The 66930-nt window shown below is 29.2% G+C and overlaps 2 protein-coding genes across 9 annotated transcripts; one reads left to right on the top strand and one right to left on the bottom strand.

The window, feature by feature from the left end:
* Nucleotides 1-10457: 10457 nt before the first annotated feature.
* On the top strand, nt 10458-17506 carry LOC111630136 (acrosin-like). The gene is made up of 4 exons (XM_023374169.1): nt 10458-10601; nt 11212-11562; nt 14242-14431; nt 16826-17506. Exons 2-3 carry the CDS (start codon nt 11263-11265, stop codon nt 14422-14424), a joined length of 483 nt encoding a protein of 160 aa, XP_023229937.1. The 5' UTR covers nt 10458-10601; nt 11212-11262; the 3' UTR covers nt 14425-14431; nt 16826-17506.
* LOC111630135 lies at nt 11880-36670 on the bottom strand. Of its 8 annotated transcripts, none has more exons than XM_023374164.1 (9): nt 36504-36670; nt 36088-36234; nt 35279-35428; nt 35118-35213; nt 33101-33226; nt 32530-32706; nt 32162-32185; nt 29406-29481; nt 11880-12400 (listed from the first exon to the last, which is right to left on the bottom strand). In XM_023374164.1, the coding sequence occupies exons 1-9, from the start codon at nt 36586-36588 to the stop codon at nt 12370-12372; spliced, it is 912 nt and encodes a 303-aa protein (XP_023229932.1). In that variant the 5' UTR covers nt 36589-36670; the 3' UTR covers nt 11880-12369. The 8 variants fall into 8 exon arrangements, 4 of the variants coding, with proteins under 4 accessions (XP_023229932.1, XP_023229934.1, XP_023229936.1 ...); XM_023374165.1 differs by lacking the exon at nt 11880-12400 and adding an exon at nt 29166-29192; XR_002757459.1 differs by having other exon boundaries at nt 29406-32185.
* Nucleotides 36671-66930: the final 30260 nt, after the last annotated feature.

The following is a 66930-nucleotide window of genomic DNA, read 5'->3' as shown; positions in this document are numbered from 1 at the left end:
TGGGGTGCTACCTCATCTAACAAGTAATTTGTAAGGAAAATTTCTATGTTTAATAAACGGTTACATGGTAAACCTGTCTCAGGCAGTCAGTCTGCGCCCACACGACAGAAAGAACCGCTCGGCTGTCAAACACCTCACCCCTAATCGGCTAACCTCACAATTATATTGTTTAACAACTTAACAATAAATTAATTTACATGATATAATAAGTTTGCACTTCACGCTGACGTATACTATTATTAGAACACTTACGTCCTGTAACGCCACTGCACGTAAGCGTTCTAATAATAATTTACATGAAAATCACATTTCTCGCTGTCCCAAAAATATAAAGGAAAATTCAATTTTCTAACAGTAGAGATCATACAGTACTACAGTATAACTGTTAAGTATTTCAAATGTTTATTTTTGTTGTGTATTGATGTAAATAAATTGTTTTTCATCAAGGGATATGCAAAACCCTTAACAGATGTTGAAAGGCAAAATTTTAGCTTTGAGATGAAAATTATTCAGGAAGCGCGATTGCAAAGAAAGTTAATCATCCTCCAATTGTAATTGACAATTTCATAAAGCTTGGAGACAAATATGGACAAAAATAAATTAACAGGTCAACCTTCAAAGCTTACGAATAGAGGAAAATGCAGTATTTTCAGGGAAATCAAGAGCAACCAAACATCTTTACAAAAACTAGCATCAAAACCAGAGCTTAATGTATCAAAATCTACAATTGGAAGAATTGTTAGTACATCTCATCTATAAGAAGAAAAAGCCTGCACCATCACTAGCCATGAGCAAAAGCACTTGCAGTAAGCACAGGAAAAAATGGGATGGACAAACACATGGAAGCACATCATCTGGAGTGATGAGAAGTTTAATCTCAATGGACCAGATGGTTGGACTTGTTATTGGCATGATTTGAGGGATGAAGAAGAAATATTTTCAAAATAGCAGCAAGTGGGAGGCTCAGTGATGGTATGGGGTGGGTTTAGTTGGTTTGTCAAGACAAATATTGCATTTTTCAGTGGCTGAATAAATTTGTAATTAAGGGTAATACAGTTAGGTATCACCTTATGTCTTCTGCACTTCAACAGAAAAAGCAGCTGGGCATGTAATTTATGCCATAGTTTTTCCAGCTTCAACGTGGAATGCCATTTTTTGGAATTCATGCTAACACACTTACTTGAGAGAAAAAGAATAAGTCAACAAAAAAACAGCATTAAAGGGCTTTTTTAAATTCCTTTGCTAGTGCTTTTGATATTAATATAAATATTGTCATCAGGCAACTGAAATGCAAGCTTTTTCTGAACAAAACTTTTGAAGTACAGAATTGGAACAACGTTTTGTTGTTCCAATTTTGTTGTTCCAAATACAGAATAGCATATGATGTCTGTATACTACATGCTCAACTGTATCACTACATTTTTCCAGAAAGAGACAATCCTATAAGGTTGCTTTAAATTGTATCATTGTTGCACAGAAAGTTGTTTTTTCACTATGATATAGTAATTACTTACTACAATCATCATATATTCGCTAATAAAGTTTTATTCACTTTCAACACTTTTCGTAGTGAATAGCTTTTTTTGTCAGAGTGTATTTTTGAAATAGAAATTGATATAACAGTTATGAGATTGAAATATTGATTGATACAGTCTCCAAAAAGAATTTGAGAATTTATCAATCTACTCCATATGGCTTTACTTTGTTAATTATTTGTGTAAGTTACACATTGTACTTACACATGCCTTGTTAAAACTATTTATTATGTAACTCTTTTTTCAAAATGAAATATCTGTTATTTATTTATTTTTTAAATTTTCCTTTGAAAATTACTTGTCACCAAAAATTTTCACATGGAATAATGCATCAATTTTTAAGAAATTTCTTGATAATATCAAATATCTCAATAATGATTTTATAAGAAGAATATGAAATTTTACAATACTGATTTGCTAAATTTCAAAACCATAATGATGTAACTTGAATACATTCTATGTAAAACTAACATCTTCAACTGAAGACAAGTTGATATTAATATGTTTGAAAAACACATGGAACTCCAGCTATTTTTCATTATTATTTTATTAATGAAGATCATTGTTATATTCGATTTCTTGCAATAAATTGATTTTTTTTAATTTTTATTCTTTATTGTTTACTTACTTTTTATTTTTGCTTCAAAATGAATTATATGCATAGACAAGTAATTGTTAAAAAAGTAAGTTACACTTGTATCAAAAATAAAAGTATGAAACATATGGGTCAAAAATTTTTGTGTGAAAATATAATCCAAGCATAACTTTTCAACATAATCACCAAATTTATTTAAACATTTATCATAGTGTGGTACAGGTTTTTCTATTCCTTCTTGGAAGTATTCCTGTCCAATATGTGATAACCATTCTCCTGTCACATTTGTAATGTCTTCATCACACTCATATCAGCAATTCGAAAGATCCTTTTTCATGGGCCAAACACATGGAAATCAAAAGGTAAAAGATCTGGACTGCAGGGAGGATGTTTCCATACAGTGCATTTAAATTTTTCTAGTAGGGCCTTCATGATGCTTGCTGAATGAGGTGTGGCATTGTCATTGCAAAAGCTTTCTCACCATACACTTCCCTTAACTGGCATTGAATTTCAGTAGCAGGGGTCATGCTGCATAGTGCCAAAGTTGCCACTTGGTGATATTTTTATTAAAGTGGCAATAAAAATATAATACTGGTGATAGCACATGGCAATAAAAACCCTAATCTGCTTATTTCGACATTCAGCATGAAATTGAATCACAAAACACTCTTTAGGAAAAACAATAGAATGTCTAGCTCCTGTGCACACACCTAGTATTTTCTTGATGTCACGCAGCAAATTCAAGCAGAAAAGTAGGAAGTGACATTGAGAACAAAAGACAGTTTTGTGAAATGCTGCCCAGCATTTCTAGATTGGAGAATTTATTGACTGACAGAAAATTTGAGGAATTTTTTTGGTTAATTTTTTTTTCTTTGATCTTATTTCAGTAGACTAAAACAAAAATTTTGACATGACAGAACCTGTGAAATACTGTTTAAACATTGTGATAAAATGTGTTACTCAGAATTATTCAATAAAAAATTATTCCTATCTGTAACAAGTAGAGAGCCAGGCAGAATTTTAGTTTAGCTTTGGTTTTTTTTTAATGTGTAACATTATTGATCTGGAATTTGAAAAAATTGTAGACTTATAAATTCCCACTGTCATCTGTCCACTGTCTTTCCTTAATCTCAAGAACAGAGTTAGATAGATGTAAGATGGGACCAGACATGGAAATCTTGGTCAGGAGGCCACGATTAACTATATACGAACTTCTGATGCAATCCAGAAGTCATGTTGTTTCAATTCAAAAATTTTTCCCTGAAAAGTTTTAGATAGATGATTGGCACAACTCTATTGTTAAAGTAAAAGTATAATGTAGAGGGGCAAATCATTACTAATTTGAGATGGACAGCAAATATTTTAAATTAAATAAATTAAAAATATGATTAAAAATTGCAGCCCAACATTGTGATGATAACACAATAAATAATTGCTTGTTATTTGATTATTTTACTGCATCATTAGCATTATTATTCTTCACATTTAAAGCTTATATAATAAGATTAAAATTTATGACATCATTTACACATACTTCTTCACATTTATTTTCACATATTTTTGATCATGATATACTCTGTCCTCACAAGCAAACAAGGTTCAGACATTATTACACATGAATGAAAAAGACAAGTGATATGAAAATTTAGCATTTTATTATTTTTTGTGTTAATATTATGGCCAATTTCTTTATGTGCTCATCTTGGTTAAACTTCAAATATCACCATATCTGAAAATAAATATGAAGAAATAAAAATTTATTTAATAACATGCAAGTTAAATCTACAGAGGAATGACAACGTGATTTTTAATCTCTTGTTTTATAAGCTTTAAACATGAGGAATAATAAAGCTAATGGATGTGGTAAAAAACCAAAATAATAATACCACACATTAAAAAATAAATCAAACTAAGCTAAAATTCCAAAGGTTCGAACCTATATTGTTCATCATCAGTACATAGTGTCTTATCTATTGCTATTGCCACTAAGGGACATGAAACTTTCAAAGACTTATAAGCTAAACACTGAATTTTCAGAGGTCCAGTTTTTGGAAATGTTTGAAAATCATTTGGACAAGAAGATGTGTGTTTAGGGCTATGTGCAATTCAAGTTTCATTTGAATCAGAGACCCACATGTGTAGCCCCTTCCTTGTAAGTGACAGCTTAATGTATTACTTTTGCTTTCCAGAGGCCAATCTGATAAGGCTACCGGCACCTGCATAATTAATAAGTAAAACTGATGGAAATAGTTTTAAGTAACGAAAAAATTTAAAACTGATGAAATTATTGTGATATTTTTAAATTTTCCAGAGAAACCCCTGCAGTTGTGTTACATCTTTCTGCCCATAAGAAACAAGTTTCTGCATATGAACTTCCAATTTGGAACATTACATCCAAATGACATGACATCTTTCATAACTGAAAACTGATTAACCTCTGCAGCTAAGTCAACAAATCTGCTATGCCTTGTATCCAGAAGTATTATCAATGTTGCTACCAGATTTCATCTAAATATCATTTATTAACAAAAAGTTCTTGCCAATTGCAACTTACTTTTTGACTCACCCTTGTATATATACAGTATGTGGAAAAGACTGGGAGCATGGGGATTTCCCCATACAGGAATACTGTTGAGATAGTCTTAGAATTATGGTTGAAATTGTAAACAAAAATTATTTAATATAATTAAAAATGCCATCTTATACAAATTGGCCTGNACAATTTTTTTTCGCTCAAATGGTGCATCGGAAGGCTCTAGTTTAGTAGTGTTACAGAGAATAATACGTATATTTTAATATTTTTAAAAGAATCAAAACCATTGAGAAATGTTACATGTGTTTAACAAGGTTCGGAAAACTTTGAAAATATTAACAACGGGTTCGGCCGAACCTGTGCGAACCCGCTGAATATCACCACTGCATATAAGTATGTATTGATTAATTCTTCCTTATATTTTGTATTACTCTTCAGTAACTGAAAGAAATATAAATTTGAATACAATAATCTTTTTATTCTATATATTTGCTGTTTGAACACATTATCAATAACATTTATTTTCAAAATAAGATAGTAATTAAATATTTATTTTCTTTTGTTTCTTACACCTACTTGGCTTTTTTTTAAGGTCAGCTTAAGAATGCATACTTATTGTTTGAATGAAGGAAAACACTAGGCTGATTCCTTTATCCTTTATTTTATTTTCCAAATGCTTTTCAAACCACTTTGTTCCTCATCAGTGGGTATAAAAGGAAAGATTTCTAGTACAAAATTTACAGATGCAATATTGTATAAAACATAATTTACGTTTATAATGTTTGAGTCACAATTTCACAAAGTTTCAGTCATTTGCTTTTGAAAAATGATAATTCTGCTTTTATTTTTAATTAATATTTATTTTTCTTAACACCATGTGATAAAGTTTCATCAAAAAAAAATTTTTTTTAGACATTCAAATATGTGTAACAGTCCATTTACTGCACTTGTTTCAAACTGTTTGGTAAAGATAAATCTGTACTTCAAAAATCTCAAAAAAATTTTTGTTAAAACATCTCTTAGATGACAGCCATTAACAGTTATTCTTGTAAATTCTCTTTTACTCCATATACAGTGGTACCTCAGGTTACGAACGCCCCAGCATACGAAATTTTCAGGATACGACATGAAATTCGAACATATTTTTGCTCCACGATACGAACAAAAACTCACCATACGACGTTACATTAGTTCGCNGTTAATCATCCTCCAATTGTAATTGACAATTTCATAAAGCTTGGAGACAAATATGGACAAAAATAAATTAACAGGTCAACCTTCAAAGCTTACGAATAGAGGAAAATGCAGTATTTTCAGGGAAATCAAGAGCAACCAAACATCTTTACAAAAACTAGCATCAAAACCAGAGCTTAATGTATCAAAATCTACAATTGGAAGAATTGTTAGTACATCTCATCTATAAGAAGAAAAAGCCTGCACCATCACTAGCCATGAGCAAAAGCACTTGCAGTAAGCACAGGAAAAAATGGGATGGACAAACACATGGAAGCACATCATCTGGAGTGATGAGAAGTTTAATCTCAATGGACCAGATGGTTGGACTTGTTATTGGCATGATTTGAGGGATGAAGAAGAAATATTTTCAAAATAGCAGCAAGTGGGAGGCTCAGTGATGGTATGGGGTGGGTTTAGTTGGTTTGTCAAGACAAATATTGCATTTTTCAGTGGCTGAATAAATTTGTAATTAAGGGTAATACAGTTAGGTATCACCTTATGTCTTCTGCACTTCAACAGAAAAAGCAGCTGGGCATGTAATTTATGCCATAGTTTTTCCAGCTTCAACGTGGAATGCCATTTTTTGGAATTCATGCTAACACACTTACTTGAGAGAAAAAGAATAAGTCAACAAAAAAACAGCATTAAAGGGCTTTTTTAAATTCCTTTGCTAGTGCTTTTGATATTAATATAAATATTGTCATCAGGCAACTGAAATGCAAGCTTTTTCTGAACAAAACTTTTGAAGTACAGAATTGGAACAACGTTTTGTTGTTCCAATTTTGTTGTTCCAAATACAGAATAGCATATGATGTCTGTATACTACATGCTCAACTGTATCACTACATTTTTCCAGAAAGAGACAATCCTATAAGGTTGCTTTAAATTGTATCATTGTTGCACAGAAAGTTGTTTTTTCACTATGATATAGTAATTACTTACTACAATCATCATATATTCGCTAATAAAGTTTTATTCACTTTCAACACTTTTCGTAGTGAATAGCTTTTTTTGTCAGAGTGTATTTTTGAAATAGAAATTGATATAACAGTTATGAGATTGAAATATTGATTGATACAGTCTCCAAAAAGAATTTGAGAATTTATCAATCTACTCCATATGGCTTTACTTTGTTAATTATTTGTGTAAGTTACACATTGTACTTACACATGCCTTGTTAAAACTATTTATTATGTAACTCTTTTTTCAAAATGAAATATCTGTTATTTATTTATTTTTTAAATTTTCCTTTGAAAATTACTTGTCACCAAAAATTTTCACATGGAATAATGCATCAATTTTTAAGAAATTTCTTGATAATATCAAATATCTCAATAATGATTTTATAAGAAGAATATGAAATTTTACAATACTGATTTGCTAAATTTCAAAACCATAATGATGTAACTTGAATACATTCTATGTAAAACTAACATCTTCAACTGAAGACAAGTTGATATTAATATGTTTGAAAAACACATGGAACTCCAGCTATTTTTCATTATTATTTTATTAATGAAGATCATTGTTATATTCGATTTCTTGCAATAAATTGATTTTTTTTAATTTTTATTCTTTATTGTTTACTTACTTTTTATTTTTGCTTCAAAATGAATTATATGCATAGACAAGTAATTGTTAAAAAAGTAAGTTACACTTGTATCAAAAATAAAAGTATGAAACATATGGGTCAAAAATTTTTGTGTGAAAATATAATCCAAGCATAACTTTTCAACATAATCACCAAATTTATTTAAACATTTATCATAGTGTGGTACAGGTTTTTCTATTCCTTCTTGGAAGTATTCCTGTCCAATATGTGATAACCATTCTCCTGTCACATTTGTAATGTCTTCATCACACTCATATCAGCAATTCGAAAGATCCTTTTTCATGGGCCAAACACATGGAAATCAAAAGGTAAAAGATCTGGACTGCAGGGAGGATGTTTCCATACAGTGCATTTAAATTTTTCTAGTAGGGCCTTCATGATGCTTGCTGAATGAGGTGTGGCATTGTCATTGCAAAAGCTTTCTCACCATACACTTCCCTTAACTGGCATTGAATTTCAGTAGCAGGGGTCATGCTGCATAGTGCCAAAGTTGCCACTTGGTGATATTTTTATTAAAGTGGCAATAAAAATATAATACTGGTGATAGCACATGGCAATAAAAACCCTAATCTGCTTATTTCGACATTCAGCATGAAATTGAATCACAAAACACTCTTTAGGAAAAACAATAGAATGTCTAGCTCCTGTGCACACACCTAGTATTTTCTTGATGTCACGCAGCAAATTCAAGCAGAAAAGTAGGAAGTGACATTGAGAACAAAAGACAGTTTTGTGAAATGCTGCCCAGCATTTCTAGATTGGAGAATTTATTGACTGACAGAAAATTTGAGGAATTTTTTTGGTTAATTTTTTTTTCTTTGATCTTATTTCAGTAGACTAAAACAAAAATTTTGACATGACAGAACCTGTGAAATACTGTTTAAACATTGTGATAAAATGTGTTACTCAGAATTATTCAATAAAAAATTATTCCTATCTGTAACAAGTAGAGAGCCAGGCAGAATTTTAGTTTAGCTTTGGTTTTTTTTTAATGTGTAACATTATTGATCTGGAATTTGAAAAAATTGTAGACTTATAAATTCCCACTGTCATCTGTCCACTGTCTTTCCTTAATCTCAAGAACAGAGTTAGATAGATGTAAGATGGGACCAGACATGGAAATCTTGGTCAGGAGGCCACGATTAACTATATACGAACTTCTGATGCAATCCAGAAGTCATGTTGTTTCAATTCAAAAATTTTTCCCTGAAAAGTTTTAGATAGATGATTGGCACAACTCTATTGTTAAAGTAAAAGTATAATGTAGAGGGGCAAATCATTACTAATTTGAGATGGACAGCAAATATTTTAAATTAAATAAATTAAAAATATGATTAAAAATTGCAGCCCAACATTGTGATGATAACACAATAAATAATTGCTTGTTATTTGATTATTTTACTGCATCATTAGCATTATTATTCTTCACATTTAAAGCTTATATAATAAGATTAAAATTTATGACATCATTTACACATACTTCTTCACATTTATTTTCACATATTTTTGATCATGATATACTCTGTCCTCACAAGCAAACAAGGTTCAGACATTATTACACATGAATGAAAAAGACAAGTGATATGAAAATTTAGCATTTTATTATTTTTTGTGTTAATATTATGGCCAATTTCTTTATGTGCTCATCTTGGTTAAACTTCAAATATCACCATATCTGAAAATAAATATGAAGAAATAAAAATTTATTTAATAACATGCAAGTTAAATCTACAGAGGAATGACAACGTGATTTTTAATCTCTTGTTTTATAAGCTTTAAACATGAGGAATAATAAAGCTAATGGATGTGGTAAAAAACCAAAATAATAATACCACACATTAAAAAATAAATCAAACTAAGCTAAAATTCCAAAGGTTCGAACCTATATTGTTCATCATCAGTACATAGTGTCTTATCTATTGCTATTGCCACTAAGGGACATGAAACTTTCAAAGACTTATAAACTAAACACTGAATTTTCAGAGGTCCAGTTTTTGGAAATGTTTGAAAATCATTTGGACAAGAAGATGTGTGTTTAGGGCTATGTGCAATTCAAGTTTCATTTGAATCAGAGACCCACATGTGTAGCCCCTTCCTTGTAAGTGACAGCTTAATGTATTACTTTTGCTTTCCAGAGGCCAATCTGATAAGGCTACCGGCACCTGCATAATTAATAAGTAAAACTGATGGAAATAGTTTTAAGTAACGAAAAAATTTAAAACTGATGAAATTATTGTGATATTTTTAAATTTTCCAGAGAAACCCCTGCAGTTGTGTTACATCTTTCTGCCCATAAGAAACAAGTTTCTGCATATGAACTTCCAATTTGGAACATTACATCCAAATGACATGACATCTTTCATAACTGAAAACTGATTAACCTCTGCAGCTAAGTCAACAAATCTGCTATGCCTTGTATCCAGAAGTATTATCAATGTTGCTACCAGATTTCATCTAAATATCATTTATTAACAAAAAGTTCTTGCCAATTGCAACTTACTTTTTGACTCACCCTTGTATATATACAGTATGTGGAAAAGACTGGGAGCATGGGGATTTCCCCATACAGGAATACTGTTGAGATAGTCTTAGAATTATGGTTGAAATTGTAAACAAAAATTATTTAATATAATCAAAAATGCCATCTTATACAAATTGGCCTGATTAGGATATTAATCCAAGTTTTGTTAGATTGCAAACAAAAAACAAATAAAATAATAGAAATATGTGCATATGTATATAAGTGCATGCACACAAACAAATATAGTGAATATTACTATTTACTATATTTATCAAACTATTAAGAATTTTAGTAAAATTAATTAAATATCTAATTTAATAAAACTTGTTCAATTTGTAATTAACAGATCTTCAAACAAATTAAAAAATATATAATTATAAATTGATAACTTATTTTCTGAATGAATTCATTATGTTAAATGTCATTACTATTTTTATATCTAATAGACTGACAATGCAAATAAAATCAGTCAAGATGGATCAAACAAATTTACAGGAAAGAAGCTGCCAGCAATTCCTCCAGACAGATCTATTAATGAACATAAATCTTCAGTTAGTCTCAAAGAACAGGTATATTATATAATATGTTATATTTATTTGTTATACAGAAGATAAAATATATGTTTTAAAATCTTTTTAATGTTTATAAATTTTAGGAAATAATTAAAAAGATGTCTTGTGATATTTAAGCAAATGATGATGAAAAATAATTTTGTTCATTCCTTTTGAGTTTAATAATTGTTGTTATTGACAGAAAATATAAAGAAAAAGGTTTTTGTTTATTTGATATAATCTAAAAAATGTGGTGTATCAAAAAATGACTATTTTAAGCAAAAATTCAATTATGTGGATGGCCCAAGCAAGGTTCATATATATACACAATAAATAAATAAATAAAAACTATATGATAAAACTCCAATTATCCAAATTAATTTGAACCTTGCTTGGGCCATCCACATAATTGAATTTTTGCTTAAAATAGTCATTTTTTCGATACACCACATTTTTTAGATTATATCAAATAAACAAAAACCTTTATATATATAGAAAAATTTTTAAATTTCAGTATTTTATATCATTTAATCATAAAAATTATTCAAACCTTAAATGATAACATAAATAAAATATACCAATAGTATTTAATTTGTTTTGTATAGTTGATATATTTTTATATTTTCAGCACCCATTAAAAACAGAAGCCACGAAATATGAACAAAATAATATTGATGAAATGCAAGACAATGTATTTGAAGATTCAATACCAACTTCTGAAACAAGAAAAGCTGCCTTTTCATCTGATCAGATTTCACCTGTAGCTTCTTCACCACCACCACCACCTCCACCACCACCACCACCACCGCCTCCACCTCCTCCTATTCCGCCACCACCTCCATTATCATCATCTGCTTCATCTTTACCCGATTCAGATCAAATACCATTACCATTACCACCAGAACATGATACGTTAGTAGGAGAAGTTGTTAGTTCATCAACAGTATCAAGTAAAACTAGAACTGTGGAAACCATTACAGTTAGTGATATTTTTAATTTTTATAATTCTCTAATTTGTAGGAATAATAATTTGCCATTTTTATTAATTATGGAACTTGTAAATTAATTATAATTTTTATGTTATTATTTTAATTTTTAATATTATCTTTACTTAAATATTTTAATTTGAAAAAAATAAAAATATTTTATTGTCCATTTTTTTAATATTGTAAAATTATTTTATATGTTAAATCCTTGATAAAATATTCATGATGAAATGCAGATATTTAGAATTTTATATCATTAGGTGTAATTTATAATTTACAGAATTATAAAAGAATTAGAACTGCTTTTAGATGTTCTGTGTTTATTTGCAAATTATCTTAGCACAGATGAACAAAAATAAAAAAATATTTATACAGAATAAATATTCTTGGAATTTAAGATTCCAGAATCAGATTCAATTTAAAATACAAACAAAAATAGAACATAAACTGATTTGTGTGAATTGAACAGCACATGGCATCATAATCATTTTAAGAATTTTACATTAATGAATCTTTACAATTAATGTAACTAAAATATTATAATACAAATAAATATAAATAAAATGATACAAAAACTTAATAAATTAAACATAAAGAGTAAAAGACAACTATATTTTAGTACAAAATAAATTAAACATAAAGAGTAAAAGACAACTATAGTTTAGTACAAAATTTTACAAAATATCAAATAAATGACCGTCCCATGTCTAGATTTTAATTTCACAACTTTTCAGTGTTCATATCCCACAATCAGCAAAATTCCCTTGTTTATGTCTGCTCACATAGCAATAAATAATTCTTCAATGATCTTTAGTAATGTTAATCTTGAATCTGGTTATATTATATTGTCTGATTAATTACAATATATTTAAACACAAGCAAAACAATTATTAAAATGAAAAGATTATAAATAAATTCTAAAAGGTTTTGTAATTATATATGATTTATAAATAGAAGACAATAAAAAGTACAGTATCTTTAATGACTTTTTGGGTTCTCATTTTTGTGATTTCTATCAGATTTGCATTAATGCATTTTTATTGCATTGAGAAAAGTGTATTAATGTTAGTGGAGACAATTTTGATTTAATATGAAAGTTTTAAAGTAATAAACATTCAAAGTCAGAAGAAAAAATCAGTTATTTCATTTGCAACAACTTAATAATATAAATCTTAATGTTTATTCTTAGTTCCTGAAATTAAGAATTATGTGATTGTGCATTATTTACATGGTTGTATCAAAAAATAAAATTATTTTATAAAAAGAAAAACTTCTTATAGAAATATTTTTAATAATTTTTTGGGAACTTATTAATATTTCTTATTGAATTACTAAATTAAATTCAAATAATCTGACAAATTATCAGGCTATTTTTAGGCTAAGTTAATAATTAGCCTAAAAATAGCCCAATAATTCAGTAGATCATTTAGATTTAATTATTTAAATCAGGTTGTGACTTGTTGTTACAGGAAATCCTTGTTAATTTGAAATTTAAGTGACAAAATAATTGCAACTTTAAATTATCAAGTTTCAAATTATCCAAGATTTACATATTTCTGTATAATGTACCAAATGCCATGTAACTGATATAATTTATTAAGCAACTGGAATATGACTATGTATACAGAACATTACTTTCATTAATTAATAATTATTAACAATAATATAAATAAAGTGGAGGTAAATGGCATATGTCCAGTCAGAACCTTACAGGTTGTCACATAGGCTTTATAAAAAGTAAAGCAGAATTTTCAAAATGTAGCCCAATTAATTTTTAAAGTAGCCCGTAAAAATAGTAAATAACCCAAATCTAGTAGAGACCTACAAATATCAATCTGCTATATGTAGCCCAATCCTTCACTCCTGAAATCCAGTGATATTTTATGAAATAAAAGAAAAGTGTAGTCAATGTGTAAGGTGACACCTGAAAATGTGTTACTGTAAAAGCAAAACCATGTTGACTTGATTAGAGTTGTTCATGGTCTGTTATTCTCTTATGGTATGGAGATGTTAACTTCAGTCTAAACATATAAGTTAATAAACATTAACTTAAGTTAATGTTTATTATTTTCTGCTGAGCACGCTTTGGGTTGTTTACATATAAGTTAATATAAACATATCATAGTTTGCACAGAATTTTCTCTTTGAATTTCAAAGTAGCCATATTTGAACTAACCAAATTCCGTAACACATAAATTTCTATATCCTTAGCTGGGAAAAATAATATAGTTACAAACAATGAGATTACAAACTATCTGAGTTTGAATTCTCAAGGATTTCCTGTATTATAATGAATTACTAAAATTTAAACATTAGTTTTGAATATATTATAATAAGTTCTATTTTTTCCTATTATTACTTCTTGATGATTTGTTGATTGGAAAATTATTTTTGATTAGTTAGTAATCTATTACATAATATATCATCACACTTAAAAATTTTCAAACTTAGAAATAGTTTTCCCATAATATCTTATTCATAAGACTAGTGCTTGCTTTCTGAATGAGATTTTATTATTTGTATATGATAAGAATAATGCTTAGTTGTCTTATTTACCTTATTATAAATAGAATAGATTAGTTTATATTCTACATTAATCATACCTACTCTGATAAAAGTATTATTTCGTTAGAGATTAATATGATTGATATGATTATTATGGAATATTTCAGTATAAAATGGAACATGATGGAATTGTTGAAACAAGAGTGGAACAAAAAATAACAATTCAAAGTGATGGTGATCCAATTGATCATGATCGAGCATTAGCTGAAGCAATTCAAGAAGCGACTATGATGAATCCAGATATGACAGTTGAAAAAATTGAAATACAGCAACAAACATCAAGTCAATAACATAAAGGTAAAAAGGTTTGATAAAGTATGTAGTTTATATTCGTTTTGTTTGTAGCTATTAAAAATCCAGATCTGTATAGTATACTTTTGGTTACCTGAATACTGATAATCCAAACTTTCTGAAATCTAGAAAGCTCTTATTTTGACTGAGAAGAAAATTGCAAAAATAGCACTCGTCAACAGAAAAAAACAAGAATTAATAATTTTTTTCATTAAAAATAATGTTATTCTGTAGATAATTTAGTTTCAATTTTAAGTTTTATTTAAATTTTCAATAATCTGAACTTTTTACTAATTTGAGTACCCTTAATATTTAGCTAATAAATTAAATTAAATTAGGCTAATATAAACATCTACAAACCTAATTTTAGATTAAAGCCAAACAATTATTAGATTATATTGGGCTGTATTAATGCAACTAATTACTAATTAAATGTCAGGTAATTTGGCCTAGAGGCAGACATTAGGAACCATTGCTTGATAAATTTAATTATAATTATTGAATTTATTAAGAGATCTCTAGGCTAAATTATTTGACATTTAATTAGTAATTAGTTGCATTAATATAGCCCAATGTAATTTGAAAATTGTTTAGCTCTAATATTAATTAGGAAATATTAAATTAGAACTATCTTACAAAAATGAGTAATGTTGTGTATCAGTTAAATAAAACACAACTGTTTGTTCAATCATTTTCAGTCTATTTTTGATTGAAGGTCTCCAGTGATTTCCACTCTTTTCTTACATTTTCATTCATTTTGAACTAATCAGTTTGTTCTAGTTAATATAGACAGATGAAATCCCAGCCTGTCTGGACAGCATGAGATGGTTAATGATCAAAACCCTTCAAAAATTGAAAAAATTGAGAACAAAACATTACTACTAAAATTAATTTATAAACTTTTTGAAATTTTTAAACTTTAACAGTTAATTTCTATTATTTCAGTTTTCATATAAATACACCAATTTAAATAGTACAATGTATAAAATTTTTTAATTTTGTTACTTATTGAATTTTTAAATTTACTATAGGCCAGACATGAGCAAATGTGGCTCTTTTTGGGTTACGTGCAGCTCTTGCTGAAAGTGTTAATTTCTGCTTTTTATTATTATTTTTACAATTTTATTTCCACAATTTTGTGAAATATGTTTATTAAAAAAATTCAATATTTGTTTTTTATTATATTTATATTACAGTATATAATAAAATTGCGGTACAGAACTGTGGCTCCCATGCATTTTGCAAAACTTACATTTCGGCTCCCACTGAACTTTTGCTTTCCCTGCTATAGGCTATATCATTCTACAATGACTCATTTAAAAAAACTGCTTTGTTCTTTGCTTGTTGTTCTATTCTTTTTAGTATGGCAAAAAAGTAATGAGACACTATGCATTGCACATGTAATGACGACATTGTAGTCATGCAGCAATGCCATTCAAAAAAGAAAAAAAGCATGTGACTTTCTATCACTAACAAGTTTTAATGTGCAGTGAATGTTTTGTTCTAGAGCAGTTTACTCTAGTGTGTGTACAAGTGTTCTATTACAGAAACAGAACAATGGCATTTATAGCAATATTATGCAATCAAATTCTGTATGAGACTTGTTAAAAATAAAAACAATACAAACACATGAAAAAGTGAAACTGGCCTATGGACAGCACTCAATATTCAGGGCATGAAGTGTTCAGATGACATAAAGCATTTGCAGAAAGTCATGAAAGTGTTGAAGACTAACACTGCTCAGAAAGACCATATTTGGTGAAAACAGATGACAACGTGAAAAAATTTTTTTCACCAGGTGAAAAACCAAGTGAAAAAATAAATAAATATTTTCTTTTTATGAATAAGGTCTCTGTTTGCAAAAATTGAAACAACACCAGTATAAGTCCAACGAAGACAATGATATAATAAAAAAACTTAATACAGTAAGGACACAGAAGCAAAAGAATTAAAGTTATTTTTTAGTTTTAGTTGTTCTAAAGATAAAAATAACAATTCCTGAAAGTGCTTACTCTTAAAATATGTACTTGATTTCTTGAATGAATGTGAGCATGTCACACAATTAAAATAAAGTATCTCAAGAATAAATTCTTAAGAATTCACTAAAAGAGGGCTAAGCTACCCTAAAAGTTTATCCTGATAATTTCAAATAGTTAAATTATTCAATATTTTAACAAAAGATATGAATTTGATTCTCGGTCAGTTCTTTTTTGATGGATCTTGATTTTATTCTTCAGTTCAATTTAAATCTAACAGCCATCTCTGGAATATAATTAATTAACTATCACATGTACTAGATTAAAATTTTATTGCCAATTACCATTTTTAATATTTATTTAATATAATATCAAATTTATGTAAATAAAATATATTTATACGTAAAGATGTAATTTTTTTCAGCCATCTTAAATGCTGTGATGCTGCTTCAATTTGAATACAAAATAAACAATTTCAAGCAAGAATATTATTTTTATTTTCATGTGAAAAGTGAATAAATGTAGAGAAGCTAAATCACCATCACATAAAAGACTGCTGAATTTAAGGTATTTCCACTGAATAAAGCATTTATGAATCCAAAGGATTAAATTTAAAAAAATGATGCTTGTTGTAATTTTATAATGTAATCAAACTAATATTCCTAAGATATTTTCAGCAGAGCTTCCTTAAAGATTGTTTTCTTCTTTTAACAATGGTGAAATCAGAAAAATAGCACCAAAAAAAAAATTATATATATATACATCAAAACTATTTCCCCATTCTTTTTACTCAGCATTGAAGTAAATTGACTTGTATGGTGCTTAATATAACTTAGAAAAGTTTATTAACACATACATCTTTTCAAATTTTTATAAACAAATAATAAGAAAAATCTTTTATGCATTCTTCAAGTTGATTTTTATAAAAGAATTACTGTATAACAATAAAAATCAGCAATTAGCTTCTGTGAAATTGTTTCAAACCTATTTTGTCATTCAGTAAATAGTTTGATAGTGATTTGAGTAATTGTTAAAATTATTTATTCTTATTTTAAATTATTTTGTTAATATCATTTTTCACATTAAATTTGTTAAAATTTTATCAGTCATTTTAAGTTTATTTTTATTCCTAAGAATTAAACCTCAGAAAAATTTTCAATTTCACAAATTCTTTTTGAATTTTTTATTAAAATAAAAAAACTAAATATTAATTATTTTTGTTACTATTGTTTGAAGTGGATTATTCTAAGATAGTTTAGTTTAATTTTTTAATAATATACTAATTGTCAATTATAAATGTAAACTGTTAAATGAAGATGGTTAAATAAGAAATCCCCATGAAATTTCCATATATAATTGTTAAATTGGTGTTAAATTTGATGACTGTTAGAAAAAACTTTAAATCATGATTACATGATTTAAGACTGAGTTGAATTACATACTTCAAAAATGTTCTTGTAATGGATGAATTTATATTGGTTCCAACCTTTGTTTCTCAATTTTAATATGTATAAATAAACAAATCCACAAACTCAATTATTAATTAAAGCTAAACCAAACAAACCATCATATTATTGGTANATTTAAATTTTTCATTTAATCCATTTTTTCAGATTTATATTTATGGTAATTTAATTTTTAATTAATTTAAAATATTTTTTCTCATTTATTATATACTCATCATTTATTTCCTAATCATAATTAATAAATTATATGTACAGATTGATAAATACACTCATTAATATAAATTAGCCTAATATATTTAGGTATTAAATATTAAAAAAAATATATAACATTAAAAAAAAGCACAAAAATACTAATAATTTTTGTGTTTGCTCAATTTAATTTTGATTATCAATTGAATTGCTAAAGTGGCTCATTACTTTTCATATCATTAAATAAGAATGAAAGTTTAAAAACTGGAAAACAATTACTTTATATATTGCAATTGTATCTTTTAAAAACATTGTACTTGTAAACTCATAACTATGCTGAAATACATGACTGAAATTAATTTTATGATACAGGAACTATCTGAAATCTAACTAATAAGAAATTGATTTATTTTGATTAATTTGATTTATTGATTTATTTTGATTAAAGTCCATCAAAAGAATATTTAATCATTGTAACTACTAAAAATTTCATTAATATGTTCAATCTGTAATTTATTAGATTATATTGATTTTGTACGATGATCTCTGTAAATGTTGCTATAACATATGATTTACATTTAATCAGAAGAGAAAGATGATTAGATTCAAAGAAAATTTTTATATTTATTAAAATTTTTGAATAATAATAATAATTTTTTAACAAGTATATATGAATAATATTGGTTCATCTTTCTTAGGTAAACTTGAAAATTCAGAATCTAAAATGGAGTGCTCAATTCATAAATATTACCCAATATTATTATATATATTTTAGTGTTTAATAATTTTTTTTTTAATGTGGCTAACATAACATTCCAATTTTTCTGACAAATTTTCCAGGAATAACTATCCTAAAGTTTGTCATTAAGATATTATAAATCAAATTCTATTTCCACTTATGCTTAATGCCATAAACTGAAAATTTATTTCTGGAAATACTGTAAACATTAATATATGTAATATCATATCAAGATGGCTAACGAAAAAATTACAATTTCTTAAATCTGATATTTCATATAATCATAAAAATTTTATCAGTAAATAAAAGTAAAAATCAAAAAGTGGAATTTATTGCATTAATAAATTCAAAACTATAACTATCAAAACCCTTTGTTTCTCTAGCAGATTAATTTCTTTGATTAATAAACTATGAATGTCTTTGGCTGCCTTCATCAGCCATATTCATGTTTATTGAACATCATCCAAATAGTATTCTTTCCAGTTGAATTTCACATGAAGGGGATCATTCTAATAGTTGAACATATAGTTCAATTTAGCAATTTGAACACAAATGATAATGTGTATGCATAATCAGAAACTGTTCAGCTAACATGCTTAAGAATTGTGTAGAACTGACAACCACAGATGCTTACAAAGAAATAAATGTGCATCCAGTTCTCCATAGGGAAACCAACATTCTAGTGATTAGCATCTTTCATACATTTGTGAATCCATCAGCATCTCTCTGGTTTATGCAATTGGTACTTAGTCCATGTCTATACTTTTCAATTATTTCAGGATACTTGTTAATGGTAGAGTCTCTGATGGGTCTAATAACTTGCACTTTGTCCCAATGCAATACATTGTCCTTCTTCACTATGAATGCAGCAGGTGTTTTAGAGTGCCTTCCTTTCAAATACTAGCATGAGTTGTTTTATGTGATTTCTATTAGAAAGAATTCATTCAGTTGATATTCAATAAACATGAAGATGAAGGCAGCCAAAAATGTCCATTGTTAATTAATCAAAGAAATTAATCTACTGGAGAAACAAACATCTTGATAATCATACTGATACTTTAGTTGTGTGCTTAGTAGACTTAAATTCAAAAATAATAAATAAATATAGTATTAAAAGTATTATACACAAAAAAGGTACTGATAAAATTGATAATATTTTAAAAAGTTTTTTGAGATCATTCTTATTTATAATAATCTAAATTCTAAAATATCAGATAAGATTGATTATTAGTAATTCATCTTTTATTATATTTGATAAAACTTATTAACTTTAGTTAAAACAAGATGTACTCTTTTATATAGGGATATGCATTTCAGGCAGGTTTTTGCCCCTCTAATGTTTGTCCAATTTTTTAAAGTTCTTTTAACATTAATAAATTGGATTGAAGAGGGGCAAAAAATGCATGAAATCCATATCCCAATATGGAAGAGTTATTTTTGTTGAGTGTCACCTCTGAAATTAATTATTTTATAAGTTTTATTAAATATACAAGGAAAAGAAAGTGAGTGGAGGAAAATTCATAGTTTATTCAATAAAATATTTGACTTAACCTTTTTTATGGATTATTATTATTATTATTTTTTTTTTTATTTAGCATTCTGGTACAAAGACCCTGATGCGGGGATATAGAATAAAACAAAGTATACAAAACATTACAAAATAATATACACATTTCACATATTATATCCATCCATTGCAGTAACATAATTTGATATTAATAGAAAATTACACAATTCAAAATTATTTTAAACCAAATTCAGCAAAAAGAAAAAACAAAAACTTAAACTACATGGGAGAACTATCCGAAAAAAAAAAAATAAATAAATTCGAAAAAAAATAAACAACCAACTAGGTTAAAAACTTACCTAAAAAAAGAAAAACAACAGTTTATATTATGGATTATTATTATGGATAAAATATAATAAAATGCTATTTTAACAAATGCCAGAATGTTGAGATGTGAATGATTTATTTTTATTAGATTTTTGAAATACTTTGAAAGTATTTCACTATTGAATGTCATTATATTGAAATTGTCAGTTTAAAATAATAAAAATTTACTCCCTGTAATAAAATACATCCAGTAAAATGATATTTCTGTCAAAGTGATTAAATTGATAGCATTTTTTGATCATTTTTATTTTACTTCATGAGATTATTTTTTTGGTGACCACATTGTTCTTTCATTATAATCTATTCTGTTTTGGAAAAATTTGTCATATTTTTTAATTATGGAAATTGTTACGATTTTTTACAATTTGAAATTTTTTATTGAAATACAATGATTCAAAGTAACAATAATTACATTTTAATTAATTTTGATACATTATTAAGTTATTTATATTATAAAACATGTTAGATAAATATTATTTTAATATTTGCAGATTTGTTTTATATTGTAATTTAATAAAAATCCAGAACATTAAATCATACATAAACACTTATAAAATATACAAAGTTAAATCTCTATAAATAAAAGTTATATTGAATTCCTTTATGAAATGAATTGTAGCCAAGAATATAAAATCTGTTTCTATACTATGAAATGCTTAAATATTTTCCTAACAAATTTTAGGTTGATTTATTATTTAAACAATATGTTGCTATAAGTTAATCTGTTTGTTGGTATTGTGCATTACACAATAAATAATTTAAAATGAGAATGAATTATTTACATACCTTTTCAGTTCTAATTTACATAAATTGATTTTATATAATAAAATTTTCATGCAATGAAATTTTGATGGACTTTATCATTTTGCTCTGTAGAAATTTTAACTGGCTGCCTAATCTAACTTCAATTCTATTAGTCTAGAATTTAGATAGTTCACTGAATATTGCAATTTTTTCTGATTGATATGGCATTTATAAATTAAGCATGCAAATTTGTTTGGCTTTATAATTAATTTGTGTTTTATGCATAAATTAATTCTGTAAGAAAAGTCAAATTTATTTTTTAAAATTAAACTACTAAAGTTTAAATTGTCATAAAGAATATTTAAAATTTTTCTAACATATTTTAAATACTTTCTTATAAATGTAAATAATAATTTAAGAAATATAGAACTATTATTTTTTAATTTTATAAAACTAAATTATGTAAATTTTGTATGCTATCTTTAACAGTTATTAAACAAAAATAAAGAAGTGTTAAAAAATTCTTCTATATATTTTAAATCATTAGTTGTAATTAAAAAGTAAAAGAAAAAAGGAAACATGGGAGTAGAAAATGTGAAAGATTCTAATAGAGCATAATATAAATCATGATTATATATGCAATAATAAACAAAACTACAACCATAAATGATGCTTAAACAATATTTTTATCAAATTTACAAAAAGAAAATAAATTTCTTTAAAAACTGTTTTTCTGGAGAAACAAACAAAATCAACTAGATTGATATTTTACCCAAGAACTTTCAAGTTTCTTACAATCATTATCATAGAACATTTAAACACAAATTCTGAACTGTACCAATTCAAAAACATTCCAAACATCTAGTATGAAAATCTTTATAGCCTAAGAACTCTGATCTTCAATAGAGTGTTGTCTTTCAGACTGTTCTTTATTTAAAAATTATAGTTCTACTGTAAATCTATTAAATTTTTTATCACTGGACAATACTCCTTTCCTATTACATGCAATCCTCATAGTTCTCAGAATGCTTTTAAACCTCTTACTATTTTTACCTTCTAATTATTCCTACTTCTCCTCTTATGCCATATTATCCATTTCCAAGCTTGTGATAGCATTTTCCCATTCTTTAGATTTGTTACTTATGAAGCTCAAAAATCTAACCTCTGATGCTCATCACCAAAGTACTTTGGTAAAATATCAGACTGATTTAGTTTGTAGGTTTCTCTGATAAAGCAGTTTTTGGAATAAGGAACTTAATGGAGAGTGATAGCATTGGAATAAAATAAATATTGAGATATTAATTAATGGAGATCTAAAAAGAATATAATTTATATATTTTTCTTATCTTAAATTTTGAAATTCAACATTAAGCAATAATATTATCAGTTATAATTTTAAAATATTATTTCAGTCTTATAATAATGATCACAAATTAGCTCAAGAAGAAAAATTTATAATTATTAAAGTTGATTTTCTTCCTAATAAATTTAATTCAAAAGAAAAATATTTCTTTAAACTCAATATAATAGAACCAAAGTAATGATTATTTGAAACAAAAATAAAAATAATTAATGTGTATTTTATAATATAAAATTTTAATTTGGATATTATTTCGCATTAATAATAGTGATTAAGTCATTCAAGAAATATTTTTGTTCTAGACAATTGAAATTTTAATTATTACAAAGTAGAAGCCAACCTTGACTACATTGAAATGCAATATTTAAAAAATAGACAAATATAAATTAGAAATTGAGAAAACTGTTTTAAAAAATTTTAAGACGGTTAAGAAATGAATGTGTTTTAATGAAGAAGAAATTTAAAAAATTAATGGCAAAGATACTTCAAAAATGTAACAAAAGTACCTTCATTAACAAGCTTCAACAAATTTCTTAACAATCAATCAGAATTAAGAATGTTTTGAAATTACAGAAATAGCTATTGCATACTTGCTTGGTCTTTATATAAAAAATAATGCTTAATAAATGTTAACACAGATTTAAGCTTTTGATTTTTTTTTAAGAATTCTGTTGTGATTTGAATATATATAATTAATTTAAAATACATTAAAAAATTTAAGCTTTTTTATGATATTTGTCTTTGTTTTTAAATATTGCAATTATAGTACTTTAAATGCAAAAGGGTTCATCAAATTGCCTTCATAAATCAGAAAAATCATTTATGAAATATATAAAAAGAAATGATTCATTAAATTTTGATCCCATTAAAAACTTATGTGCAGAAATTTTCCTATAATAAATTAAAGAGAAGAAGAAAATTCAAATTTTATCAATTATTTTTCATATCAATAGTCTGTTGAACAGCTCACATATCTGTATTATAACTTAATAACTGCTGAAGTTAGCACAAGAAAAAAATTAAATGACAAAATTTTAAGAAAAAGTTTTGTGTTCTATATTTCTGCATCTTTAATTGGTTGAACAACTTAAATAACTTAACTCTTATGCAAAATTTTAAATTCCCTTTTATGGAATGAAAATTTTTGTGTCAAAGTTTTGGATTTTTTAAGGCAAAATATTAAATAATGATTACTATCAAAGTATTAATTTTTACTATTTTATACCAGTTTATATTTATATATGTAAAAAATACAGTTTAGAATATGAACTTTAACAAAGAAATTTTATACGATAGAATTTAAAATACTTATAATAATTTCTTATATTAATGTTTTACATAATTTCCTTTGTAATTGGTAACCAGCATCATCTAATTGACCATAGTCTATTGTTTATTACTGTTTTACTTTATAAACATTAGTACAGTCAACTAATAAAAGTCAGTGTATATTTTAGCATTAGAATGGTTTTCTGATAGTTAACATTCAATTTATTGAAGAGATTAAAAGAGATGTGAGATATTTGTGTGCATGAAAATGTTTTCTTATAGTATCTGAACTTTTAAGAGTTGACTGTATAATATTAAAGTAGTGAATTATGTGAAATAGTTATTTTAATTTACTGTAATCAAAATAATCTTACACATTTTGAAATTTGTTACGAAATATAATATGAATTTTCTTCTGAAATTTAAAAGCTTAAAAATTTTTAAATGCTATAAAGTTTCAGAAATTGTTTTATTTAGCATTTATTTAGCAAAGTTCTTAATGCTTTTTCTTTTAATTTTCAGTATTTATATAAAGATAAATAATCTTAATTTTTCTCTTTTCAATGCACCTTTAACTAAATAAAATGCGTTTAAGTGTTCAGATTTGATGTATTTTGTGAATTGTACAATTGCTTCTTTGCTAACTAAATATACACAATATAATAGATTGTTGCATCTAGAAAAATACAAATATTTTTAGGCAAAAAAATATATAAAATGCATATATATATGAAAAAAAAGATATATATATATAAAAAACATAATAAAATACTGCCATAATAATAATTAATACTATGGCAATATTGGAAATGTATTACTATAATGGGAACAATACTATATACAACTTATGTAATAAGTAATTATTCAGTTTTATTAAAAGTGTGATTATCAATTTCTGTCAAATTATGATTCAATTTTCATATGAAATTTTGTTTTATCTATCTAATGTATAAGGTTTATTTAGTATTATATTTATAATTGTAATGATTGATATGCATTTTATGTTTATCAAAAATTAAGTTAATAGTATTTCCTGAATAATTGTATATTTAAAATCAATTTAATTAAAAAAATGTAAATGAAATGTGTTTTTTTTTTATTCAAAATATTCTATGTTTTCTTCATATCTTAATTTAAATATTTAATATAGTTGAAACTTTTTTAAATCTGCTGCCATTAGTTTGTGAATCAGTCACCATTTATTAATATTAAGATGCTAGATTTATGTATATATGCAAACATTGGATTATTGTATGGAAAAATTGTCTTCCTTTCTTTAGAGGCTTTAAAGCTGTAACTACCTAAGAAATATTTGCCACATTTTAAAAATATAAACTTGATTCACTGTAGCTAAATATATGGTGTCAGATGGAAAACATTTTTCAAGCCTACCCAGTCTGAGGACTCCTGATCAAATCTGGGCAGACAACCCTAGAATTTTTTATGGGTATATGGACACGACCAAACCAATGATGGGTATGTGGAAAAGGCCCTCTTAACATCCACAGGCTAATGGTCAGATGGTGAAGATTTAAGATGTGTTTCCAGCATTTTTCTGAGAAGGGCTCTGTGAGCTATAAAAGACAAGTCTGAGAACCAGATATGAAAGATATAGTCAAAGATTAAAATTAAGAATTTAAAAATTTTTGAATAACAATGGATATAAATCAATGTGAAATTTGCAACTGCTTTTTCAAAAAAGAATGTCATGAAAATTAGTGATAAATTTTGTGCACTCAATATTAAAATCACCTTTACATATTCGTCAGACTGTGATGTTCAAGATTCTGATTTTATATATTCTATTTTCAAAAAGGCTTGTTCACAAAGATATGTAGAAGCAAAAATAGAAAATATACCCCATTCAAATTTCTTGACTTTCAAAATTCTCTTCCAGAAGAGATTTGTAAAAATTTAACTAATGGCTCTTTAAACAGGTTTTTATAAAAATTATTTGCAACATGATCTATTTATTCTAGTTGATTTTTCAAAAGTTTGTAAACTTTGAATTAGTTCAAATGAAAGGCTGAGAGCAACAGTTCTATGTATAATTGAGTTAACAGTGCCATGCTGTTGTGTATTAATTATGCTATTTCTAAATATAATGAAAGATTACTAGAGTTCCATTTAAGTATTGATGGAAACAAAAAAAATTGTAACAATGAAATATGAAAAACTAGTGTGCTGCATTTTTTACATTACATATCTCAATTTGTAAAAAAAAAACAGTGTTAGACTGTCATGCTCAATCTTTCACATGTTGATGATAAAACATGTCTGCTGTTCATGGCTTTTTGCCCTTTAGTTACATTAACTTTTTGTTATAGCCTAACTAGTTACTTAAATTTTAGGGCTTATCACAAAAAGTTAGCAAAGCATGTGAGTGAGAACAAAGTACAGAACCAAATAAATGTGCTTCAAAGCCTTATTTGTCCTATGGAGATCCTGGGGTTAAGACATCAGCCTACAGAGCTCTGAGGACCAGGAAACAGATTGGATTGATGGTATACAGCAATGCAACCCATGAATGATCTGTCAAGAGGGAGGTGCCTCCTGGTACGAATTTCTGTAGGAAACTGGCTCCTATTTAAATGTTATATGGTGAAGGAAACTCAGAAAACTTCATATAGCCAGCTGTTTGCAAGGTAAGAACACACAACCAGCTATTAGTATTTGCTGATGTTACCCACTCACCCACTGGTGGAAAATCTGGGAATGAATTCAGATGGGTTAAAAAGCTCTGGAAATTTTTTGAGATGTTCATTCTGAATAAGTCAAGCCCCATTTCTCACCATCTAGATACCCTGTTGTAACCTGGCTAAATCCATAATGTACTTGACATAAAGGCCCTCTTAACGTCCACAGGACTGAAAAAGCAGTCTTAAGCTACTTACACGATAATTAAGTTATACATTTTTCTTCAAATTCATTTCATATAATAATCAGATCCTTCCTGATGACTAACTCTCAGAAACAGAATCAAACCAGAATATCCAGAGTAGATGATTCAAAAAAGAGTAGAGATCAAACCCAGATCTCTTGTGATGGATTATTTGCAAGATCCTCCAACTAACTACTCATGAACCATAACTTATAATGGCTGCTTTAGTTTTGTTTATGGGAAAGCCAAGTCCTCAATAAGAGAAGATTTGACAGTTATCTAATGGAGGACAGTTTAGCCATAGAATTATCTGCTAAATTTAGTCAAGAGATTTTCCAAATAATTTTCAAAAACAGCTATATACAGTATATGCAAATCAAGATAGCTTTTCCAACATACAAAAATGATAAATTTATCTCCAAATATCTCTAACCCTTGATTTACACAGTACTTGAATTGAACAATTTCTGTTCAATAGGGTGGGAAAATTCTAAGTAACAAAATATACATGGTGAATCCTGAAAAGGATTCAGGCTAATAGCTCAAAAAAGAACTGTCAGCTTCATTTAAGCAATGTTTGCTTTCATATATCATTGAACATGGGTTACTCATTGGTGCATCAATAAATTTCTACCTCTATCCCAAAAAAGCAGGCCTAAAATTATTTCAGCTCCTATTCAGATAGAATTACCAAGTTGTAGAGAGGTTGAAATTAATACATTCTACATTTCCTTCAATTAAAAAGGTTAAAGAGAGCATACCATGTAATCCCAAAAATTTGAAGAGTTGTGTGAGTTTGCTTCCCTGTATTGCTGCACTGTCTGCAAGTGTTTTCTTCTCAAGTTTTAAATAGTTTGTGATAAAGCTGTCAGTGAAGAATACATTTTTTGGTTTCTGGTTTCATTAAAGATCTCACAAGACAAAAAGAAGGCTATAATTTGGAACTTAGCTTTAGTGTTGTGCCAATAATCGGTATTGTAAACAGATAAACAAACTGCCAGTAAGAGGCATCGCATTACAATCAACAGCAGAAAGATTAGCTCAGCAGTTGGGCATTGATGGATTCATAGCTAATATAGTTGGTTGCATCATTAGAATACTAGAATGTAATACTAGTCTACATAGATTGCCTTTATTCATGGAAAACAGCCTAAACAAAAGTACTTTCAATAATTGCCAATATGCTGCGGCAGACTGGAACATGATTTTGAGTCTGACCACATAAAGCTACTCGCTCACTGTACTAAATAATGTCAGATGTTAATATTCCAAAAAGAAACTGAAAAAAAAAAAATGGGTGAAAGAGAGCAGGAAAATAAAATGAAATGTATTTGCATAATCAATTATATTTGACTCTTTTTTTCCTTAACTCTTTCCTCCCTTTGGATATTATGAGGGCCTTTTTTGCAAGCCCATTATGGGTTCGGCCACGCCCACAATGGGGCGGCCGGGTGGCGAGGGACGGGGCCGACATATCCAAACAGACAATTATATTTGACTATAACTAATAAATAATACTTGTAAATTTCAACAAACGGCATTTTTAGTATACAATTTCTAACAATACATGCCCATTTTGGCGCCAGAACTGCCCTATGCCCAATCCGTCCCTGTCAATAGGTATTTCATATAAATGGAAAATAGTTCTTTATTTTCAACTAGCAGACCCCGCCACGCGTTGTTGTGGCTCAAAATGTATCTATTATAAATGTATAACACTTCCCCTGTGGGGGAAATTTTACGAAAAATTTCTTCTTAGTGTACAGTACATTCTCTTGACGTACCCTATTAAAACGCAATCAAAAACGCAAAAACCCGCATCTAAAATAGTATAAATAGAAGCAGAGTTCTTTACGGTAAGACTTAATCCCGTCCATCTCCCGGGGGGGGATTTCGACACGTATATTATATAAAAACACGTGCGTATTCGAATGCAGCGTTGTGTCAAAATTTCAAAGGAATCGGTAGGAACAAATGAACATTACATTTTTATTTATATAAATAGATAGATGATGATCCACTTTAGTTCATTTTCACAGAAAAGTGTAATGCCTCGCAGAAAAGCAAACTTAGGGCGTCGTACTCGTAGCGCCATCTGTTGGACATAAAAGCCTTAACCTAGATTATATATTTTAATTTATATGAATGTTTAACGGAATAATATACAGCCTATGTCCACCCTGAGGTTCCATTTTAAATATTGGGGAAAGAATTTTTGAAATCGGATGAGTAGTTTCGGAGATTACCTGCTGCAACGAAACTTACATACATTACAAACATTACCTCTTTATAATATTAGTATAGATTATTATTCATTTGAAAAATTAGTTTTTATAACTAGAATACTATTAACTTAAAAAATAATAATATTATTAAACAAAGAATAACAGTGGCTGCTATGTAACCCGGTATGTTCACAAACTACAAAAACAGTTAATTTATTTTATGGTGTTGACTCTTACCTTTTTATAAATATGCAGTAGTATCCAGCCATCGATATAATAATAATAGTTGCGATAACAAATACAATTGTAACAACTAAAAATACGTAAAATATATTATTAAAAAATTAAACTGATATTTTTATTAATAAAATCATAAAATTTGAATAATAATCTTAAAATTAAATCTCAAAGTAATTTTGGATATTCTGTAATTTACACGTAAGGGAATGTCGAGCAAGAGTACGAACTGAATTTTTTTTGCCTTCTTTTACTTGGCAACATTAAACGTTTCACTTCATAAAGTTGATGGTGGACATCTAGCCTACTGAGTGCGATTTACTATCGCAGAGATTGTCTTGTTAGTTTTTTGAGGTAAGTGTTTTTTTCTATGCCCTGATCTTATTTTCCTGTGTTTAGAATTCAGGATTCTACTTTAAATATGTGTGTAAATAGAACAATTGCTTAAGGTATGTCCTTTTTTTCGATTGTTATTAATGCCACTCGTTTACCGCTGCAAACACGATGCCATTAACTTATCCAGTGTAACTTGAAAAGTACTCTGTAGAGCAGTGTTTCTCAACCTCTAACGAATCTTCGCCCCCCCTCAACGTAGTATCGCCCCCTTCTTTAAAACCGTTACGTAGTGTCGTCCCCTTCAAAATTCCGATGTCGAGGGCCAAATTCGTACTGCATTGAATAGACTGGTGACTAGTATAATGTTATTTGTTTAATTATTGTACGATATAACGAATAAAATATCTAATTATTCTTAACATAATGATTTACTATATCGTCCAGAAAATTGTTTTTCGCTCCCCAAAATATAAATTGTTACTAATCGTCCCCTCAACATGGAAAAACGCCCACATGGAGGCGATGTCGCTCCCGTTGAGAAACTCTGCTGTAGAGCAGAAGTATGGATTCGTACAGGGTACTTACTGTTTAGTAATATTAATAAAGGAATTGGTTTAACTAGCTTGGTTACTTGAACCTAACTATCTCATTTAACTAAGATCAGCAAATTCAATTTAAATGGAAATATGCCTTACAAGGAAATATATTTGGCTCATTTGCCTACTGTTATTAATTACAGAATTCTAATTGCATTCCAACATCTCTGGAGATTTAAGCAAATTTTTAACCAAGATCAACAGATACTGCACACAATACTGCACACAATAGACAAAATGATCTATGGCCTTACAATGAAAGAGTCACTAGTTTGCCAGCTGGCAGAAAAGAATAAATTGATGCATTCATTCAATCATGAGCTTCAGTTAGCTGGAAGAGACTGGCTTATTATTTCCTTTAAAATGCAGAGAAATTTAATGGACCATATTTATCCCTTCACAACCTAAAAGCTACAAGTGTTGCTCGAGCAATGGGTTTCAATCGCCTGCAAGTAGCAAAATTTTACAATATGCTGCAAGAACTATACGATAACAAAATTTGGTCCCACAAAAATATAAAAACATGAATGAAACTGGAATCAGCACAGTTTCCAGCAAATTATCAAAAGTAATCTAAAAAAAACTGTTAACAAAGTTACATCTGCAATGAATAATATGTAGAATCTCCTCCAGAAGAATGGATAAAGTGTAAAGAATGGTGCGCGTGAAACACTACGATCACAAACGAATTCTGAAAGATCAGGAGAATGTTTGTGATCGTTGTTAATATGAAAATGTACTCTTCTGGAGCAAGAGTACGCTTGTGATTCTGCGAATATATCTTACATTTTCATATTAACATTTTCATATTTACATTTTCTTGCTCACAAGCAAGAGTACGCTTGTGAGCAAGGGTTATGATAAACACTGTTTTTTTGTGTTGGTCTTATATTCTAATTATATAAATATAACACCCATAAAAAAGTAAATGTGTTTAGTACTGTTTTGTGTAGTTAGTTAGTTTTTGTTAATCTATGGCAACGCAGCACTTGGTCGATCTGCCTAGGGGATGCTTTCTGAGAGGCCTTTCTAAAGATAACTGGTCCCAATTCAGGCGTTACAGACGTAAAAAAAACCCGAAAAATTCCACGTGACCAGCCCGTCCTGGCGAAGCGCGAAACCATGACCGAACTCCCAGTGTTCAGGGAACGGAACCGCTTGGCCACTGGTGGACCTTTGTATAGTTAGTTTTAAAATACTGATAATTGTGGGTGCATTAATGCAAAATCTAAAAATCACGTACTCCACATTCCCTTATTTCAGGAACAGTTCATAAGAAAACTGAAGTGAATTCCAGAAATTTAAAGAATATAATATGTTGTTCTCTTTGCCCGTTTTAAAAGTTATCTTTTAGTAAAATTGTAGTTCTGAGTGAGGGGTTTGGATTCCAAATTTTAGGTTCCCAGGAGACAAAAAACTCATAGGAATCTGATCTCTAGTGAACCGTCTCCAAACTTTGATTTTTGACTGTCTTCAAAATTCCATATAGGCCGATTATCTTGCAAAGGGTCATACGTAGTCCGTCGGTTCCCTTGACTTTTTTTAATCCTATGGGCATGGTCAACAGCTGATTAGAAATGCAGCTCTGAATGAGGTAGTTGGGATCTAACTTTTAAAGAAGAGTAATGCTAAATGGAACTTTTTCACTTTAGATTGTTTCGATAACCTAAAATGGAAGAAAGCATCTCGTTGTGTCATTCCTGAGATGCGAAAACGAATAATTGAAACTGATTTTATACGGATTTATCTTCAAATTTCCAAAAATAAGTATACAAATAAAAAATATTACTAAAAATCTGACTCGTGTTCTTTTACGTAACATACCTAAATGAACTGGAAATTTCTTCTCTGTAAAAAATAGAAACCAATTATTTATTAACTTATTTATAAATCCAGAAATAATAATTTCAAATATTTAAACGAACTGCAAAAGAAAGGAAATATTTAAAAACGAAAAATAGCCTTCTTGTAATCTAGTTATGTACAGTACCTCAATTATAAATCGGCTTCATAAGAATAAATGTACAGTACCTCAATTATAAATCGGCTTCATAAGAATAAATTTTTATTTGATTTCCATTGTCTGTTAGATATTATTTTAGGCGAATACTTAAATCGTCTCTTTTAATGATAAGAAAATTTATTTCCTTTAATCTTTGCTATTAGAAAATAAAAATGGCACTGTTACTTACGCTTACAACGAGGTATATTTCTCTTCACCACTCCACAATAAAAATGCTTTATTCCGTGAAGATGGAAACCCTCGTCACAATAAAAAGTTATATGTTTTCCGTACGTTAAAATTTTAGCATTTTTCGGAGAAAAATAACCATTTGGTACGTTTATTAGTGAAACGTTACATTCTTCGTCTGTCAAGAAGAAAAATAACTTTTTTGAATAAAGAGTTTTATTGAAAAGATCACCCTCCTTTAGCACAAATATTTAGGAAAAAAATATTTAATGTATTTAACTGTAGCCTATTGAAGCCCGTTGGGAAAATTGTTAGCCTGCGGAAGATGGCAACTTCACACAATAAGACGCAGAACAGTTTTGAGCCTTTTTTCTGGATAAGGAGTTGCGTCTTATATGCCATAAAACATGATAACGATATTCTTATATTATTTGCAATTTCTTGGACTTTTAACAAAATTTAGTGTTATCATTTTGATAAATATTTTGTTTTATATATATTTTTTTTACTTCTGACATACAAATCACTTTATTGAAAAACAAATTCTCAATATAGAAAAAAAAAAAACTTACTTGATTTCGAATAAATGTAGATTCCACATACTTGAATAGAAGAAAAATCGTCCTGTGGATGTCGCTGAATAAATTTAATATCGCCTTTCATACTATTGTTAAATATATATATAGACTCTGTAAGATCTGAAATGATTAAAATAAAGTTTATATAATAGAGATTTATTTAAGAGGAAATATTCATAATGGAAATGTTTCTAATTTTTATCTCAAAGGATAAAAATAATTCTTAATTAATGGAGATTGAGTTAGTTTGCCACAAGACAGTAATACCTGCTCAGTATTTGTATGAGATATTTTAATCGTTGTATATTTGTAAATAGAGAGCAGCATATCAGCACAAAAAAGCCTGTATAATTAATATTAATAGCCTAATGCCAACATCAGTAACATCTCAATCTCAATCAGTTTACATGTAATTTATATCGCGTTTGTGTATTATAGTCCGCTCAGAGAGAGAGTAGACACGAGTCAGCCTGAGCTGGAAGGGTCTATATTAGATGAAAGGGATTGAAGGAGACGTGGGAATTGATGCATGGATCACAGTAATAAAACAGTATGATTATTTTTATATAGTATAAAAACGTTTTAAAACAGCTGAAAGAGATCCATGTGTCAACTTTCATATTTATGTGTGTTTCCCAAATGTTTAAAAAATGATGATTCAGTTATGGCCGATTGACTTAGTTATAATCTAACTTACGATGCGTTAACGTTTCGCGCCCAGTATAAATCGCGCTTCAAGGCGGCAGCCTATCGCTCTGATGGACTGAATTCGGACAGGTCGAAAAACCCCTGGAGTTTTCGGGGATGGTCCCTCCGAATAGGTCGGGTCTCGTCCCTTACCACCCGACTGTCCCCATTGTGGGCCTTGTCGAACTATAATGGGCTTACTAGAAAAAGGCCTTTCTTAGTATCCGCAGAACGGAGAGTTTAATTAAAAAACTACATCGTGTTTCACAAATCGTCCTCTAGTCAATAGCAAGACGTATTTATGTTACGTTATATAAATTCAACAAGATGTAAAACCATCACAGATCTCAGGCAGAACAAAAAAATGAATATTTATCGTAGAGTAAATTTTACTTTATTGTCGAGAGTCTAGCTCTAGCGTAACTTTACTTGTCTTATCCTCTATATTGCGTTACTAACTTCTGATTGTTGATAATTCACCGTAAATAAAGTTTAGTTTATTTAGGTATGGCAAGATAGCCATGGCGATCTGTCGAAGGAGAATACCTCTCGGGAGACCATTTAAGGGAAACTGACCGCTATTTAGGTGCCTGTAGAAAACCCGGAAAAATTCCACTTGGTCAGCCCGTTGGCGAGGCGCGAACCCACGACCAATTGCTAGTGTTCAGTGGTTTTATCCACTGAACACTAGCAATTGGTGAGCTCCTGTAAACAAGGACTTTGTGAAAAATAAGAACAGCATTCAGCAAGAAGTTACGAAACATTCTGTTGGATAATGCACTATGAATTTCATATTAATGACGACAATATTTTGCATAATAAAATGTGACAAAGTAAAAAAACACAATGAATCTATGAACTATCTATCTACCTTCTCAGCAATACTATCTATTTAATAATAAACCACACACACCTGATTTGTATTTGCCGAGTTATTTTCTTTATTCATTCAAACGTTTTCGGCCAATTTGTATAGGCCATCTTCAGATTTTAACGTTGTTCGTTCGATGGAACCATCATTGGTTCCATCGAACGAACAACGTTAAAACCTTACAAATTGGCCGAAAACGTTTGAATGAATAAAGAAAATAACTCGGCAAATACAAATCAGGTGTGTGTGGTTTATTATTGAATCTATGAACTATACAATGAACTATAAAAATCGGTTTTCTCGCAAACTATAATTAAATAAGCAATTTCTTTTTATAAATAAAATTCTGGATAATATTAAAGACCCATTCTTTAACGAACCTAGTAAATTAATATGGCCTGCACACTAACAATAAAATTCAGAACATGAAAATTTAAGTTGTTTGTTACGTACTATTTTTACAGTCATATACACTCTCTCTACACGTCTTGTTATTTTTAGTTAAAACTTCAAGAGGACCAATACATTCTCGTTTATTCTGTCGGTAGTCTGCAAATCATATTTAAAATTAACAATAAATGAAATACAAATATTAAACTATTCTTAAAATTTACCTTTAGTCACTAATTTAATAACAGAAAAAGTTTTATTAAATACTTTTATCTCCCACAATTCATGATTATCCAAACTTATGCAATATCTTTTAAACATCTCAGCTGTTACAGCAATTCCATTCTTCAATATCTGTACAGGAATTGGACTTACTGAAACGATTAATTAACTAGAAATTATTTGTTATAGTAAAGTCTTGAAATACAAAATATCAAAACAATATCAATTAGAAACGGTTTAATCAACACGTAGCTGTAACAAGAGGAATGTTACAGCTACGTGTTCTGTTGAGAGTATATAAAATCATATATTATACTAGACTAAACGATATAATACATTATAGCTAAGTTAAAAATTTTTATAATTTTGTACAGCATGATTCAAAAGTAAAAACAACTTTAAAAATTTATATCCCAGTAAAATTTGATCGTAAACATTTGCGTTTTTCACAGAAATGTTTAATATGATATTAGAATTACATACTCTTTTGAAGTAAAAAATTATTTTTGTAAATCTGACCATGCTGTGTACTAGACTTAATGGTACACCACTTTGTTGGGCACTTTTACTAATTTTCACCAAGGCTTTAAAGTTATCATTACTGGTTATTATCGATATATTTTATCGCATTTTTATTTTATACTGTAGTAAGTTTTTACCAGCAATTAGGTTTTTCATGTATTAGTCGCCCTTGTTTATAGGCTACACGCGATGAATTTACAAACGCCTATAGCCAAGATTTTAGGGTATTTATTTTATTTTCTATTTAATGCTTAATCATCATGTGTATTTCCTTAAGCTAAAAACTTACCACAAAAAGGTATTTCTCCTTCCCAACTTCCATCCTCACGGCATGTTAATGTTTCATTTCCAAACAGATAACTATTAAGAGAATTGCATTTATATTTACCATCGTTTTGATCATAAAATCCTTTCTTAATTCTAATCTGTGGACATCCTGCAATAAATTATATTTATATTAAAATCTTCATATTTGATATTTCGTAATTATTTATACTGTAAAATTAACATATATTTAACCCGTTGTAACGATTGTATTAAACTATTTTTAAATCTTTTAAAACTTTTGGTTCAATATAATTAAAAATTATTTTGTTATAATTTTCTATTAATTATTTATATACTAAACACATTTTATCTAAAATATGAATTCCAAAAACCAATTGTTTTAAAAATTCTTTTAAAAAAGATTTTAACTTCTCTCACCTGAAAAATTACGAACTTCATGACAGATGAACACTAATATAATAAGCCTTGTGTATATCAGTTGGCATATAATTTTGACGTTCATTTCAAATTTATGGCATTGAAATGAGACATCAATAATTATGAAAGTAATACGATTAGATTGAAAAGTTTTATATTCTCATTACTTCTGCATTGGTTTCAATGCAAACATCGCTACAGCTTCCGGAAAATTACCTCACATATCCTGTGATTAGTCATACATATTTTTATCTAATTTTTAACGGAAAACAATTTATTTCTATAAATACAAACCTACAGTATATAATTTATTATCTTAGTTGACTTATTATAAACTGAATTTATATTATAAAATAATTAAGAGAAAGGTAAAGAATTCTCTTAGAAGTTTCCTTTTTCTCGAGAGATTGTCTGTTCAGATCGATGTCATCTAATGAATTATATAATTTTGTGATTTATTTGTATATAGTTGAATTCTATCATTAGAATATATGCCAACATAATGTTATTACAGTAGACTCGTTAATTCGAACTCAGAGGTATTGCTTTAAACAGTTCAAACTAAAAGATCATTTCTGGACAAAAAATATTTAACAGTGGCCAATCACAAGCGAATATTTAAACACGTCAAACCTAGAAGTGTAAAACCTACACTTCTATGTCTTTTGTTAGTCAATTGAATGAATTTATTGACTATTTTAATTATTAAATTTAGTGATAAAAATTCTGCAGTTTTATTTATTTAATATGTTTTAAGTAAAATAAAAGCTTTATATAATTTTAATTTCACGTTTATTGAAATTTGAAGTTCAATTAAAGTAACATTTGTCTGACACATACAAACTTTAGTGTATGAGTATAAAGTAAATATATGTTGCAGTTTAAAACTTTCTAGTTGTAAACTATTGATACTTAACAAACCGACATTACCATCCTATGTTGCTGCAAGATGTTTTACCCAGTTCGTCCGTATGTACTGTACAAATCCACAACGCTGCTTTCAATGAAGTATCTGTAGCTTTTCTGCTGTTAATAAGCTGTCTCTGTCTTTCTTTATTAAGGCATTGAAATGTTTCCTTGATGAAATTTATACTGATAATGTACTTCTCTTAGTTGACATTGAAGTATATGAGAGGTTATTTAGGCCTACAGGTTTTGGATTGAAGATAACAATTCAGTTTTCATCTTTTATGTGCATTTTCATTTCGGAATACATCATTTTTTTCGCTTCCTTGTATTTTCAAATGACGAATAAGTTTTTTCTCACTTGTGAAGTTGCCATGTTTATGAGAGTTATCAAAACTCTTACCTTAATGTTTGTTTATGAGCCAAACATTAAATTGTATTTTACAGCATTATTTACTTCATACTTCTATTTATATTCCATAAAATCTCTGAAACAATGAAATGACTGAATATAATGGAATACACCGAAGTGTGACAATATATATATTTTTTATAATATGTATATAAACAGAAATTACCTTTTACATTGTAATGATCATACAAAAAATTTTTGTGCCAATTCAATCCTTTCCTATATCCTATACTATTAATATAAATAATCTTCGTGTTGTATATTGTCAGTCTCTGGTACGATATAGGAAAAGGATTGAATCGGTCTAAAATTTTTTTGTTTGGTCATTACAATGTTAATATGTAAATAATCCTAGGAAAAACTATAATTATACGAAAATAAAATTATATATCTTCACTTTTCGTGCTGAGAAATTGTCACTCAGTTCATTGTAATCGACCCTGTTTGAAATGTCATTCTCGATGTATAATAATGCCAAATTTAATAATTTTTCTAGTCCAATTGAACTTCTAACATACTTTTTAATTCTTTTGGGGACCGTAAACGATCTCTCTGCTAATAATTTTTTTTTTAAACTCTTTCTGCCCTGGGACACTAAGAAGCCCTCGTTTTAGCAATGTTTAGCAAGCATATTATGGATTCGACCAGGTCCACAATGGGGCGGCTGGGTGGTGGGGGACGGACGACATATCCGGTCGGACTACCCTCCCGAAAAATTCTTGGAAATTATTTGACCCCGAGTCCCACAGAGCGGTAGTCTGCTATCTTGGCCGCTCGGTCATCCGGTCTCTTCTGCTAATGCTTTGGAAACAGGAAGTGACAAATATATTTTAAAAATTATATCTACAAATAAGTTTTTACATTGGAATATTAAAATTCATAAACGAAATTGCTGAAAATTGCATATCGCGTAATGATAATTACTAATTTTGTACGAAATATTTCACATTTTGATGAAATGTTACACAAAATTCAGATTATACAGAAATTTTTATTTTGATATATTGATATATAAATACAATTATATACAATATGAGAATCTAGTCGAGAGATTCATAATTTTGCAGTTTATTTTAAACATTATTAAGATCAGTTCGTTGGTCAATGTTAAATCGTAATTATGATAAAATTCACGATACAATATTTAAACAACTGGAAATGCCTTTTGCACCCCAGGTTAAGAAACAGTAGTGAAGAGAACAAAGGAATACAATTTATAAATAAAAAAATAAGTAACCTACACCAGTAATTAACATATTATCTGTATTTGTTGACATTTTGTAAATAAATATCTATATTGGGCTATTTTCTGATAAAATTGGCTACTTTTTCGAAAAATTACTACTTTCCTGTAAAGCTGGCAACACTGTTCTTTTCTATGAAACGGAGGTTAGAAGGTTTTTGTGATTCCTAGCATTCTGCTGATTATATTATCAATTTGTTTATACTCAGTTGACCGAAAACTTATATCTAAATATGGGACATCAGAATATTTGGTTTTCTCATCCTAGAAAGTTTGGTCCAGGATCAAGATATTGGTAATAACTTAGTTTTGTGATTGAGATATTTTTTTCCCTTAAGCCTAACGTCCACGTGGTCAATCACTTAAAAAGCTTTTTAGATTTTAAAGTAGTCTATTCAATTTTATATATTTTATCTATCTATATATTTTATATAAGTTACATTCGGTTTCTTTATATTAAAATACCGTAGATATTACCGTAAGATTAAAAATTAACTTGAATTTCAAAATGTTATAAAGCAAATTTTCTTCGAAGCATTTCACTTTGAAACTGATTATTAGTAATAGATAATTCTGTATCAAAAATTAATTTCAAGATTGAAGCGTATCTAAAATAAACTATAGCAGTTTTTATTCAAATAGGTCCTTAACACGTGCGTTTGGTAATACGGAATGTCTGTTCGTCGTAAATTTAATACGTTAAGGAAAACTTTACCACTTCAAACTAATTATATTAGATAACTTAATCACTACAAACTTACAGAAACAGAATTTTAACCGAATTTTTATTTATAAATAAATTTTTTGGCATTAATATTTTATGGAACAAATATGACAAAACATATGCTAACACTTACGTTCATTTTTTATATTTTTTTCAAATGCTTTTAACATTCTATTCGTTTTTTGGTAATGACATTTTAAATACTTAAAATTTTAAAAATATATATTTTTCATAACAAAAATTTCTATACAGGCACATTATACTTGTACGATTGGTACACGTCTAATCTCCAATAGAGCTAAGTCATCTGTACTTCTTTCTTAATTTAGGTTACTTACATTACTCCTACCCAAGTCTCCCTAGTCCCTAACTGTAACTGATTTAGCATGTTCTTCTTTGCATTACAAGATGACATTGCGCATTCGTCAGGAACTTCTGTTCGAACTAACCTCACCTGCCGTCAGTGATTTTGAAAAGGTGGCAACACTAGGAGTATGGCTATTTGAAAGGTTTTCTTCCTTAAAATTAAATTGATTCTAGACTAAGGTGACTAACATTTCCAAAATTCATACATTTTTGGAATAATCTGTATAAAATATGCTAAAACAAAAAATTGTAGGAATACTTACTGAGTATGCACCGTTCAAAGACCCCTTGCTTAAGTTTGTTTTTGTCTCGGAGTAGCACATTGGACGACGGACGTGGAAAAAGCTGTGTCGTAAATCAAAATTGAATTATATTTATTTACATCAAGACATTAGACATCTTATGTTGCATCTGACTAATATTTATCTTCATAATGTATATCATGATAGAATTATTGTCATTAGCAAGCATTTTACCTTTGTTGCTTCATATAGTCAATAATAATACTAAGTCATTTCTAATTACAATAAAAATACTTTAGTATATTATGATCTATCACGTGATATCTCCCAAAGTTCAGCAAAAAAGTTATCAGGAAACACGTCCGAGAGTTTATAGCATATTTCATATGAATTATTTCCAAAAATTATACGTATTTTGGAAATGTTTGAGTCAAATTAGTCTAGAATCGATTAATTTTATGGTAGAAAAGCTTTCAAAAGCCATACCCCCTAAATTGCATAAGTGCCCATTATAATCAAATCCCTTGCTTTATGAAGGATTTGGTTAATGTGTGTAATTAATTGCACCAATCCCTTTTTATATGTGGCTGAAATTTTAATAATGTGATTTTAACAGCAATCTTTACTTAACATAGATGTGTTTTTCTTGGCAAATAAGGTGCTGGTGAATTTGTTATTTTCATTTACTAAAATAAAAATATTGCTATTAAATGAAAATTTGTTCTATTACTCAGTGTTTGTTTGGTCGAGTACCAAGGTACCTGTGTATTTGATTAATGCCATTTTGATATACACAGTAGCAAAGAGGGGTTAATTATCAAGGGATACCTGTATTTCTATTTCTTTTTAAACCATTCTTCTAACTCTTACATGTTATTTCTAAAAATAGGTAATGTAATGATGTTATATTAACACATTAATTGCCAATCTATCTTACATTTCTTGATGCCATTTTAATTTTATATATTATACTGTTTTATTGTGTTAATTTTTCAATTTTCTTTCAAAAAAATATTCTCTTTCTGTGACTTAATGATTACTTTTTATTCCTTAACCAGAATTAATTTACTGATCATTCTGTTTTAAATTGTATTAGAAAGTTTGTATCAAACACTATGAGCTAGATTGTGTTCTACAAAATAACTTAAGTTGGTGTCTTAAAAGAAACAATCACCTACAAGTTAACTTGTTGGCAGTCAACATATTAACTAATCCTTTCTTCAAATTCACTTTACTTAAAAGCTTGTTACCAATGTAAGAAATATGTTATGGTTTAAATAAACTCTGAATGAGGCAGTTGGGGTCTTATTATAGTATAGACTAGTTGTGCGCAAACTATTTTCATTTCCGACTCCCATCTTGTGTAAAATTTTGCCACGACGTTTTTTAATTGTCAATGTATTTAAAGTGAAATTTTTCCTGGGATTTGTACTCATGTTTCTGCCTTATTAGAGGTCTGAATAAAACAGTTTTATGAAACAATGGTTTTATTTATGCATATGGGTATAAATATTTATTTAATGAAAAATACTTTTAAAAAAAAACTGTCATAAAAATTCAGTGTAAGGTAATAGCTTGCAAAGAGCTCATGATTGCTTCTATGTTCAGATCTGTATTGGAAATTGCAAGCTGTAAGTCATGGGTGGCCAACAGTTTTTGCCCCAGGTCGAATTGGAAAGAAAACTTTTTCTATAGGCCGAACCAGAGGTTGCCATAGGAAGATTTTGAGGTGGTGCGAGATCTCATTGTGGTGTCGCCCTGTAGAGACTAAATTGTACATAAAGATTACAGATACAATTTTCACATTATCATGCTTTATCAACGTTCTACGCTGTACTTACAAGATTTGTAATGGAGGGTTTTTTTTTTTTTTAAAGAGGTATCAGAATTTTTCATCAAGATACTTGGACTTGAGTAGCTAATATTGAAAGATTGATCGCGAGCCACATAAATTCATTAGATGGGCCATATGTTGGCCATGCCTGCTGTAAGTCATCCTCTGTCTGTAATAGACAATTGTTTTTGTAAAAATTATAGTTCTATTTTCATAAATAATATAATTTCATTTCACTATTTTACTAGTACTTGTTGAAGAAAAGCCTTATTTTTTTATTGTCAAATAAATTTCTTTGAATTTGGCGACCCCAAAATATTTTCTCGTGACCCACAGTTTGCAAACCAGTGGTATAGACCATGCCCATTGAGTGTAAAAAAAAGTCAAACAAACCAATGGTCTACATGTGACACTTTGCAAGATATAGCCTTTGAATTGAGCCTATCTAGAATTTTCAAGGCCCTCAAAATGGTGTAAAATTTAAGTGGAAAAAAATCCAGATTTTGCTTGGCATTTGCTTTGCTCAAAGCAATGCTAAAAATCAACTGCTTTTACACTTTACTAGAGACGGCTAAAAGTTCATAAAACATGAGAAGTGCCGTTGTACAAACTACTACTGGGGCAATTGGACTTGTGCTATACACTTTAAGCCTATCACATGTTCATATGCAGATCAATCTGGATATATTATAAGTTATTTTTCTCTACTATATACAGCTGTATTATTTTGTCTTAGTGCCTCTTAACCTTATATATATACTTTACATATTTTTTAAATACTGTAGCGTATACATGGCGTCCTGTAAGTCCAGAATCATAGAGGGAAAAAACTGGATTACAAAATGTGTTTGAAGTATCTACAGTTGTGATGTTCTCTTTGGATCATTCTCTGGTATTCCTTCATACTTTGTTTTTTCAGATGAAGAAATGCTCTTGATTTTCACTTCATACATCATAGATTTCAAATGGATCCACAAATAAAATTTAAGGAGAATGAGATCTGGTCTTCTGGGCAGCAAATCAGTGTATCCTCTAGGTACAATTCAATGTTTTAGGAAAATTACTGAAGATAACATTGCTCTGCCAGGACATATTGTGCAGGATTGTTAAGGTATTGAAACTACTCAGTATTTATCCTTATGATTCAGTAGGTTTGGAAATGCCACATCATTGTTAATGTTATGTCAAAAAAGAAGGAACTATTAGTCTGTTGCTCTGTATTCTGTATCATACTATGACATGGATGGTTCCCTGCTCCTTGGAAGGATCTAACTAGTGAGGATTTGTCGAGGACAAATACTGAGAGCTTTGGCGGCTGACTTCACCAGAAATGTAAAAATTTGTAGTGGAAACATAGTATTGTGTATGCTTGTTGTTCCATCCATTTGCAGAACTGAACACATTATCTGTCAAGATCATTTTGACTTAAATGTTGGTGGATGCTGCATTTGTACAGATACCAGCAATTAAGCCACTAAGATGCAATGAATAATGCTTGTTAAAAAGAGTCAGTTTCTTGGGACATGCATCAAAGCAATTTGTGTTGATCATGAAATGAGTTATCTTACTGGAGCTACTAATTTCCTCATCTGTAAGTGTTCAGTGGTCTGCTTGACTTATCACTTATGGAGTCAATTTCTTTAAATTTGACTGTCTTGTTAACACAGCTGTGTATGATTGGTGGGTTACATAAATAAAATACATACACTTCATGTAAAAGCAAGGAAATGTTGGCTTAAAGAACACATTCAATTAAATTTTCATTTACATTGCCAGCAACATTCCTTCTTATTTTAAATGAACACATTAATATTTTTTAATGTTTTATATTGTCTGAAAAGAATATCAATGATATATTGAAAGTACTTGCTAATTCTGTTCAATTAATAAATAAAATCTTAACACTGAAAGACAATATGTTGATGGTCTGGATGCAGCCTGGGAAACTCTTTGATGACTGAACACTGCCTGTGGTTCTCCACCACCAAAATAATGTCAATTAATTTCTCCTTACTGGTATCATGCTTTTCTTGTAAAAGAATAAAGATCAATATAACTCCTATGGTTCTAGACATATGGAACATTCCATAGTACATTTATACTAATCCTATGTTCTTTATAACACATAAATAAAAAATACTTTTTATTTACGTGTTATTAAAAAATTATTATTGTTTTTTAAATAAAAGATGAGCTATAAATTTTAAGCACACAATACAATCATTTTGATACTATAACTCTTATCATTTTGCTCTATTATTCCACACTATCTTAGCTGTGTCTGCCAACTTAGCCAAATGTAAGTTTTTTGCAGATTCTTATAGAAATGATAGAAATGCCTATTGAAGATAATTCTGATGACAACTCATCTCCTTTTTAGCCAACTACAAATGTTCTATACAGTAGATCCCTCTTGAACATGGTAGATACATTCTGTGTTATATGAATTCCATGTTGTACAAGTCACTTAAATACATGAGTCAATCACAGCCAGGCATGTGTGCAGTTTAGTGGCTACGGGGCAAGTTTTCTTCCATAAAATTAATCAATTCTAGACTAATTTGACTCAACATTTCCAAATCACATATAATTTTTTGGGAATAATTCATATAAACTATGCTATAAACAAAAAATTGTAGGATTTTACTTACCGAGTGCACACTGTTTGAAAATGCCATTGCTTAAGCTAGTTTTCGTCGCAGAGTGGCGCATTGAATGACGTGCGCATTTCAGGAAATGCGCACGTCATTCGATGAGCCACTCTGCGAACTTATTTTTCTGCGAAAAATTCACTGAACTTTGGAGACATCATTAATATAAATATAATTTTTATGGACGTTAAATAATAAATGGTTTTTAGTAGGTCTGCTGCTCGTGTAAACTCAACAGTTTGTGCATTGTCCGCTATTGGTCCAGATTCGACCAGTCCTGTTTGCAACACAAGTCAGCAATGACATTTTTACCATGTTATACGAGTCTCTTTTAGTGTGTTATACGAACACAATTGCAATTTAATAGATATAATGTTAAAAATGAAAACTTTGACACTTCATACATTCAGTTTCCATATACAGTCGACCCCCTATAACACGGGTTCCTATAGTTCGGATTCCTATACAACGCAAAAAAATTGCAATGGTATCCGTACAAACATGGTAAAAAAAAACTCCTATAATTCAGTAAAACGTCATCGGGCAGCCAAACTACTTTTTGCCGTCCAGCGCCATGCTACGGAGGGTTTAGGCGAGTAAGTTGAGTTTACTATCGTCTGTACAGTATGTAAATTAGGTACTGTAAGTCTAATACAGCACTAATTTTATACATTTCTTGTGAAAGAAACATTTCTTATTCAACAGCCATAAAAATTATTTATATTAATGATGTCTCCAAAGTTCAACGAAGTTTTCGCAGAAAAATAACTTATCAGAAATCGCGGCCGCCATTTGGTGCACTGCTCTGCGACGAAAACAAGCTTAAGCAATGTCATAGTCAAACGGTGCGCACTCGGTAAGTAATCCTACAATTTTTTGTTTATAGCATAGTTTATACGGATTATTTCCAAAAAATTATACATGTTTTGGAAATGTTGAGTCGAATTATTCTAGGAATTGATTAATTTTATGGAAGAAAACCTTTCAAACAGCCATAGTTCGTAAACTTTACACATGTCGGGCTGTGATTGGCTGGACTTGTGAAAATGGATTCATAAAGAACGTAACGTATCTACCATGTTGTCGGGGGTCGACTGTATAAACCATCTGAATGAAAAATATAAGACAAACTTAATAAATTTTCTATTTGTATAGTAGCAAAGCACAAAAACAGATTATTAGTAAAATTAATTATATCAGTTAAAGATCAAAAAATACAAGGGAATCGTTTGGAGATTGCAGGAGTGATTTATAAAATATTATGTAGGTGTCCTAGCCCAAAATGCTACATAGGAGAAACAGGAAGAAGAATGGAAAAAAGATAAAAAGAACATGAGGCGGCAGTACAATTAAAAAAATAAGAATCACCTTGGCACCAGCATTGTAGCATTTTTAATTGTAAAATTAATAGAAATAATGTTCAATAATGTGTCTTTTTACCAAGTTTTTAACATTACTGTATACTAAGTTATGCAAATGTGATAAATTTGAATACGGGTGTGGCTATAGATACATGCTGAAACAATATAGTCCATTATAAAAGAACTTCTGTTAAATGACGGTTGTATCTACTGGGCCAGTAAAAGGCAAAATGCATATGGATAAAAACGTAATAATAAATGCTTAGTATTTGATTGTTATTTTGTTTACTTGCCTTAAAGTTTCTACAGAGAGGGTACTTAAGTTATTGGATCCTTAATTACCCTCTCGTGGTCATGCCAGTGTTGCCAGCTAAAACACGCACACCAACAAAAATAATATTGGAGTAGCCTAAGACATAGCCAAAGATTGCAGCACCACAGTTCTAGCAGAAATTTAAATTTGCATACTGGAAAGCTTTCGGTTGATCAATATTCGGATAATCGATGCTCTACTGTATACCTTCCCACTAAATATGGCATATCAAGCTTTAAATTGGGTACAGTATTAAAGATCATTTCATTGCTCCCCTGTACCCCTGAAATTTTCAACTAAATTTATTGGGAATCCATCAACTTAACAGTGTGGTTTGATTACTGGCAATGGCAATACACTTGGATGACAAAACAGCAGAAGACATTTGAAAAAGATTGATGATTAATTTGAGAACTTTAAAATACTATAACACATGATTAATCTCTTTTTTATAGTTTTTTTTTGGTTTTTTTAATACAATTACTAATATCATATAAATAAATGTTTTCTTTCCAAATGAAAAACCAACTTTTAATTCATCTTCTAATAATTCAGCAATCATTGTAATCTAACACTGTATTGGTCTTGTGTTGGATTACCAAGATTGTACTGCAATTTTTGTATGTGTGTACATGCATTTATTTTTGTCATCAAAAAAAACTTATTCTGATTATTTTTTAATTGCTTTTGGTTGGTTTTATTTTTGAATTGTGTTGTTTATTGGAAATACTTATAATTTTAAAGTTTCTTGTTTAAAACTTTTAACTCTTTCAAATTATATACTATGTGTTGAAAGTTATCAATGCTGATTAATATAATTATATATATTCAATAAGAAAATGAAAAAACAAGATATTAGCTGACTACTAATGCTGACTAACACTGGTTTTATTAATGGGAGTAAAGAAGTCCATTATTATGTTTTTTTTTTATTTTTAGTAACAGTACTCTCCTATATGAACTGACACGTGTATTAATAATTTTAATATATTTTAGNGCATATTTCATATGAATTAGTTCCAAAAATTATACGTATTTTGGAAATGTTTGAGTCAAATTAGTCTAGAATCGATTAATTTTATGGTAGAAAAGCTTTCAAAAGCCATACCCCCTAAATTGCATAAGTGCCCATTATAATCAAATCCCTTGCTTTATGAGGGATTTGGTTAATGTGTGTAATTAATTGCACCAATCCCTAAACACATTTTATCTAAAATATGAATTCCAAAAACCAATTGTTTTAAAAATTCTTTTAAAAAAGATTTTAACTTCTCTCACCTGAAAAATTACGAACTTCATGACAGATGAACACTAATATAATAAGCCTTGTGTATATCAGTTGGCATATAATTTTGACGTTCATTTCAAATTTATGGCATTGAAATGAGACATCAATAATTATGAAAGTAATACGATTAGATTGAAAAGTTTTATATTCTCATTACTTCTGCATTGGTTTCAATGCAAACATCGCTACAGCTTCCGGAAAATTACCTCACATATCCTGTGATTAGTCATACATATTTTTATCTAATTTTTAACGGAAAACAATTTATTTCTATAAATACAAACCTACAGTATATAATTTATTATCTTAGTTGACTTATTATAAACTGAATTTATATTATAAAATAATTAAGAGAAAGGTAAAGAATTCTCTTAGAAGTTTCCTTTTTCTCGAGAGATTGTCTGTTCAGATCGATGTCATCTAATGAATTATATAATTTTGTGATTTATTTGTATATAGTTGAATTCTATCATTAGAATATATGCCAACATAATGTTATTACAGTAGACTCGTTAATTCGAACTCAGAGGTATTGCTTTAAACAGTTCAAACTAAAAGATCATTTCTGGACAAAAAATATTTAACAGTGGCCAATCACAAGCGAATATTTAAACACGTCAAACCTAGAAGTGTAAAACCTACACTTCTATGTCTTTTGTTAGTCAATTGAATGAATTTATTGACTATTTTAATTATTAAATTTAGTGATAAAAATTCTGCAGTTTTATTTATTTAATATGTTTTAAGTAAAATAAAAGCTTTATATAATTTTAATTTCACGTTTATTGAAATTTGAAGTTCAATTAAAGTAACATTTGTCTGACACATACAAACTTTAGTGTATGAGTATAAAGTAAATATATGTTGCAGTTTAAAACTTTCTAGTTGTAAACTATTGATACTTAACAAACCGACATTACCATCCTATGTTGCTGCAAGATGTTTTACCCAGTTCGTCCGTATGTACTGTACAAATCCACAACGCTGCTTTCAATGAAGTATCTGTAGCTTTTCTGCTGTTAATAAGCTGTCTCTGTCTTTCTTTATTAAGGCATTGAAATGTTTCCTTGATGAAATTTATACTGATAATGTACTTCTCTTAGTTGACATTGAAGTATATGAGAGGTTATTTAGGCCTACAGGTTTTGGATTGAAGATAACAATTCAGTTTTCATCTTTTATGTGCATTTTCATTTCGGAATACATCATTTTTTTCGCTTCCTTGTATTTTCAAATGACGAATAAGTTTTTTCTCACTTGTGAAGTTGCCATGTTTATGAGAGTTATCAAAACTCTTACCTTAATGTTTGTTTATGAGCCAAACATTAAATTGTATTTTACAGCATTATTTACTTCATACTTCTATTTATATTCCATAAAATCTCTGAAACAATGAAATGACTGAATATAATGGAATACACCGAAGTGTGACAATATATATATTTTTTATAATATGTATATAAACAGAAATTACCTTTTACATTGTAATGATCATACAAAAAATTTTTGTGCCAATTCAATCCTTTCCTATATCCTATACTATTAATATAAATAATCTTCGTGTTGTATATTGTCAGTCTCTGGTACGATATAGGAAAAGGATTGAATCGGTCTAAAATTTTTTTGTTTGGTCATTACAATGTTAATATGTAAATAATCCTAGGAAAAACTATAATTATACGAAAATAAAATTATATATCTTCACTTTTCGTGCTGAGAAATTGTCACTCAGTTCATTGTAATCGACCCTGTTTGAAATGTCATTCTCGATGTATAATAATGCCAAATTTAATAATTTTTCTAGTCCAATTGAACTTCTAACATACTTTTTAATTCTTTTGGGGACCGTAAACGATCTCTCTGCTAATAATTTTTTTTTTAAACTCTTTCTGCCCTGGGACACTAAGAAGCCCTCGTTTTAGCAATGTTTAGCAAGCATATTATGGATTCGACCAGGTCCACAATGGGGCGGCTGGGTGGTGGGGGACGGACGACATATCCGGTCGGACTACCCTCCCGAAAAATTCTTGGAAATTATTTGACCCCGAGTCCCACAGAGCGGTAGTCTGCTATCTTGGCCGCTCGGTCATCCGGTCTCTTCTGCTAATGCTTTGGAAACAGGAAGTGACAAATATATTTTAAAAATTATATCTACAAATAAGTTTTTACATTGGAATATTAAAATTCATAAACGAAATTGCTGAAAATTGCATATCGCGTAATGATAATTACTAATTTTGTACGAAATATTTCACATTTTGATGAAATGTTACACAAAATTCAGATTATACAGAAATTTTTATTTTGATATATTGATATATAAATACAATTATATACAATATGAGAATCTAGTCGAGAGATTCATAATTTTGCAGTTTATTTTAAACATTATTAAGATCAGTTCGTTGGTCAATGTTAAATCGTAATTATGATAAAATTCACGATACAATATTTAAACAACTGGAAATGCCTTTTGCACCCCAGGTTAAGAAACAGTAGTGAAGAGAACAAAGGAATACAATTTATAAATAAAAAAATAAGTAACCTACACCAGTAATTAACATATTATCTGTATTTGTTGACATTTTGTAAATAAATATCTATATTGGGCTATTTTCTGATAAAATTGGCTACTTTTTCGAAAAATTACTACTTTCCTGTAAAGCTGGCAACACTGTTCTTTTCTATGAAACGGAGGTTAGAAGGTTTTTGTGATTCCTAGCATTCTGCTGATTATATTATCAATTTGTTTATACTCAGTTGACCGAAAACTTATATCTAAATATGGGACATCAGAATATTTGGTTTTCTCATCCTAGAAAGTTTGGTCCAGGATCAAGATATTGGTAATAACTTAGTTTTGTGATTGAGATATTTTTTTCCCTTAAGCCTAACGTCCACGTGGTCAATCACTTAAAAAGCTTTTTAGATTTTAAAGTAGTCTATTCAATTTTATATATTTTATCTATCTATATATTTTATATAAGTTACATTCGGTTTCTTTATATTAAAATACCGTAGATATTACCGTAAGATTAAAAATTAACTTGAATTTCAAAATGTTATAAAGCAAATTTTCTTCGAAGCATTTCACTTTGAAACTGATTATTAGTAATAGATAATTCTGTATCAAAAATTAATTTCAAGATTGAAGTGTATCTAAAATAAACTATAGCAGTTTTTATTCAAATAGGTCCTTAACACGTGCGTTTGGTAATACGGAATGTCTGTTCGTCGTAAATTTAATACGTTAAGGAAAACTTTACCACTTCAAACTAATTATATTAGATAACTTAATCACTACAAACTTACAGAAACAGAATTTTAACCGAATTTTTATTTATAAATAAATTTTTTGGCATTAATATTTTATGGAACAAATATGACAAAACATATGCTAACACTTACGTTCATTTTTTATATTTTTTTCAAATGCTTTTAACATTCTATTCGTTTTTTGGTAATGACATTTTAAATACTTAAAATTTTAAAAATATATATTTTTCATAACAAAAATTTCTATACAGGCACATTATACTTGTACGATTGGTACACGTCTAATCTCCAATAGAGCTAAGTCATCTGTACTTCTTTCTTAATTTAGGTTACTTACATTACTCCTACCCAAGTCTCCCTAGTCCCTAACTGTAACTGATTTAGCATGTTCTTCTTTGCATTACAAGATGACATTGCGCATTCGTCAGGAACTTCTGTTCGAACTAACCTCACCTGCCGTCAGTGATTTTGAAAAGGTGGCAACACTAGGAGTATGGCTATTTGAAAGGTTTTCTTCCTTAAAATTAAATTGATTCTAGACTAAGGTGACTAACATTTCCAAAATTCATACATTTTTGGAATAATCTGTATAAAATATGCTAAAACAAAAAATTGTAGGAATACTTACTGAGTATGCACCGTTCAAAGACCCCTTGCTTAAGTTTGTTTTTGTCTCGGAGTAGCACATTGGACGACGGACGTGGAAAAAGCTGTGTCGTAAATCAAAATTGAATTATATTTATTTACATCAAGACATTAGACATCTTATGTTGCATCTGACTAATATTTATCTTCATAATGTATATCATGATAGAATTATTGTCATTAGCAAGCATTTTACCTTTGTTGCTTCATATAGTCAATAATAATACTAAGTCATTTCTAATTACAATAAAAATACTTTAGTATATTATGATCTATCATGTGATATCTCCCAAAGTTCAGCAAAAAAGTTATCAGGAAACACGTCCGAGAGTTTATAGCATATTTCATATGAATTATTTCCAAAAATTATACGTATTTTGGAAATGTTTGAGTCAAATTAGTCTAGAATCGATTAATTTTATGGTAGAAAAGCTTTCAAAAGCCATACCCCCTAAATTGCATAAGTGCCCATTATAATCAAATCCCTTGCTTTATGAAGGATTTGGTTAATGTGTGTAATTAATTGCACCAATCCCTTTTTATATGTGGCTGAAATTTTAATAATGTGATTTTAACAGCAATCTTTACTTAACATAGATGTGTTTTTCTTGGCAAATAAGGTGCTGGTGAATTTGTTATTTTCATTTACTAAAATAAAAATATTGCTATTAAATGAAAATTTGTTCTATTACTCAGTGTTTGTTTGGTCGAGTACCAAGGTACCTGTGTATTTGATTAATGCCATTTTGATATACACAGTAGCAAAGAGGGGTTAATTATCAAGGGATACCTGTATTTCTATTTCTTTTTAAACCATTCTTCTAACTCTTACATGTTATTTCTAAAAATAGGTAATGTAATGATGTTATATTAACACATTAATTGCCAATCTATCTTACATTTCTTGATGCCATTTTAATTTTATATATTATACTGTTTTATTGTGTTAATTTTTCAATTTTCTTTCAAAAAAATATTCTCTTTCTGTGACTTAATGATTACTTTTTATTCCTTAACCAGAATTAATTTACTGATCATTCTGTTTTAAATTGTATTAGAAAGTTTGTATCAAACACTATGAGCTAGATTGTGTTCTACAAAATAACTTAAGTTGGTGTCTTAAAAGAAACAATCACCTACAAGTTAACTTGTTGGCAGTCAACATATTAACTAATCCTTTCTTCAAATTCACTTTACTTAAAAGCTTGTTACCAATGTAAGAAATATGTTATGGTTTAAATAAACTCTGAATGAGGCAGTTGGGGTCTTATTATAGTATAGACTAGTTGTGCGCAAACTATTTTCATTTCCGACTCCCATCTTGTGTAAAATTTTGCCACGACGTTTTTTAATTGTCAATGTATTTAAAGTGAAATTTTTCCTGGGATTTGTACTCATGTTTCTGCCTTATTAGAGGTCTGAATAAAACAGTTTTATGAAACAATGGTTTTATTTATGCATATGGGTATAAATATTTATTTAATGAAAAATACTTTTAAAAAAAAACTGTCATAAAAATTCAGTGTAAGGTAATAGCTTGCAAAGAGCTCATGATTGCTTCTATGTTCAGATCTGTATTGGAAATTGCAAGCTGTAAGTCATGGGTGGCCAACAGTTTTTGCCCCAGGTCGAATTGGAAAGAAAACTTTTTCTATAGGCCGAACCAGAGGTTGCCATAGGAAGATTTTGAGGTGGTGCGAGATCTCATTGTGGTGTCGCCCTGTAGAGACTAAATTGTACATAAAGATTACAGATACAATTTTCACATTATCATGCTTTATCAACGTTCTACGCTGTACTTACAAGATTTGTAATGGAGGGTTTTTTTTTTTTTAAAGAGGTATCAGAATTTTTCATCAAGATACTTGGACTTGAGTAGCTAATATTGAAAGATTGATCGCGAGCCACATAAATTCATTAGATGGGCCATATGTTGGCCATGCCTGCTGTAAGTCATCCTCTGTCTGTAATAGACAATTGTTTTTGTAAAAATTATAGTTCTATTTTCATAAATAATATAATTTCATTTCACTATTTTACTAGTACTTGTTGAAGAAAAGCCTTATTTTTTTATTGTCAAATAAATTTCTTTGAATTTGGCGACCCCAAAATATTTTCTCGTGACCCACAGTTTGCAAACCAGTGGTATAGACCATGCCCATTGAGTGTAAAAAAAAGTCAAACAAACCAATGGTCTACATGTGACACTTTGCAAGATATAGCCTTTGAATTGAGCCTATCTAGAATTTTCAAGGCCCTCAAAATGGTGTAAAATTTAAGTGGAAAAAAATCCAGATTTTGCTTGGCATTTGCTTTGCTCAAAGCAATGCTAAAAATCAACTGCTTTTACACTTTACTAGAGACGGCTAAAAGTTCATAAAACATGAGAAGTGCCGTTGTACAAACTACTACTGGGGCAATTGGACTTGTGCTATACACTTTAAGCCTATCACATGTTCATATGCAGATCAATCTGGATATATTATAAGTTATTTTTCTCTACTATATACAGCTGTATTATTTTGTCTTAGTGCCTCTTAACCTTATATATATACTTTACATATTTTTTAAATACTGTAGCGTATACATGGCGTCCTGTAAGTCCAGAATCATAGAGGGAAAAAACTGGATTACAAAATGTGTTTGAAGTATCTACAGTTGTGATGTTCTCTTTGGATCATTCTCTGGTATTCCTTCATACTTTGTTTTTTCAGATGAAGAAATGCTCTTGATTTTCACTTCATACATCATAGATTTCAAATGGATCCACAAATAAAATTTAAGGAGAATGAGATCTGGTCTTCTGGGCAGCAAATCAGTGTATCCTCTAGGTACAATTCAATGTTTTAGGAAAATTACTGAAGATAACATTGCTCTGCCAGGACATATTGTGCAGGATTGTTAAGGTATTGAAACTACTCAGTATTTATCCTTATGATTCAGTAGGTTTGGAAATGCCACATCATTGTTAATGTTATGTCAAAAAAGAAGGAACTATTAGTCTGTTGCTCTGTATTCTGTATCATACTATGACATGGATGGTTCCCTGCTCCTTGGAAGGATCTAACTAGTGAGGATTTGTCGAGGACAAATACTGAGAGCTTTGGCGGCTGACTTCACCAGAAATGTAAAAATTTGTAGTGGAAACATAGTATTGTGTATGCTTGTTGTTCCATCCATTTGCAGAACTGAACACATTATCTGTCAAGATCATTTTGACTTAAATGTTGGTGGATGCTGCATTTGTACAGATACCAGCAATTAAGCCACTAAGATGCAATGAATAATGCTTGTTAAAAAGAGTCAGTTTCTTGGGACATGCATCAAAGCAATTTGTGTTGATCATGAAATGAGTTATCTTACTGGAGCTACTAATTTCCTCATCTGTAAGTGTTCAGTGGTCTGCTTGACTTATCACTTATGGAGTCAATTTCTTTAAATTTGACTGTCTTGTTAACACAGCTGTGTATGATTGGTGGGTTACATAAATAAAATACATACACTTCATGTAAAAGCAAGGAAATGTTGGCTTAAAGAACACATTCAATTAAATTTTCATTTACATTGCCAGCAACATTCCTTCTTATTTTAAATGAACACATTAATATTTTTTAATGTTTTATATTGTCTGAAAAGAATATCAATGATATATTGAAAGTACTTGCTAATTCTGTTCAATTAATAAATAAAATCTTAACACTGAAAGACAATATGTTGATGGTCTGGATGCAGCCTGGGAAACTCTTTGATGACTGAACACTGCCTGTGGTTCTCCACCACCAAAATAATGTCAATTAATTTCTCCTTACTGGTATCATGCTTTTCTTGTAAAAGAATAAAGATCAATATAACTCCTATGGTTCTAGACATATGGAACATTCCATAGTACATTTATACTAATCCTATGTTCTTTATAACACATAAATAAAAAATACTTTTTATTTACGTGTTATTAAAAAATTATTATTGTTTTTTAAATAAAAGATGAGCTATAAATTTTAAGCACACAATACAATCATTTTGATACTATAACTCTTATCATTTTGCTCTATTATTCCACACTATCTTAGCTGTGTCTGCCAACTTAGCCAAATGTAAGTTTTTTGCAGATTCTTATAGAAATGATAGAAATGCCTATTGAAGATAATTCTGATGACAACTCATCTCCTTTTTAGCCAACTACAAATGTTCTATACAGTAGATCCCTCTTGAACATGGTAGATACATTCTGTGTTATATGAATTCCATGTTGTACAAGTCACTTAAATACATGAGTCAATCACAGCCAGGCATGTGTGCAGTTTAGTGGCTACGGGGCAAGTTTTCTTCCATAAAATTAATCAATTCTAGACTAATTTGACTCAACATTTCCAAATCACATATAATTTTTTGGGAATAATTCATATAAACTATGCTATAAACAAAAAATTGTAGGATTTTACTTACCGAGTGCACACTGTTTGAAAATGCCATTGCTTAAGCTAGTTTTCGTCGCAGAGTGGCGCATTGAATGACGTGCGCATTTCAGGAAATGCGCACGTCATTCGATGAGCCACTCTGCGAACTTATTTTTCTGCGAAAAATTCACTGAACTTTGGAGACATCATTAATATAAATATAATTTTTATGGACGTTAAATAATAAATGGTTTTTAGTAGGTCTGCTGCTCGTGTAAACTCAACAGTTTGTGCATTGTCCGCTATTGGTCCAGATTCGACCAATCCTGTTTGCAACACAAGTCAGCAATGACATTTTTACCATGTTATACGAGTCTCTTTTAGTGTGTTATACGAACACAATTGCAATTTAATAGATATAATGTTAAAAATGAAAACTTTGACACTTCATACATTCAGTTTCCATATACAGTCGACCCCCTATAACACGGGTTCCTATAGTTCGGATTCCTATACAACGCAAAAAAATTGCAATGGTATCCGTACAAACATGGTAAAAAAAAACTCCTATAATTCAGTAAAACGTCATCGGGCAGCCAAACTACTTTTTGCCGTCCAGCGCCATGCTACGGAGGGTTTAGGCGAGTAAGTTGAGTTTACTATCGTCTGTACAGTATGTAAATTAGGTACTGTAAGTCTAATACAGCACTAATTTTATACATTTCTTGTGAAAGAAACATTTCTTATTCAACAGCCATAAAAATTATTTATATTAATGATGTCTCCAAAGTTCAACGAAGTTTTCGCAGAAAAATAACTTATCAGAAATCGCGGCCGCCATTTGGTGCACTGCTCTGCGACGAAAACAAGCTTAAGCAATGTCATAGTCAAACGGTGCGCACTCGGTAAGTAATCCTACAATTTTTTGTTTATAGCATAGTTTATACGGATTATTTCCAAAAAATTATACATGTTTTGGAAATGTTGAGTCGAATTATTCTAGGAATTGATTAATTTTATGGAAGAAAACCTTTCAAACAGCCATAGTTCGTAAACTTTACACATGTCGGGCTGTGATTGGCTGGACTTGTGAAAATGGATTCATAAAGAACGTAACGTATCTACCGTGTTGTCGGGGGTCGACTGTATAAACCATCTGAATGAAAAATATAAGACAAACTTAATAAATTTTCTATTTGTATAGTAGCAAAGCACAAAAACAGATTATTAGTAAAATTAATTATATCAGTTAAAGATCAAAAAATACAAGGGAATCGTTTGGAGATTGCAGGAGTGATTTATAAAATATTATGTAGGTGTCCTAGCCCAAAATGCTACATAGGAGAAACAGGAAGAAGAATGGAAAAAAGATAAAAAGAACATGAGGCGGCAGTACAATTAAAAAAATAAGAATCACCTTGGCACCAGCATTGTAGCATTTTTAATTGTAAAATTAATAGAAATAATGTTCAATAATGTGTCTTTTTACCAAGTTTTTAACATTACTGTATACTAAGTTATGCAAATGTGATAAATTTGAATACGGGTGTGGCTATAGATACATGCTGAAACAATATAGTCCATTATAAAAGAACTTCTGTTAAATGACGGTTGTATCTACTGGGCCAGTAAAAGGCAAAATGCATATGGATAAAAACGTAATAATAAATGCTTAGTATTTGATTGTTATTTTGTTTACTTGCCTTAAAGTTTCTACAGAGAGGGTACTTAAGTTATTGGATCCTTAATTACCCTCTCGTGGTCATGCCAGTGTTGCCAGCTAAAACACGCACACCAACAAAAATAATATTGGAGTAGCCTAAGACATAGCCAAAGATTGCAGCACCACAGTTCTAGCAGAAATTTAAATTTGCATACTGGAAAGCTTTCGGTTGATCAATATTCGGATAATCGATGCTCTACTGTATACCTTCCCACTAAATATGGCATATCAAGCTTTAAATTGGGTACAGTATTAAAGATCATTTCATTGCTCCCCTGTACCCCTGAAATTTTCAACTAAATTTATTGGGAATCCATCAACTTAACAGTGTGGTTTGATTACTGGCAATGGCAATACACTTGGATGACAAAACAGCAGAAGACATTTGAAAAAGATTGATGATTAATTTGAGAACTTTAAAATACTATAACACATGATTAATCTCTTTTTTATAGTTTTTTTTGGTTTTTTTAATACAATTACTAATATCATATAAATAAATGTTTTCTTTCCAAATGAAAAACCAACTTTTAATTCATCTTCTAATAATTCAGCAATCATTGTAATCTAACACTGTATTGGTCTTGTGTTGGATTACCAAGATTGTACTGCAATTTTTGTATGTGTGTACATGCATTTATTTTTGTCATCAAAAAAAACTTATTCTGATTATTTTTTAATTGCTTTTGGTTGGTTTTATTTTTGAATTGTGTTGTTTATTGGAAATACTTATAATTTTAAAGTTTCTTGTTTAAAACTTTTAACTCTTTCAAATTATATACTATGTGTTGAAAGTTATCAATGCTGATTAATATAATTATATATATTCAATAAGAAAATGAAAAAACAAGATATTAGCTGACTACTAATGCTGACTAACACTGGTTTTATTAATGGGAGTAAAGAAGTCCATTATTATGTTTTTTTTTTTATTTTTAGTAACAGTACTCTCCTATATGAACTGACACGTGTATTAATAATTTTAATATATTTTAGTATACTTGTAATTAACAATTTGATTTGAAAATAATCATTCAATTCATTAGAACCATTACTTTATAACAATTTTATCTTCTTTTTCAGTCGTGTCTGTGCAAATCATCATGGTTTAATTCGTAAATATGGGCTCAACATCTGCAGAAGATGCTTCAGGCAGTATGCTGCTGATATTGGCTTTAAAAAAGTAAATATTAACCATATTAGTAATTTTAAATGTTATATTAATTTATCACTAGAATAGATTTCATATTGAAATTATAATATTATGAATTATCTTAATGCATATTTCTTTCTCATAAACTTTCAAATGCACATGAACATCTTCCAATTGTTGCCCAAAAATTCCATCTTTGATATGAGTTGTAAGAACTGCCTACTTTCCATTGAAGGATATGATGTAGAGCAGTGTTTCCCAATGTAGGGCCAATTGGATTGTAAAGGAAGGCAATTCGAAAATAGACTCTTCCAGAGTTTAAGTTAACTGTATAGCCGTTGTATATGTTAGGGGGGCATAAGAATTTTAGAAAGGCTTAGGTGGGGCATAGCACAAAAAAGGTTGGGAAACACTGATTTAGAGTGATGTTGAGTCAGTGGTTGAATCTATGATGATCGGGCTAATTTTAGTTAGCATCACTTCCAACTAGTTTATGTTGGGCTGTAGAATTTCATGACCAAAGTAAAAAGGAAATGCGTGGATTAAGGATTAGCATTTGTAATCTGCTTTCTGAAATATTTGATGAAAAGAGAGATACAGAAAATAAATGAAATCTTTTTCTTACAACTCTTGAACTAGTAAAATGAATCAAGTGATCCAATACTGTTCTTTTCTCACCAAAAACAACTTGTATACTAAATGTGTAAAAATCACATGTCCATCTTGAGAATGAATAGTATTTTGCCATTTATGTGTGAATTGCTACATTGGCCCCTATGTTACATTTTATAATTATTCTCTTTACATAACTAACTAATATTATCTTTAAAATTCTTAGAATATTTTTTTACATAAGTTAACTATGGAATTTTAGATTCTAAAAATTAATCTGCATTTCACAGTATAAGAAGCACTATATCTCTGCATTAATTGGTGGTACATAAAAATAAAAAAAATACAGTGTGGTCACAGTTGTTTTGAGTGGTTTTAAAATATGATATAATTTAAGATTTAATTATTAGAGAAAAATGTGGTATTATGGAACCACCCCATTTCTAACTGATAATAAAGGCAAACTGTAGCTGATTGTGGCTGAACTGAACTAGGCAGACATCCATAGCAATGGGAAACTCCGTTTTAGTTCAGTTAAACGGTTGTCCGTATTTAATCAGCAAATTTGTTTTTTTCAAAAATCGCAAGTTTTGAATGCTAAATGAATTTAATTATTTTTAAAATATAAATCATCTAGTTGTAGGTTTACTGCTGCATGTATTCCGTTCCAGAGACTTAGGCGGTACATATTAATCTGTGTGATGTTCACGTTTTTTAAATTTTTGTCTTAACAGACATAAGTTAATTTGAGATGGTAATGCATGAAATACGGACCCCACTGATGCTTTTACAGTAATATGGAACTCAACTCCTCCGATCTCTCTCTTTGCAAGCAGACATTCGTCTGTAGCAATTTGTGAAAAAGACACTAGGTAGAAAGTCAATTCTTCCCGAGAATATCGAAAAAGAGCTGCTGGAATATATATTGTTGATGGAGGTCATATTTTTCTATTATAAAAGCATTTTTGCAATAAAATACATTGGAGTAAATAATTTTGTAATTATTTAACATTTTTTGTACTTTCCTATTTGTTTTTGGCTACATTAAAGCATTTTTTGAAAATATACAGTATGGTTCCATATTACCACCCGATTTTCTCTAAGCTTACTTTCTGACTTTTTGTACAAAAGCCTTCAAAAACCATACTTATAGTTACACTAGCAAAAAATCCAATTAGGAACATTTAGTTTAATAGTTACCATTACTTTTTGCACAAAAAATGTGGGTGTAGTTATGATACCTTGTTTACAATTCACTAAAATGTAATTGAGGTTCCATAATACAGTAGAGTCTCAAACTCTGCCTAATGTGGACTGAAGGGTGGCCGAGTTTGTGAAAATGCCAGGTTATCGGGAATGGGGTTAAAATAAATAAGTAAGAGAGTTTCCTCAGAAAATACTGTACTGTACTTGTATGTATTGTTTACTTGAGAATACAACAGAGAATAAACTGCCCAAATACCCTTAAACAAAGGAAAAGTACATACTTTATGAAGTCATAGAGCCTTTACTACATGAAAATGAAAATTAATGAATACACTGTGTACAGTAATTTACCTGATAAGACAGACCTCAGAAAAATATTTTGAGGCATAAAGCTGTCTATAATGAAAATTAATTAACTAAGGATTTTTTGCCCTGCCAGGGTGTGGCCGAGTTATCTGGACTGCCGGGTTGAGTGCCAAGTTTTCAAGACTCTACTGTACCACCTTCTCCTCTAATTATTCTTTTATTTAATGAGTTAATTTTTACTTGTGTAATAAGTTTTTTTTGCAATATTTAAAAAAAATTAAAAACTATAGCCAAAAACTAACATACAATTGTTAGTTTTTAGCTAAATTAAGGAAAAAATCAGTGAATGGCATTTGTATATCAATTACATTTCTACTATACAAGAAGCTTTCAGTTGATTAAAAAAATGCATACAGTAAGTCTTTGTTACAAATATTATTTGTCAATAAATTAGTTCTTTATACTTGACAAAATTTAAAAAAAAATTTTTAAGTTGATTATTTGGTTATTGTGCATTTAAGGAGGAAACTTCTGGAATTTTAATGTATTTCTACTTTTCAAAAATTCTCATTTCTGTACACATTGAAAATTACATTTGGGATAAAATCACATTCACACACAAAAATTAGTGAAATTCTGATATTTAATTTGCTATAATAATTAATTGATATTAATATTCTTGTTACAGACCTTTCTTATTTAAAAAACATTGTGAATTTTTGAAGTCAGAAAAGCTGTTTTTAATATGAAATGATCTGAGGAAACTTGTTCCCCTTAATGTTTCTCAACTTTACTTTTTAGTGAACTCCTAGAATAGAATTTAATTATTTTTTTTATAAATATGTATTTTAAAAATGCTGGAATAAAATGGCATGGTGTAAAGCACCACCATAAAGTGGTTGTGATATTTTCTGCTGAAGCAGCCTGAATGTGTTTCAGGCAATTGCATACAGAATATGTCTTTTAATGTTTTAATAACATTTCTTGGTGATAATTTTCAGTTTTTTTAATCTTGTTGGTATAGATTCAGTTTTATTAATCTTGTTGGTATAGATATTTTAAAGTTGGTATAGATTGAGAAGTTTAACTTGTAAAGAATTAAGAAGTTTTTCAAGAAAAAAAATTATATATTAAAAATTTTTAAAGGATTTTATACTGTATATTAATGTTGTTGCTCAAATTCTCTGGTACAAAAATTTATACATTATTCAGCACTGTTATAGTCACATAAAAGGTTGAAGACATTACATTTAGAATTGAAATATTAAACTTGTTTTAAAGAAATTTTGAAATTGTTTCAAGCCAGTTTTGACTTTTAAATTCTCTATGATGAAAATTAAAATTCAACTGACAATTTGAATCTAATTATACTGTATAAAGCCTGAATAGTATGGAATTAGTACAATTTATTTTATATTGCTAAAATAAATTTAAAAATTTATTAGCTTGAAATTTTCTGGATAAAATTGAAAATATTTTTAAATATATATATATGTTATTGCCAAATATTTAGAACAATTTGTCTTAAAATAGTTGGATAACTGGAAGTCATTTATTAGATATGATAATTCCACCAATTNGGATAAAATTGAAAATATTTATATATATATATATATGTTATTGCCAAATATTTAGAACAATTTGTCTTAAAATAGTTGGATAACTGGAAGTCATTTATTAGATATGATAATTCCACCAATTGCTTTTTATAGTTCTATTGATTGTAAATAGTTGAAATGCTAAACATTTCTATTATATGCTATATATAGTCATTGTTTTTTTAATAGTTGTAATTTAAATAAATTGCACGTTTGGTTATTTATGAGGTAATAATTTTTAATGTAAAAAATTTACATGTTTAGATATGAAATGACTTGATTTATATATATATAAATCTGTTAAAATTCAGTAAAAATGAAATATATTAATAAATTTAAATTAATTTGAATTTATTACTATTATAAATTTTCATTTGAAAAATTATTTCAGTTATAATTGCTTTTTATATTTAATTTTTTCTTAGCAATTCATAGATATTAACTTTAAAATCAGTTAAGCAATTAAAACTCTTATTATAATCTTAATACAAGGATTATTACTTTCTTATTGAGTTAAAAAAAAAAACAAAATCAATTTTATTTCCAATCAAAATTCAGTAATAATAAGAATAATTATTTCAATTTAATATTAAAATTTTAATAAGTGAAAAGTCTTTTACCTATTAAATTATATACAGCATTAATGTAATTGCAATTGTGTTGTTACAAATACTGAATTATTCAGTTTAGTTCTAATTTTAGAATTACACTTTTGATTCTATGTAAATAATATATATTCATCAGTTTTTATTCTAATTATCTATCAATTTTCTTTTCAGTTAGATTAATTATACAAGGATGGAGGAAGGAAATCATTTACAGAATGTAATTCACTGTAGAATAATTACTTTTCTGTGAAAAATAAACTTGATTTATATTAAAGTTGAATTTTATTATTATTTTTTCTTTTATTGTTTTGAATAATTTGTTTCATAAAAATTTATTTGAAAAGTAATTTTATTAACAACTAAGGTTAATTTTTACTTTTAATTATCTGCCACATTCTATTTTATTGTATTTCTTCGGATCACACTGAAGTAATAAAATGTCTTGAAAATAATAGGGCATCACTGATTTCATCCTACATGGAGTCTGAACAGATTTCTATCAAATGTAGAATAAGAAAATTTTTGGAAATGTTTTTAATTTGCTTTAAAACATTAAATGTATTTTTCCAGTAAATTAATAATTTTTTTGCACCAATAATTCTTGACAAACTATATTTTGTAAAACATGTGTTTAATGTGTTGCAAAATTGTAATTATTACAGATTGGAAATAAGTAAAACGAATGGATATATGTATGTAACATAATATATTTACAGTCGACCCCCTATAACACTCTTGATAATTCCGTTTTATATGAATTCCATGTTGTACGAGTCACTTAGATTTTACAAATACGTGAGCCATTCACAGCCCAGTACACATATTTGTAAAATCTAAGTGACTTGTACAACATGGAATTCATATAAAACGGAATTATCAACAGTGTTAGTGTTATACAAGTCGACCCGACTTGTATATAACATTATAGTAAAACCATTGAACTGGACTGTCATTTCCAGCAAACACCCCGTATAAACTAACTGTTTGATTTTAGGAGTGAAAAAATTTCATATACAGTATATCAATGTCGACCCTCGTGTGTCTAATCAAACTCAGCAGGTGTGCTGACCGACTTATTAAGTTCTACGAATCTTTGTCGCGTTGCCTGGTTTAATGTGGCTGGATAAGCAAGCCAGTGACTTCACCTGTTTCATTTGAAAGAGTTATTGAGCCGGTTTAGTGAAAAACATCAAAATTTGATGTAATGTGTTATGTAAAATTTGAATTTTGAATAAATTTATCGTAGCATTGATATTTAAATTCATGATTAAAGGTCTGATTTGTATGCACGTGCATGCCTTACCTCCTAAATGCTATGATGAAACCGTGATATATATGCGATCGGATCCAAGTGCTTCAAATTAAGGTTATCCGATAATACATCATTAAAGTTAGCAACGAGTTGCGTAATATTCACGGCTGTTAAGAGATTTTGAGGCTAATTTCACGAGCGTAATTTTACGTACTGTACGTCGTTTTTGACGGACGTCAAGGGATTGCAAAGACATGGGAGCGGTCAGATGGACGTGGTAACAATTCAAGGAAGTGCTAGGTCATCGTCGTTCCTGCCAAAGAATGTACTGTACCCGCGTATTTTTAAAAAAAATGCGCATTTATATGAGTAAAATGATCGTACAAATTAGTGAGGTTCCAGAACTGAGAAACTTTGTTTGAACTTTATAAAGACAAAACTAAGAAAAAAAAAAGGCCGATCAAAAAGACGTGCCCAATATTGCCTACGTCTTTTTTTAAATATTATACGCAATAAAAAGCAGTGCATAACAATACGAGATTTGTGTCGACTTATGATAAAACCGACTACTAATGTGCTCTGTGAAATGCGCGTTAGTAGTAGTAGTCAGACAAGCACATTAGTATAGCACTCATCTTACCACCGACTTGGTCAACATAAATCGAAAAAATAGTGTCCGTCCATTTTTCACGCTTATCTGACATTAGCCTAAAAACTTAATCACAATAAATAAATGAAATTGTGGCGCCATCTGTTATGAGATTTCGTTATAAAAAATTAAGCGTTTTATAATTAAGAGTTAACCCTCTTAATTATAAAACGCTTAATTTTTATAACAAAATATCATAACAGATGGCGCCACAATTTCATTTATTTATTATGAGTTTGATGATGAGTATGAGATGATGGTTAAGATGAGTTTGGAAAAAAATTAAATGCTAACAATAAGTAAAAAGTCCGACCCTACATGTGACTACCCTCTATATATCTTCCATGACCTTTCACCAATATTTAATAGCATCAATACCTCTTATACACAATGTATCATGACAAAATTTCGTTTCTTAATCTTTGCTTCAAGATATTGAATGAAATAGACGCCTACACAGGCAGAATGATTCGCTTTTTTGGGGGTTCAAAATGTCTCAAAACGTGGATATTGTAAAAAATAAGCTCGGAAGATCAAATTTGACACGATTTCAATATTTTCCATTGTTACGTATACATAACAGCCGGAAAAGTAACGCTCACGTTTATGATTTTTACTGAAGATTTAATCATTTTCAGGATAAGTGCTTCGTAAACTTTACAGCTTGTTTGTATGATTACATCATTCGAAAAATAGCATGCACATGGTCCATTTTTGCTATTTGCACTGCTCGTACACTATAGTTTACATAAGAAATGCGACTCCACCATTCGGGGCAGACTCGAGTTTCTGGCACCCTCTTACTACTACACTCTGCATCTAATAACCTTCACACTGATATGCGATTAGATCAGGGGTGGCCAAACCGTGGCGCATGCGCCAAACTTGGCGCATTGGACGATTACAAGTGGCGCTTTAGTCAGTTCTGAGCAACATTGCCAGATTTGGCTTCTTTGCAATTAAGAATATTACATAGAAAATTAATTTTTTATAGTCTGTCTTGGCAAGTTCATTTGTTGCACAATTCGTTGCAATCAACTTTACAGATAAAATGAGTGTTCTCCACATAGTAAATTACACTGTATGCATGTATGTTTATTTTCGATCAGTGCATAGGCGTCTAAATGACAGTGCTACCGTCCGGACAGTCCACGAGTCGGTTGGACTGCTACACCTGTTGACCTTTTTTTTTTTTTTTTTTTTCTTCTACGATTCACGATACATTCGCAATCGTGTATGCCACTAATGTCAAATGGGACTATTTTGTACGGGTAACTACACCACCACCGCATTTTTTATTAATTTTTTTTTCACACAACTGAATTTTGATCTTTTAAATTGAAATACCTGATTAAAGGGTGGCGAAATTTTTCTCCGCCCCGGGCGGCTAACACCCACGGTACGCCACTGCGCATCTGAACTCGTCTATCAAAAAATTGGCGCATGGTATGCAAAAGGTTGGCCACCCCTGGATTAGATCTTGATGTGTATACATCTGTAGTATGTCTAATTAAAATAACTGATGCCGTCTGTGACGCCTCTAAATTTTTTTGCTGTAGGTAACTGTCTAGTGTGCTTGTAGCTCGGACCGCCCCTTCTTCCATTCAATCAAATTATCAAAATCCTTGCATTAACTGGATTAAGATTATTGAAAATGTTTTC

This window comes from Centruroides sculpturatus, unplaced genomic scaffold (assembly GCF_000671375.1).
Source record: "Centruroides sculpturatus isolate CEXI.00-Female unplaced genomic scaffold, Cexi_2.0 scaffold684, whole genome shotgun sequence".
Lineage (NCBI taxonomy): Eukaryota > Metazoa > Arthropoda > Arachnida > Scorpiones > Buthidae > Centruroides > Centruroides sculpturatus.
Note: the sequence above shows the minus strand (reverse complement) of the source record. Positions and strands in the feature narration are given on the sequence as shown.

What these genes read in the sequence shown, in the direction of transcription:
- LOC111630136 (XM_023374169.1), top strand. Translation starts at nt 11,263, where the DNA reads ATGCAAGACAATGTATTTGAAGATTCAATACCAACTTCTGAAACAAGA. An exon ending in GAACTGTGGAAACCATTACA is followed by an intron (nt 11,563 to 14,241) that starts GTTAGTGATATT and finishes GGAATATTTCAG; the next exon opens with TATAAAATGGAACATGATGG.
- LOC111630135 (XM_023374164.1), bottom strand. Translation starts at nt 36,588, where the DNA reads ATGAACGTCAAAATTATATGCCAACTGATATACACAAGGCTTATTATA. An exon ending in TATTAAATTAGTGACTAAAG is followed by an intron (nt 35,214 to 35,278) that starts GTAAATTTTAAG and finishes TATGATTTGCAG; the next exon opens with ACTACCGACAGAATAAACGA. An exon ending in AAATATACCTCGTTGTAAGC is followed by an intron (nt 32,186 to 32,529) that starts GTAAGTAACAGT and finishes TATTTTTTACAG; the next exon opens with AGAAGAAATTTCCAGTTCAT.